Here is a 71,450-nt window from a genome sequence, read left to right as displayed (position 1 = left end):
GCCGGAGCCGGGTTTGCGAGAGCAGCCCCCGAGCCTCCGCACAGGGCGAGAGGACGATCAGGGACAGACTCGGCTTTTTTACATACGCCCCTGCGTCGCCTTTCCGCAAGGAGGAGGGGGGGAGAGCGCCATGTTACCCTCGATGGGCACCGAACATGGTGTCTCCGGTGAGCTACAAGCGGGTGATCCGAGTGGACGTCCGTGCCCCGTTCGTTGGGGGTCGGCTAGGGGCCCAGAGGCACGCCCAAAAGTACCTGCGGGTGATCTGCCGGACCCGGTCCCCTGGCGACGGGGTCCGAGGGCTCGATGCCTCCCTCCGATGGGATTCCGTTACAAGATCGTTCCCGCTGGTCTCGGAAATGTCCTAGGGTACCTCGGGAGCGCAGCCCGAGCCTCGGTTATGTATCGAACGTACCCCTGGTCATCCCTCGCTCGGTGTCTGAGGCGACTGTGAACCCTTCGGGGGCCAGCCTTCGAACCCCTGATCAGTAATGGGCGCGGAGCCCGAGTAGCCTGAGGCGGCCATGGAGCCCTTCGGGGGGCCGGCCTTCGAACCCCTGACCAGTAGTGGGTGTCGGGCCCACGCGATCTGAGGCGACTGTTGAACCCTTCGGAGGGCCAGCCTTCGAACCTCTGATCAATAGGGGGGGCTCGGAGCCCGGTTCCTTCGCAGAGAAGGATCCTTTTCGGGGTATCCCCCTTTCCCAGTCCCTGTTGCAAGAGATAGAGAAAGAGGAAAAAAGGAAAAGGATACGAAATCGAACGACGTGGCGTACCTTTTTTTGGCGCGGTAATTACGGCGAAGGCGAAGCGTCGCCCGCCGCTCCTGCCAGAGGCGCCGCCTGTCCCGCCGCGGAGTTAATGCGACGGGACGAGTGGTTGGTGGGGCGGCCGTTGCGCGTGCGCAAGCCGTTCGAGGGACGGCTGTTTCGCTTCGCGCTTTTTGAATCCCGCGTCCGGTCCGAGCGGAGCGCTGGAAACGGTTCCGCCCTGGCCTTTATATCCTCGAGAGGGGGTCCGGTGACGGCTCTTCGCTCTGCTCCCCGCTTCTTCCTTTAGGTCTTTGCAACCCAAGGAACTTTAGTCGGAGAAGAGAAAAATCACCCTTCCTGCCCTTTGCGCCGCCATCCCTTCCATCTTGGTGATGGCTGATCGGGTGACCATAATTCCCCCACGCGATCCGTGGCCCTTTTCCACGGTGACGGCGAGCGACCTGGAGGAGCTGGTCGGCGAGGGTTTGCTTCGCCCCCTCACCGATAAGCAGCGACCAGAATGGATTCCTCCCGTGGGCGGAGCCGCTCCGTCCCCACCGCCAGGGTACGTCGTGAGCTTCGTCTCCTTCCACGAGCGAAGATTCGGTGTGCCGACGGGCCGCTTTATGCGGGCAATCCTGTTCCACTATGGGGTGGAGTTGCATAACCTCACCCCCAACTCCATCTCGCAGGCCGCTATCTTCGTAGCGGTGTGCGAAGGGTACTTGGGGATCGCTCCCCATTGGGATTTGTGGACTCATCTCTTCCTCGCCGAGCCTTTCGCCTTGTCGACGGGGGAGAGGAGGATCCGTGCAGCGGTGCGGGCCGGAGGCTGCACTCTTTTGCTGAGGAAGTCGCGGGCGTCGCAGTACATTCCTGCCATCCTCGCGTCCTCGAACAAGGGGTGGCAGCGCCGGTGGTTTTACCTCCGGAATGAGGGTGAGTTGCTCCCACCATTCTCCCAGCGGGTAGTCACCGCCGCCACCGACGCCTGGCGCCATGGGACCCCGTACGAGAGATAGAAGAATCTCGAACCCCTTCTCCAGGCCCTGAAGGAGCTGCGGGAGGGGGGACTCACCGCTGCAGGAGTGGTCGCCGCCATCCACCGTCGGAGGGTGCTTCCTTTGGCGGAGCGGCGGCTGCCGCTCTGGGAGATGACTCCGGAGGCTGACTGGGAGGGCTCGCGGATGTCCCCTGATCCTCTTCCCTTCGACGCCCTCCAATGGCGAGTGTCGGCTGCGATGGGGAAGCCGGACCCTCATGCCTACTCCCAGCTTCGGATGCGCCCCGACCAGGGGTGCGTAACTCTGGTGAGTATTCACTCCCTCCTTCTTCATACATCGGGTTGCTCCGGGTTCTTATGATCGGGTTTCTTTCTCCCCTTCTTTTAGGAGGTGGGATGGCACAAGCCCTCCCTGCCACGGGTCCCGGAGGACGCGGTGGATCGAGCAGCGCGGCGGGTCGCCGCAGAGGAGAAAAAGAAGAAGAAGGACGCGGAGAAGGCCCGGGCCCGCGAGCGGAGGCGGGCTCGGGACGCCTTGGAGAAGCGCCGTCGCCAGCAGGAGAGGGAAGGGCTCCCAAGGGAGCCATCGCCAGAGACGCCCGATGACGACGATGACGACGATGATGAAGAGGAGGATGACATGGCCGCCCGTCTCGGCCTCAGCCCCGGCTTGGGGTGTGGCCAGGAGCCGCCGAGCCAGCCCCCGAGCGGGCCGACACCGTCAGCCCCCGGAGTTGGGGTGTCGGGGTCCCGACCCGAGGCGCAGGGGCGATCCGAGAGGTCACCTGACCCCTCAGCCGGAGGAGCTGAGGTGGCTCCGGAGGGCCAGGTCAGGGCGTCTGCTCCCCAGGGGCCGCCGCTCGTGCCGGTGGCGCATGGGGGTGACCCTCAAGTCATCGCGGCCGTGCCCGGGCAATCTGCTCCCCGGGCGTCCCAAATGAGGGTGGTGCCGAAGTTGCCGGCGAAGCGGACCTCGACGGCTGTTTCGGGAGCCGGGACCCAAGAAGGCTCTCCCCAGGCGCGGTGGATCATGGCCCGAAGTGGGTGAGTATCTCGGAATGTCTTCGTCTTGGCTTCCCATTCGTATGTCTCGGCTGTGATTTTCCCTTTCCCCCTTTTTTTTATCCAGCAAGCGAAGCCATGGCCAGACCGACCTGGCACCCCGGAAGGCCCTTAAGACGACACCGGACTGCGCGGCCAGCGCTGCCTCAGGTCTTGTCGTTCAGCCGACCCTTTCGCAGGGTGTTCCGCCGCAGGGGGCTCGGGTGTCACCCGTCTCTGGGGAGCGGGCTCCCAAGGCTGGCTCTTCTGCCGAGGCGGCCATGGTGAGAGGGGATGCGGCCGACGCCGACGTGGCCCCGAGCCCGCCTGTCGTGTCGGCCACGTCGGCGCCCGTCGCTACCGAAGTCGCCGCCGTCCCAGTCGGAGAGCGACCGGTTGCTGCCTGCGTCAGGATGGCTGACGCGTCGGCGCCCAGTGCCTCGGAAGAGGTGGGCGTGGGTGCGCGATCCGTCCATCCGGGCGGCGGCCTCGTCGCCGTGCGGCGGAGCCCCGAGGCCCGGCGTCAGCTGCTCCGATTCTGGACCCGCGAGGCCTCGGATCCTGTCTTCGTCCTCGACGATGAACAGGAGGACCAGTCCTGGGATGAGCTCCGCGAGCGCGCTGAAGCAACGGTGGGATCGCTCCAGTCGTCGTTGGAGGTTTTGTGCAGGGATGTCCCCAAAATCCTCCAGGTAACGGTTTCAGGCATACCTTTTCCTTTCTGCGAGCGAGGCGTTCGTCGTGACGCCCTGTCTCCTTCCTCCAGGACCTGACGGATCGGAGCGCCGCCAAGTCGTCATTCATCCGCCGCGAGGCCGATGTCTGGGGCTCGCTGCGATCCCTGAGGACCTCGCTTGCCGGGGCTACTGCGCGCCTTTCTCAGCAGGATGCCAAGGTAGCGGACCTCCAGTTGCTTTGCGCTGACCTGAGGGCCGAGGCGGCAGCAGCGCGCACGGAGGCGCAACGGCAGCGGTCGGAGTTCGCCCAGGTCGTCGAGGAGCGGGACCAATCTCTGGGCCGAGCTGCCGAGGCCGAAGGCCGGGCCGAGACCCTCGCGGCCGACCTAGCCGCAGCCCAGGTTGCGGCCTCGGAACAGCGTGCCCGAGCCGAAGGTACGCCATGGTCGTCCCTGATTCTTGTTCTTGTCGGTTTCCTCTGCTTGTGCTTGAGGTCTTTCTTCTGGTTGTTTGCAGAGCTCGAGTCCGCCCTTGACGAGTCCGCCAAGGCGCTCGCCGAGGCGCTTGCCGGAGCTGCCGAGCAGAGGGAGGCTGACCTCGCGGCCATGTCTGAGGCCGTCTCGGATGCTTATCGGATCCTCGGCTCCGGCGACGTCCCTTCAGGAAGCTCCCCCCAAAGCCGCCTTCAAGCCTTGGGTGATCACGCGCGCTGCAGAGTCCGCGAGGCGCTGCACCACGGCGTCAGGCGGGCCTTCGCTGTGCTCGCTTCCCACTACTTTGTGGACCTGGAGCGGGTTAGTGAGGGGTATTGTCTTCCTGATGAGGACGAAGCTGCCCTGGCGGAAGTTCAGCGGCTCGACGCGATCGCCGCGGGTCCGAGCGCGGTGTTGGCGACCACCTTCGAGGCGGAGATCCTTCCCCCTGCGCCGTCGCCGGAAGCCGAGATGGACCTTACCGACGGCGGGGACGGAACCGAGGGCGCGGCTCCTTCCCAAAGCGGCGCCTAACTCTTGTTGGAACAGCTTCTGATGAATGTGTGCCTTGCCGCGGCCGCTGAGGCCTGAACACTTTGTTTTTCTTGCATGAAGTCGCACTCTTCTTTCTTTCAGCCTGCGTGTCTGGCCCGGCTTGTCGATAATGGGGTGGCTTCCCAAGTTGGGTCATTTTTTTCGTGGCAGGTGATGAGTGAGGCGTCCCTAGCCCGAAGGCATAGGAGTTCCTCGGCTCAGTCGGCCTTGCCACTTACATGTACCCACGTTCGCTCCTCGGGACTCTGCTTCCGACATAGCCGGGAGAACGCAAACGCCCTTTTTTGATTGAAAATTTTTGATGCGGAGAAGTACACCCGATCTTCGACGCAGAGGGGTTCCCCCTTTCTAGCCCCCGAGGGAGGGTCGGGCTCCGCCGAGGCAAGACCGACCCTACCTTGACGGCCGAGGCGCAGAGGCTGCCTGACGGGTCGGACGCAGGCCCGAATATCCAGCGGGTGCTCGGCGACATCCCTCGGTATGTCAGGCATGTCCGAGGGACTCCACGCAAAGATATCGGCTCTTGCGTGGAGAAAGTCGACGAGCACTGCTTCCTTATTTGGGGTCGAGCCCGGAACCGATCTGGATCTGCCTGGAGGTGTCGCCACTGGGGTAGAGTGGGACGGCCTTAACCGTCTCCGCTGGCTCGAAGTTGCCGGCATGACGCTTCACGTCTGGCACCTCTTTGGAGAGGTTCTCTAGGTCGGCAATGAGGGCCTCGGACTCGGCGAGGGCCTCGGCGTACTCCACGCACTCCATGTCGCATTCGAACGCGTGTTTGTACGTGGGGCTGACGGTGATGACCCCGTTGGGGCCCGGCATCTTGAGCTTCAGGTAGGTGTAGTTGGGGACGGCCATGAACTTCGCGTAGCATGGCCTTCCCAGTACCGCGTGGTAGGTTCCTCGAAACCCGACCACCTCGAACGTCAAGGTCTCCCTTCGGAAGTTGGAGGGCGTTCCGAAGCAGACGGGGAGGTCGAGTCGTCCAAGGGGCTGGACGCGCTTCCCAGGGATGATCCCGTGGAAGGGCGCAGCGCCTGCTCGGACGGAGGACAGATCGACGCGTAGGAGCTTGAGGGTCTCGGCGTAGATGATGTTGAGGCAGCTGCCCCCATCCATCAGGACCTTGGTGAGCCTGACGTTGCCGACGATGGGGTCGACGACGAGCGGGTATTTCCCCGGGCTCGGCACATGGTCGGGGTGGTCAGCCTGGTCGAAGGTGATGGACTTGTCGGACCAGTCTAGGTAGACTGGCGCCGCCACCTTCACCGAGCAGACCTCCCGGCGCTCTTGCTTGCGATGCCGAGCCGAGGTATTCGCCGCATGCCCACCGTAGATCATGAAGCAGTCGCGGACCTCGGGGAACTCTCCTGCTTGGTGATCTTCTTTCTTGTCGTCGTCGTGGGCCCTGCCACCCTCCGCGGGTGGCCCGGCCCTGTGGAAGTGGCGCCGAAGCATGACGCACTCCTCGAGAGTGTGCTTAACGGGCCCCTGATGGTAGGGGCACGGCTCCTTGAGCATCTTGTCGAAGAGGTTAGCACCTCCGGGGGGCTTCCGAGGGTTCTTGTACTCGGCGGCGGCGACAAGGTCCACGTCAGCGGCGTCGCGTTTCGATTGCGACTTCTTCTTGCCCTTCTTCTTGGCGCCGCGCGGAGTAGACGCCTCGGGAGCCTCTTCCGATGGGCGGCCCTGGGGCTGCTTGTCCTTTCGAAAGATAGCCTCAACCGCCTCCTGGCCAGAGGCGAACTTGGTGGCGATGTCCATCAGCTCGCTCGCCCTGGTGGGGGTCTTGCGGCCCAACTTACTCACCAGGTCGCGGCAGGTGGTGCCGGCAAGGAACGCGCCGATGACATCCGAGTCGGTGATGTTGGGCAGCTCGGTGCGCTGCTTCGAGAATCACCGGATGTAGTCCCGGAGCGACTCTCCCGGCTGTTGCCGGCAGCTCCGAAGGTCCCAGGAATTTCCGGGGCGCATGTACGTGCCCTGGAAATTGCCGGCGAAGGCTTGGACCAAGTCGTCCCAGTTGGAGATCTGCCCCGGAGGCAGGTGCTCCAACCAGGCGCGAGCAGTGTCGGAGAGGAACAGGGGAAGGTTGCGGATGATGAGGTTGTCGTCGTCCGTTCCACCCAGTTGGCAGGCCAGGCGGTAGTCCGCGAGCCACAGTTCCGGCCTCGTTTCCCTCGAGTACTTTGTGATAGTAGTCGGGGGTCGAAACCGGGTCGGGAACGGCGCCCGTCGGATGGCCCGACTGAAGGCCTGCGGACCGGGTGGTTCGGGCGAGGGACTCCGATCCTCCCCGCTGTCGTAGCGCCCCCCACGCCTGGGGTGGTAGCCTCGGCGCACCCTTTCGTCGAGGTGGGCCCGACGGTCGCGTCGATGGTGCTCGTTGCCGAGGTGGCCCGGGGCCGCAGGCGCGGTGTTGCGCGTGCGCCCGGTGTAGACCGAGGCTTCCCGCATAAATCGGGAAGTCGCGGCGTGAGGCTCCGAGGGGTATCCCTGCCTTCGGGAGGCAGTGCTCTCGGCCCGTCGGGCCGCAGCGCCTTCCAGGAGATTCTTGAGCTCTCCCTGGATTCGCCGACCCTCGGTGGTTGATGGCTCCGGCATCGTGCGGAGGAGCATCGCTGCGGCTGCCAGGTTCTGACCAACCCCGCTGGATGCGGGCGGCGGCCTGAGCCTGACATCGTTGGCGACGCGGTGCTGGAGACCTTGGGGCAGGTGACGTATTTCTCCGGCCGGGGGTTGGCCCGCCCATACCTGCCCGACGTCCCGGCGGATCGTCTCAAGCGCCCCTGTTCCCTCGTCGAGCCTGGCCTGCGCCCCGCGGACTTGCTCGAGCTGTGGGTCGTGACCCCCCGCCGGAACGGGGACCACAGCTAGCTCCCGCGGGATGTCGGCGCGAGGCGCCGGCCTAGGAAAATCACCGTCCTCCGGCATGCCAAGATGGTTGCCTTCGGAGGGATCCCCTAGCTCGACATGGAAACATTCGCGGCTTGGGCCGCAGTCCTCGTCGCCAAGGCTGCGGCTTCCGTCGGAACAGTCGGAGAGGCAGTAGTCACATGCGGTCATGAAGTCCCGCATGGCACTGGGGTTGCCAAATCCAGAGAAATCCCAATAGATGCTGGGATCGTCATCTTCCTCGGACCCAGAGGGCCCGTAGGTCGAGACGTCCGTCAATCGGTCCCAAGGCGACCGCATACGAAACCCTAGTGGGGTTGCACTCGCCTCAATGAGAGCGCCCGCCAAAGCGAGGTCGCTTGGCGGGTTGAGGCCGAGTCGAAATGACGTAAGATGGGAGTTAGTCAGTACCTTTTGGTCGACGAGGAGCGACGTAGTCACATCGGGGACTGGTTGCACCGTTGTCTCAGGTACGAGGGCGACGTCCTGCAAGCTTTCCGCGAGTGCGCCGGCGTCATCTTCTTGCTCGGGATCAGCGTGTCGCGGGGGGACGGCGCCTGCCTTCGTCTCGAACGCGAGGTCGACGCCCGGTGTGCCCTCCGTTGGGGCGCTGGGAACGTCGATTCGCTCGACGGCCGACGAAGCGCGGCCTCCCGCTTGGCCTTGGTTGCCCCGCCTCCTCCTCCGTTGGCGGGGGAGAGGACGGGGCGAGCTCGAACGTTGTTCTTCCACCACGCGGGGAAGATGTCATCGGTTCCGCCGCCGGTGGACGGGTTGTCGGCCGCCATTGTCGTTGTCGCGCGGCGGTGGAAGGAGTATCATGTCGTAGCTGCCGTCGAACGACATGAACTCGAGACTCCCGAAACGGAGCACCGTCCCGGGCCGGAGAGGTTGCTGGAGACTGCCCATCTGGAGCTTGACGGGAAGCTGTTCGTCAGCACGCAGCAGGCCCCTACCTGGCGCGCCAACTGTCGGCGTTTCGAGACCGGGGGGTCCCCGAGCCGACGAGTGAGTGTGCCGCGTGCCCCAGCCCAGATGGGTCGAGCGCGTGGGCGAGCGTGAAGGGGGGAGAAGCGAGGTGGCCGGAGACGGGCGTGAGAGAGGTGGAGATCCCGCGGCCTTCGTGTTCGTCCCGCGCCCAGGTCGGGTGCGCTTGCAGTAGGGGGGTTACAAGCGTCCACACGGGTGAGGGAAGTGAGCGGCCCTAAGAGAGCGCCTGTCCCGTCCTCGTCCCGCGCGGCCAACCTTCTCTAAGAAGGCCCTGGTCCTTCCTTTTATAGGCGTAAGGAGAGGATCCAGGTGTACAATGGGGGTGTAGCAGAGTGCTACGTGTCTAGCGGAGGGAGAGGTAGCGCCCTAAGTACATGCCAATGTGGCAGCCGGAGAGATCTTGGCACCCTGCTGGCGTGATGTCGTGGCTGTCGGAGGAGCAACGGAGCCTGGCGGAGGGACAGCTGTCGGAGTGGTCGAGTCCTTGCTGACGTCCACCTGCTTCCGTAAGAGAGCTGAGAGCCGCCGTCGTCACAGAGCTTGTGGGGCGCCATCATTGCCCATCTGGCGGAGCTAGCCAGATGGGACACCGGTCTTGTTCTCCATGACCCGAGTCGGCTCGGGGTAGGATGATGATGGCGCTTCCTGTTGACGTGGCGGGCCTGTGCCCTAGGTCGGGCGACGTGGGGGCTCCTCCGAAGGCGGGGTCGAGTCTGTCTTCCGTGGCCGAGGCCGAGCCCGAGCCCCCGGGTCGGGCGAGGCGGAGATCGTTCGGCAGAGGCCCGGGCGGAGTCCGAGCCCAGGGGTCGGGCGGAGCGGAGTTCGCCGTCTTCCGGGTCTTAGCCCGAGTCCGAGCCCTGGGGTCGAGCGGAGCGGAGTTCGCCGTCTTCCGGGTCTTAGCCCGAGTCCGAGCCCTAGGGTCGGGCGGAGCGGAGTTCGCCGTCTTCCGTGTCTTAGCCCGAGTCCGAGCCCTGGGGTCGGGCGGAGCGGAGTTCGCCGTCTTCCGGGTCTTAGCCCGAGTCCGAGCCCTGGGGTCGGGCGGAGCGGAGTTCGCCGTCTTCCGGGTCTTAGCCCGAGTCCGAGCCCTGGGGTCGGGCGGAGCGGAGTTCGCCGTCTTCCGGGTCTTAGCCCGAGTCCGAGCCCTGGGGTCGGGCGGAGCGGAGTTCGCCGTCTTCCGGGTCTTAGCCCGAGTCCGAGCCCTGGGGTCGGGCGGAGCGGAGTTCGCCGTCTTCCGGGTCTTAGCCCGAGTCCGAGCCCTGGGGTCGGGCGGAGTGGAGTTCGCCGTCTTCCGGGTCTTAGCCCGAGTCCGAGCCCTGGGGTCGGGCGGAGCGGAGTTCGCCGTCTTCCGGGTCTTAGCCCGAGTCCGAGCCCTGGGGTCGGGCGGAGCGGAGTTCGCCGTCTTCCGGGGCTGAGCCCGAGTCCGAGCCCTGGGTCGGGCGGAGCGGAGCTTCCTATGGCGCCTTTGGCAAGGCCTGACTGCCTGTCTGACTCACTCTGTTGAGTGGCACTGCAGTCGGAGTGGCGCAGGCGGCACTGTCCTTCTGTCAGACCGGTCAGTGGTGCGGCGGAGTGACGGCGGTCACTTCGGCTCTGCCGGGGGGCGCGCGTCAGGATAAAGGTGTTAGGCCACCTTTGCGTTAAATGCTCCTGCAACTCGGTCAGTCGGTGCGGCGATTTGGTCAGGGTTGCTTCTCAGCGAAGCCAAGGCCTCGAGCGAGCCGGAGATGCGTGCGCCGTTAATAGGGGGGCCTCGGGCGAGACGGAAGTCCCTCGAGGTCGGCTGCCCTTGGCCGAGGCTAGGCTCGGGCGAAGCGTGATCGAGTCACTCGTATGGACTGATCCCTGACTTAATCGCACCCATCAGGCCTCTGCAGCTTTATGCTGATGGGGGTTACCAGCTGAGAATTAGGCGTCTTGAGGGTACCCCTAATTATGGTCCCCAACACCCGTACTTGGGACGCTGATTTGTATTCATTTTGTGTGTCACGCTTGGACTTTTACCTTCTGCCAAGCCGAAGGTACAAATGTAATTGAATATTGTTTGTCTATTCATATTAATAAAAAGAAGGTATATTAATAATGTAATATGATTATTCATATTGTCTCTTATATGTTTCATATGCTTCTTCTTTCATTAACACATGTTGTGATGATGAAGGTAAGTCCTTCATAACCTTCGTCCGAAGATCATTATATCCTAAGTGAAATAATGCTTCGAAGGACGAAGAACATTTAACCATTAACATTTTTGTTGCCTTGTTCTTAATTCATGGCATTTGAGAACAAGTCTCTAACAATTGACACGACATATGTTTTGCTACGTTCTTTGCTTACAAAGTTTATTCTGCCTTCGAAGCTTGCTTCAAATACATTTTTCCTCAAAACAACCTTAGCCAGCATCACGAGAACTCTGCCTTCATAGAAATGGCAGGAGAATAATCAGTCCCCGAGCTAGATTTAGTGCTTGCTTCGAAAACCCCTGAGACGAGGGTTGAGAGCTCAATTGTGGTAGACGAGCTGCTGCACCACAAGCTGAAGGTGCTGATGTGGACCCAACTTAAGGGTCAGATGATGATAGCGAGGATATCAATATTGAAGAGGACAACACCATCATTCGTCCCATGAAGCCAAGTCACATGGACTTCGAAAAATCCACTATCTAAGGAGGGCATATTGAGGTATTCACTAAGTTCGATTAATTGACAATGTTGATTAGGTCTAGTTGGTGGCAAAGATTTAGTGCTAAAGCCTAAGGAAGACGAAGTCATTGCATTTCTAAGCTTTTTGAAGCTTGGTCTTAGATTTCCATTACACAAGATGATAGTGATTGTTTTGAAAAGGTTTAACGTATACTGAAAGGAAATGTGTCATAGAGCCATTTCTACCTGTTTTGATGATAGTGTTCAACACACCACATTGGACTAACTACTTTGACATGAGCATGAGCACAGGTTCAAGCAAGAGCAAATTGAAGGAAACAAGTCCAAATGAGTAAGAAATGAAGGCCAAAAGTGCAACTTTAGGTAAGCTATAAAACATGAGGTTTAAGTACTTGAATAAGTTGCACATACCTTATACTATGTTTCTTGCACCTTGGTTTGGTTACTAACTCTTTTGTGCAAGAAAAGTGACTTTTGAACTTAGTTTTGAGCATATTCAAACCCAGCTGAAATGGAGGAGAAAAGGTATGTTTTCCACACTTAGTCAACTAGATTAAGTGCTAACTATGTTTGTCTAAGTCATAGGGAAGCTACCAAGAAGAGCCAAAAAGATTTGAAGATAGGCTCAAAAGAGCCAAAGTTTTGCTGGTCTGGGCTTCACCGAACCCTGAGTTCGAAGTGTCTGTAGAAAGCGTTAAGATCTTCCACGGAGTCAGCTCAGGTCGGCTGAAAGAGATCACCCTTTAGATTTAGTCGTAAGCTCGACTTGTTTACGACTAAATGGAAGATCTTAAGCTAACGAGCCACCGAAAGTATGTTCAAGTGATATCTTTGAGCCATAAGATCTTCCATTTTCAACTATTCAAGCTGTAAATTAACAACTGCTTCGGCAGATACCCTTCTTATTTTGTCAATCTCAGTTTCGTATTCTTGTTTTAGCCGCTTCACTTCAGCTTTGAGTGCGGCAAGTCGATTGTCTTTTTCTAGATTCAGTGCTTTGAGCTCTGAGATCTTGTTGCCCATCGTTTCTTTAAGCTTTAGTGCTTCGTTTTTTCTCTTCACTTAGAGCCCGAACTTCGCTTCGGCTTTCGATAAAGTCTTACTCTAGAATTTTAAGTGTCTTTTCTTTTTTCTCCACACTCGAAGCGAAGGCCAGAATTTTGGATCGAAGCTTAATAATCTATTTTGGACTGCTCCAACCTCAATATTTTTCTGACTTTTAAGCGCTTTGCTCCAGGTTAGCCCCTGCAAAAGGCGAAAAAGATAAAAGTTAAGTCACATAGCATTCTATTAATCCGAAGTAGCAAAAAATATCTCGAACCATACCTTCAAATGTGTATATGCAAGGGAGTCTGAAAAGTCCTCGAAAGGCATCATAGACAGTGTAGCTTTGAGTTTTGGGAAGCCTATATTGTCCGCCATATAGCGGCACACCTCGATTTCCCGGCTGTCTGGGCAGCGGTACAAATTGTCATCCGACCCTCCTCCGAAGATTGTGGACCCCGAAGGGTATCCCAGTTGTTCAGCAAAGCCAAGGGCATCAGCCATCTACTTTACGCCCATTTCCCTTCGGTCCAATTGGAATCTGTATTTTAGGCCACCAAATTCTTGGTTGAACGAACCTGCGCCCATAGACACATCCTCTTCTATAGCCTTCTTGGCTTCGTCAATCTCAGCGGCATTTTTGGCCTTCGTATCTGCTAGCCTAGGTTGCACAAATGTAACCTAGGCCAACAGATACGACACATCAATTGTGTAAAAGTATTAAGTTGTATGCTTTCGATTATAAAGGCGGGATATATGATAGGAAGGGTATATCTGTAATTTCGAACAAAGATGTACAACAACTACCTATCGGGGACCATAATTAGGGGTACCCTCAAGACGCCTAATTCTCAGCTGGTAACCCCCATCAGCATAAAGCTGCAGAGGCCTGATGGGTGCGATTAAGTCAGGGATCAGTCCATACGAGCGACTCGATCACGCCTCGCCCGAGCCTAGCCTCGGGCAAGGGCAGCCGACCCCGAAGGGGTTTCCGTCTCGCCCGAGGCCCCCCTTCAACGGCGGACACATCTCCGGCTTGCCCAAGGCCTTGCCTTCGTTAGGAAGCAACCCTGACTGAATCGTCGCACCGACCGGCCAAGTCGCAGGAGCATTTAACGCAAAGGAAGCCAGGCCCTGCCAAAGGCACCATAGGAAGCTCCGCCCGACCCAGGGCTCGGACTCGGGCTAAGCCCCGGAAGACGGCGAACTCCGCTCCGCCCGACCCAGGGCTCGGACTCGGGCTAAGCCCCGGAAGACGGCGAACTCCGCTCCGCCCGACCCAGGGCTCGGACTCGGGCTAAGCCCCGGAAGACGGCGAACTCCGCTCCGCCCGACCCAGGGCTCGGACTCGGGCTAAGCCCCGGAAGACGGCGAACTCCGCTCCGCCCGACCCAGGGCTCGGACTCGGGCTAAACCCCGGAAGATGGCGAACTCCGCTCCGCCCGACCCAGGGCTCGGACTCGGGCTAAGCCCCGGAAGACGGCGAACTCCGCTCCGCCCGACCCAGGGCTCGGACTCGGGCTAAGGCCCCGGAAGACGACGAACTCCGCTTCGCCCAACCCCAGGGGCTCGGACTCGGCCTCTGCTGGCGACCTCCACCTCGCCCGACCCAGGGGCTCGGACTCGGCCTCTGCTGACGACCTCCGCCTCGCCCGACCCAGGGGCTCGGACTCGGCCTCTGCTGACGACCTCCGCCTCGCCCGACCCAGGGGCTCGGACTCGGCCTCGGCCATGGAAGACAGACTCGACCCCGGCTTCGGGGGAGCCTCCACGTCGCCCAACCTAGGGCACAGGCCAGCCACGTCGACAGGAAGCGCCATCATCACCCTACCCCGAGCCGACTCGGGCCGCAGAGAACAAGACCGGTGTCCCATCTGGCTAGCTCCGCCAGATAGGCAATGATGGCGCCCCGCTAGCCCCGTGACAACGGCGGCTCTCAGCTCTCTTACGGAAGCAGGGCGACGTCAGCAAGGACACAACAGTTCCAATAGTTGTCCCTCCGCCAGGCTCCGTCGCTCCTCCGACAGCCACGACATCACGCTAGCAGGGTGCCAAGATCTCTCCGGCTGCCACATTGGCATGTACTTAGGGCACTAGCTCTCCCCCCCGCTAGACACGTAGCACTCTGCTACACCCCCATTGTACACCTGGATCCTCTCCTTACGCCTATAAAAGGAAGGACCAGGGCCTTCTTAGAAAGGGTTGGCCGCGCGGGGACGAGGACGGGGACAGGCGCTCTCTTGGGGCCGCTCGCTTCCCTCACCCGCGTGGACGCTTGTAACCCCCTACTGCAAGCGCACCCGACCTGGGCGCGGGACGAACACGAAGGCCGCGGGATTCCCACCTCTCTCTCGCCGGACTCCGGCCTCCTCGCTCCTTTCCCCCCTTCGCGCTCGCCCACGCGCTCGAACCATCTGGGCTGGGGCACGCGGCACACTCACTCGTCGGCTTAGGGACCCCCCGGTCTCGAAACGCCGACAGTTGGCGCGCCAGGTAGGGGCCTGCTGCGTGTTGACGAGCAGCTTCCCGTCAAGCTCCAGATGGGCAGTCTCCAACAACCTCTCCAACCCGGGATGGTGCTCCGGTTCGGGAGTCTTGAGTTCATGTCCCTCGACGGCAGCTACGACATGATACTCCTTCCACCGCCGCGCGACAACGACAATGGCGGCCGACAACCCGCCCGCCGGCGGCGGAATCGACGACATCTTCCCCGTGTGATGGAAGAACGACATTCGAGCTCGCCCCGTCCTCTCCCCCGCCAACGGAGGAGGAGGCGGGGCAACCAAGGCCGAGCGGGAGGCCGCGCTTCGTCGACTGTCGAGCGAATTGACGTCCCCAGCGCCCCAACGGAGGGCACGTCGGGCGTCGACCTCGCGTTCGAGACGAAGGCGAGCGCCGTCCCCCCGCAACACGCCAATCCCGAGCAAGTGGACGACGCCAGCGAGCTCGCGGAGGGCCTGCAAGACGTCGCCCTCGTACCTAGGACGACGGCGCGATCAGCCCCCGACGTGACTACGTCGCTCCTCGTCGACCAAAAGGTACTGACTGATTCCCATCCTACATTATTTCGACTCGGCCTCAACCTGCCTAGGGACCTCGCTTTGGCGGGCGCTCTCGTTGAGGCGAGTGCAACCCCTCTGGGGTTTCGTATGCGGTCGCCTTGGGACCGGTTGACGGACGTCTCGACCTACGGGCCCTCTGGGTCTGAGGAAGATGACGATCCCAGCATCTGTTGGGATTTCTCTGGATTTGGCAACCCCAGTGCCATGCGGGACTTTATGACCGCATGTGACTACTGCCTCTCCGACTGTTCCGACGGTAGCCGCAGCCTTGACGACAAGGACTGCGGCCCAAGCCGCGAATGTTTCCACGTCGAGCTAGGGGATCCCTCCGAAGGCAACCACCTCGGCATGTCGGAGGACGGAGATCTCCCAGGGCCGGTGCCTCGCGCCGACATCCCGCGGGAGCTAGCTGTGGTCCCCGTTCCGGCGGGGGGTCACGACCCACAGCTCGAGCAAGTCCGCGGGGCGCAGGCCAGGCTCGACGAGGGAGCAGGAGCACTTGAGTCGATCCGCCGGGACGTCGGGCAGGTATGGGCGGGCCAGCCCCCGGCCGGAGAAATACGTCACCTGCCCCAGGGTTTCCAGCACCGCGTCGCCAACGACGTCAGGGTCAGGCCGCTACCCGCGTCCAGCGGGGTCGGCCAGAACCTGGCAGCCGCAGCAATGCTCATCCGCGCGATGCCGGAGCCATCAACCACCGAGGGTCGGCGAATCCAGGGAGAGCTCAAAAATCTCCTGGAAGGCGCTGCGGCCCGACGGGCCGAGAGCTCTACCTCCCGGAGGTAGGGATACCCCTCGGAACCTCATGCCGCGACTTCCCGATTCATGCGGGAAGCCTCGGTCTACACCGGGCGCACGCGCAACACCGCGCCTGCGGCCCCGGGCCACCTCGGCAACGAGCACCATTGTCGCGACCGTCGAGCCCACCTCGACGAAAGGGTGCGCCGAGGCTACCACCCCAGGCGTGGGGGACGCTACGACAGCGGGGAGGATCGGAGTCCCTCGCCCGAACCACCCGGTCCGCAGGCCTTCAGCCGGGCCATCCGACGGGCACCGTTCCCGACCCGTTTCCGACCCCCGGCTACTATCACAAAGTACTCGGGGGAAACGAGGCCGGAACTATGGCTTGCGGACTACCGCCTGGCCTGCCAACTGGGTGGAACGGACGACGACAACCTCATCATCCGCAACCTCCCTCTGTTCCTCTCCGACACCGCTCGCGCCTGGTTGGAGCACCTGCCTCCGGGGCAGATCTCCAACTGGGACGATTTGGTCCAAGCCTTCGCCGGCAATTTCCAGGGCACGTACGTGCGCCCCGGGAATTCCTGGGACCTCCGAAGCTGCCGGCAACAGCCGGGAGAGTCTCTTCGGGACTACATCCGGCGATTCTCGAAGCAGCGCACCGAGCTGCCCAACATCACCGACTCAGATGTCATCGGCGCGTTCCTTGCCGGCACCACCTGCCGCGACCTGGTGAGCAAGTTGGGTCACAAGACTCCCACCAGGGTGAGCGAGCTGATGGACATCGCCACCAAGTTCGCCTCTGGCCAGGAGGCGGTCGAGGCCATCTTCCGAAAAGACAAGCAGCCCCAGGGCCGCCCGTCGGAAGAGGCTCCCGAGGCGTCTACTCCGCACGGCGCCAAGAAGAAAGGCAAGAAGAAGTCGCAAGCGAAACGCGACGCCGCCGACGCGGACCTTGTCGCCGCCGCCGAGTACAAGAACCCTCGGAAGCCCCCCGGAGGTGCCAACCTCTTCGACAAGATGCTCAAGGAGCCGTGCCCCTATCATCAGGGGCCCGTCAAGCACACCCTCGAGGAGTGCGTCATGCTTCGGCGCCACTTCCACAAGGCCGGGCCACCCGCGGAGGGTGGTAGGGCCCGCGACGACGACAAAAAGGAAGATCACCAAGCAGGAGAGTTCCCCGAGGTTCACGACTGCTTCATGATCTACGGTGGGCATGCGGCGAATGCCTCGGCTCGGCATCGCAAGCAAGAGCGCCGGGAGGTCTGCTCGGTGAAGGTGGCGGCGCCAGTCTACCTAGACTGGTCCGACAAGCCCATCACCTTCGACCAAGCTGACCACCCCGACCACGTGCCGAGCCCGAGGAAATACCCGCTCGTCGTCGACCCCATCATCGGCGACGTCAGGCTCACCAAGGTCCTGATGGATGGGGGCAGCTGCCTCAACATCATCTACGCCGAGACCCTCAGGCTCCTGCGCGTCGATCTGTCCTCCGTCCGAGCAGGCGCTGCGCCTTTCCACGGGATCATTCCTGGGAAGCGCGTCTAGCCCCTCGGACGGCTCGACCTTCCCGTCTGCTTCGGAACGCCCTCCAATTTCCGAAGAGAGACTCTGACGTTCGAGGTGGTCGGGTTCCGAGGAACCTACCACGCGATATTGGGGAGGCCATGCTACGCGAAGTTCATGGCCATCCCCAACTACACCTACCTGAAGCTCAAGATGCCGGGCCCCAACGGGGTCATCACCGTCGGCCCGACGTACAAACACACGTTCGAATGCGACGTGGAGTGCGTGGAGTACGCCGAGGCCCTCGCCGAGTCCGAGGCCCTCATCGCCGACATGGAGAACCTCTCCAAAGAGGTGCCAGACGTGAAGCGGCACGCTGGCAACTTCGAGCCAGCGGAGACGGTTAAGGCCGTCCCTCTCGACCCCAGTGGCGACGCCTCCAAGCAGATCCGGATCGGTTCCGGGCTCGACCCCAAATAGGAAGCAGTGCTCGTCGACTTTCTCCGTGCAAACGCCGACGTTTTTGCGTGGAGTCCCTCGGACATGCCCGGCATACCGAGGGAAGTCGCCGAGCACTCGCTGGATATTCGAGCCGGGGCCCGACCCGTCAGGCAGCCTCTGCGCCGATTCGACGAGGAGAAGCGCAGAGTGATAGGCGAGGAGATTCACAAGCTAGTGGCAGCAGGGTTTATCAAAGAGGTATTCCATCCCGAATGGCTTGCCAACCCTGTGCTTGTGAGAAAGAAAGGGGGGAAATGGCGGATGTGTGTAGACTACACTGGTCTCAACAAAGCATGTCCGAAGGTTCCCTACCCTCTGCCTCGCATCGATCAAATCGTGGATTCCACTGCTAGGTGCGAAACCCTGTCCTTCCTCGACGCCTACTCAGGGTATCACCAAATCCGGATGAAAGAGTCCGACCAGCTCGCGACTTCTTTCATCACACCCTTCGGCATGTACTGCTATGTCACCATGCCGTTCGGTTTGAGGAATGCGGGCGCGACGTACCAGCGGTGCATGAACCATGTGTTCGGAGAACACATCGGTCGCACAGTTGAGGCCTACGTCGATGACATCGTAGTCAAGACGAGGAAGGCTTCCAACCTCCTCTCCGACCTTGAAGTGACATTCCGGTGTCTCAAGGCAAAAGGCGTCAAGCTCAATCCCGAGAAGTGTGTCTTCGGGGTGCCCCGAGGCATGCTCTTAGGGTTCATCGTCTCCGAGCGGGGCATCGAAGCCAACCCGGAGAAGATCGCAGCCATCACTAACATGGGGCCCATCAAGGACTTAAAAGGCGTACAGAGGGTCATGGGATGTCTCGCGGCCCTGAGCCGGTTCATCTCACGCCTCGGCGAAAGAGGCCTGCCTCTGTACTGCCTCTTAAGGAAGGCCGAGTGCTTCACTTGGACACCCGAGGCCGAGGAAGCTCTCGGGAACCTGAAGGCGCTTCTTACAAAGGCGCCTATCTTGGTACCGCCAGCTGATGGAGAAGCCCTCTTGGTCTACGTCGCCGCGACCACTCAGGTGGTTAGCGCCGCGATTGTGGTCGAGAGGCAAGAAGAGGGGCATGCATTGCCCGTCCAGAGGCCAGTTTACTTCGTCAGCGAGGTACTGTCCGAAACCAAGATCCGCTACCCACAAGTTCAGAAGCTACTGTATGCAGTGATCCTGACGAGGCGGAAGTTGCGACACTACTTCGAGTCTCACCCGGTAACTGTGGTGTCATCCTTCCCCATGGGGGAGATCATCTAGTGCCGAGAGGCCTCGGGCAGGATTGCGAAATGGGCGGTGGAAATCATGGGCGAGACCATCTCGTTCGCGCCTCGGAAGGCCATCAAGTCCCAGGTCTTGGCGGACTTCGTAGCCGAATGGGTCGACACCCAGCTACCGACGGCTCCGATCCAACCGGAGCTCTGGACCATGTTTTTCGACGGTTCGCTGATGAAGACGGGAGCCGGCGCGGGCCTGCTCTTCATCTCACCCCTCGGGAAACACCTACGCTACGTGCTACGCCTCCATTTCCCGGCGTCCAACAATGTGGCTGAGTACGAAGCTCTGATCAACGGATTGCGAATCGCCATCGAGCTAGGGGTCCGACGCCTCGACGCTCGCGGCGACTCGCAGCTCGTCATCGACCAAGTCATGAAGAACTCCCACTGCCGCGACCCGAAGATGGAGGCCTACTGCGATGAGGTTCGGCGCCTGGAAGACAAGTTCTACGGGCTCGAACTTAACCACATCGCTCGGCGCTACAACGAGACTGCGGACGAGCTGGCAAAAATAGCCTCGGGGCGAACGACGGTTCCCCCGGACGTCTTCTCCCGGGATCTGCACCAACCCTCCGTCAAGATCAACGACGTGCCCGAGCCCGAGGTACCCTCGGCCCAGCCTGAGGTACCCTCGGCCCATCCCGAGGCGTCCTCGGTTCAGCCCGAGGTACCCTCGGCCCCCGAGGGCGAGGCGCTGCGCATCGAGGAGGAGCAGAGCGGGGCCACGCCTGACAGAGACTGGCAAACCCCGTACCTGCAATATCTCCGCCAAGGAGAGCTACCCCTCGACCAAGCCGAGGCTCGGCGGGTAGCGCGACGCGCCAAGTCGTTCGTCTTGCTGGGCGATGAGAAGGAGCTCTACCACCGCAGCCCCTCGGGCATCCTCTAGCGATGCATCTCCATCGCCGAAGGTCAGGAACTTCTGCAAGAGATACACTCGGGGGCTTGCGGCCATCACGCAGCGCCTCGAGCCCTCGTCGGGAATGCTTTCCGGCAAGGCTTCTACTGGCCAACGGCGGTGGCCGACGCCACTAGAATTGTCCGCACCTGCGAAGGGTGTCAATTCTATGCGAAGCGGACCCACCTGCCCGCTCAGGCTCTGCAAACAATACCCATCACCTGGCCCTTTGCTGTATGGGGTCTGGACCTCGTCGGTCCCTTGCAGAAGGCGCCCGGGGGCTACACGCACCTGCTGGTCGCCGTCGACAAATTCTCCAAGTGGATCGAGGTCCGACCCCTGAACAGCATCAGGTCCGAGCAGGCGGTGGCGTTCTTCACCAACATAATCCATCGCTTCGGGGTCCCGAACTCCATCATCACCGACAACGGCACCCAGTTCACCGGCAAAAAATTCTTGGATTTTTGCGAGGATCACCACATCCGGGTGGACTGGGCCGCCGTAGCTCATCCCATGTCGAATGGGCAAGTAGAGCGTGCCAACGGCATGATTCTACAGGGGCTCAAGCCTCGGATTTACAACGACCTCAACAAGTTCGGCAAGCGATGGATGAAGGAACTCCCCTCGGTGGTCTGGAGCCTGAGGACAACGCCGAGCCGGGCCACGGGTTTCACGCCGTTCTTCCTGGTCTACGGGGCCGAGGCCGTCTTGCCCACTGACCTGGAATACGGCTCCCCGAGGACGAGGGCCTACGACGATCAAAACAACCAAGCTAGGCGAGAAGACTCGCTGGACCAGCTGGAAGAGGCTCGGGACAGGGCCTTACTACACTCGGCGCGGTATCAGCAGTCCCTGCGACGATACCACGCCCGAGGGGTCCGACCCCGAGACCTCCAGGTGGGCGACCTGGTGCTTCGGCTGCGGCAAGACGCCCGAGGGAGGCACAAGCTCACGCCCCCCTGGGAGGGGCCATTCATCATCGCCAAAGTTCTGAAGCCCGGAATGTACAAGCTGGCCAACAGCCAAGGCGAGGTCTACGACAACGCTTGGAACATCCAACAGCTACGTCGCTTTTACCCTTAAGATGTTTTCAAGTTGTGCATATACCTCGCACCCACGCAAAGTTTAGTCAACAAGGAAGGGTCGGCCTCGCCTCGGCAAAGCCCGACCCTCCCTCGGGGGCTAAAAGGGGGGAAACCACCTCTGCGTCGAAATTTTCCTCGAAAAAAGATCTCTTTCACCAGAATATCTTCCATGCTTTTTGAATACTTCGAAAAGTGGGTCCTGGAAACGACGGAGTACACGTAAGCAGCCAAGGCTGACCGAGCCGAGGGACTCCTACGCCTCCGGGATACGGATACCTCACTCATCACCTTCTGCGATAAGTAACTCGCGTTCGGATAAAGTGGCTCCGCGGATCGGACAAGTCTTTACGTTCGGAAGCCCTTCTGCCGAAGCGATCCTTCGAGCCTTCTCGACCGAGTCGGTGACAGGGCCTCGCGGACGGGTGAAAGTACGCGTAAGCGGCAAGGCCGACCGAGCCGAGGGACTCCCACGCCTCCGGGATACGGATACCTCACTCATCACCTTCCGCGAGAAGCAACTTTCGCTCGCACAAACATCCCTGTTACCGACAAAAAGTCCAGATACTTGAAACAAGAGGAAAAGAGACGCAGCTTTACAACGCAGCGAGGGTGTGTGTTCCGGCCTCGGCGGCCACACAAGGCACACGCTACAAGACACTTTGACCCTGCAGGCTCGGGTCTTGACGCTGGAAGAGGGCAGCAACACCCTCGGCATCGACGACACCTCCGGCGAGGCCCGACCTAGCCTCGGGCGGCGACGCGGTCCGAGGTTCTCCGCTCCGAAGGACGACGTCATCACCACGCTCGGGCAATCGCTGCCTGGGACTCCTTCGGGAATCCGACCCGAGCAGGCGGCTCGGCCGGTCGCCTCTGGGGCCTCGGCCGACCATCTCCCGAGGGTGCCAGCCCGACCTGAGGCCTCGGCTGATCAACTCCGTCATCAGTCCCGCTGACGGACAACCCGGCTAGGCTCCGGCCGACCAGGTTTCATTTTCGAGCCGACTCCGCCTCTGTTCATACTGATATCGCTACCCCTGGCCTCGGCTCATCGAAGAGCGGCCGAGGGGTCCCTTTAACTGAGCTAGAGGAGCCTCGGACAGCAAGGCCGACCGAGCCGAGGGACTCCTACGCCTCCGGGATACGGATACCTCACTCGTCACCTTGACACGGGGCGACTCATGCTTGGTGAAGCGGTTCAGATAATCAACAGACGAGTCTTAGCGCTCAAAGATGAAGAAAAAACACGGCTCTGTGCCGAAATTACATACATGTTCAGGCCCCGAAAGCCACAATGAACGAAAATACCGGCATTCGAAGTGCCGTCTCAAACGGAACTCCGGTCCCGTCCCCATGGGCACGAACAACCCCACAAGATTGGGGAGCCCGCGGAACGATCGCGGGCCGACAGGTGGCCCGCCGCCACCCAATCCGGCGACAGCGATAACCACCCTCGCCCCGAGCGACGAAGCAGCTTCAGCAGCGACTTCGGGGCGGGTGCTGCGGCAGAAGGACTCTCACCCACCGAGGACGAGAGCCAGCCATTCAGGCCGGGAGACGGAGCCCCAGGGCTACTGACGGAGACCCGGGGCTACCGTCATCCGGACGAAGGATGTGGTGCTGCGCCCTGGCTGAGTGACGGCGGCCCGCCTCTCCCGGCATGGCTGGAGGAAGTCTCCGTGAAGCTGGAGGATGTCGTTCTCCCCCAGACGCCCGGGGAAGAAGAGGGCAACCGACCCCCACGGAGGCAGCCCCCCGACTCGCCTCATCCTCCATCTTGGCCTGGACGACGAAAATCCTTGAGGCCGAGGTAGGGGCAGAGGCCGCAGCCCGGCTCGCTTTCCCCCACCATCAAGCCGGAGGTCACCGTCTTGGGTGACCGCCGGTGGAGGGGTGCGGCCGGGCTGCATGATGAAAATCCTTGAAGCCGAACGATGGCTGAAAGGTACCAACTCCCACGGAGTTGCGTTCCACCAACGATGAGGCGAAAAGACGGCGGGCATCCCCCATCCGGGGGCTTGGAAGGTGGAAAGATGCGGCGCATGAGGGAGGAAGAAGACATGGTCGCCTTACGAAAGGGGTCGCCCTCCTTTTAAAGGCAACTCCCCCTGCTTGCGCTCCCAACCGTCACGGGCTGAGTCTTCTCCAACACGCTTCAAAGCCCTCCCCTGCGGCGCGGGGGCTGGGTCCCGCATGTCATGCAGACCGGCTCCGAGCAGAAGAAGCCAAACCGCCGCTCGTGGTGCACGCAACCGCCCAGCGGTTACAAGTGATCCTCCACCTTTGCCCAGACCAACGGGCGAGAGAGGCGGGCAGCCATGCAGGCGGCATGCAACCGCGCCAAGTGGACGCACTTTCTCCGACTCCCGACACACCCGCATGGAAGCCCAGGCCCACGCGTCGCGCAACCGGCGCGCCGGATGCTGCATGCAAGCAACTGCATCGCCTGCGCCACCACCGTGCCTCCTCGATTGCGGAACCAATACCGCGACTCGAGGCGACCCAGCGCGCGACCCAGCGGCGCCAGCCTGACATGGCGGCCAACGCGGCCAAAGGAGGGCCGGCAGTAATGACGGTGGCAGACGCGCGGGAGCAGCGGGCACGTCGACAGCCAAGCTCACGTCCCATCCGGGGGCAGCGAGAGAGCCCCCTCTCATGGTGTGAAGACAACGCGCCCGTGATCCGTTCCTCGAGCGGCTCGCGCACGCCCAACGGCTGCCCCGCCAACTACTCGCCCCGTCGCATTAACTCCGCGGCTGGACAGGTGGCGCTTCTGGCAAGAGCAACGGGCGACGCTTCGCCTTCGCCGAAACAACCGCACCAAAAAAGGTACGCCGCGTCGTTCGGTTTCGTATCCTTTTTCCCTTTTTTCCTCTTTCTCTATCTCTTGCAACAGGGACCGGGAAAGGGGGATACCCCGAAAGGGATCCTTCCCCGTGAAGGAACTAGGCTCCGAGCCTCATTACTGATCAGGGGTTCGAAGGCTGGCCCCCCGAAGGGTTCAACAGCCACCTCAGATCGCGTGGGCCCTACACCCACTACTGGTCAGAGGTTCGAAGGCCGGCCCCCCCGAAGGGTTCCACGGCCGCCTCAGGCTACTCGGGCTCCGTGCCCATTACTGATCAGGGGTTCGAAGGCTGGCCCCCGAAGGGTTCACAGTCGCCCCAGACGCCGAGCGAGGGATGACCAGGGGTACGTTCGATACATAACCGAGGCTCGGGCTGCGCTCCCGAGGTACCCTAGGACATTTCCGAGACCAGCGGGAGCGATCTTGTAACGGAATCCCATCGGAGGGAGGCATCGAGCCCTCGGACCCCGTCGCCAGGGGACCGGGTCCGGCAGATCACCCGCAGGTACTTTTGAGCGCGCCTTTGGGCCCCTAGCCGACCCCTAACGACGGGGCACGGACGTCCACTCGGATTACCCGCTTGCAGCTCACCGGAGACACCATGTTCGGTGCCCATCGAGGGTAACATGGCGCTCTCCCCCCCCCTCCTCCTTGCGGAAAGGCGACGTAGGGGCGTATGTAAAAAAGCCGAGTCTGTCCCTGATCGCCCTCTCGCCCTGTGCAGAGGCTCGGGGGCTGCTCTCGCAAACCCGGCTCCGGCCGAACCGTTGACAGCGTCAACATACCAGCCCGAGAACTTGGGCCCCGACCGTACACCCGGGCTACGGCCAGCTCGCATGAGGGAACAACCAGACCAGCCGAAGCATTACGCAAGGCATTAAGACCTCGAAGGAGTGAAACCACTCCTCCGAGGCCTCGGGGGCTACACCCGGTGGGTGCGCTCGCGCGCACCCACCGGAACCAAATGCAACCGAGAAAGGCTGGTCCCCTTGCAAAAAAGTGCGACGAAAGCCTCCAAGCGAGTGCTAACACTCCCTTCGAGGCTCGAGGGCTACTGTCGGGGACCATAATTAGGGGTACCCTCAAGACGCCTAATTCTCAGCTGGTAACCGCCATCAGCATAAAGCTGCAGAGGCCTGATGGGTGCGATTAAGTCAGGGATCAGTCCATACGAGCGACTCGATCACGCCTCGCCCGAGCCTAGCCTCGGGCAAGGGCAGCCGACCCCGAAGGGGTTTCCGTCTCGCCCGAGGCCCCCCTTCAACGGCGGACACATCTCCGGCTTGCCCAAGGCCTTGCCTTCGTTAAGAAGCAACCCTGACTGAATCGCCGCACCGACCGGCCAAGTCGCAGGAGCATTTAACGCAAAGGAAGCCAGGCCCTGCCAAAGGCACCATAGGAAGCTCCGCCCGACCCAGGGCTCGGACTCGGGCTAAGCCCCGGAAGACGGCGAACTCCGCTCCGCCCGACCCAGGGCTCGGACTCGGGCTAAGCCCCGGAAGACGGCGAACTCCGCTCCGCCCGACCTAGGGCTCGGACTCGGGCTAAGCCCCGGAAGACGGCGAACTCCGCTCCGCCCGACCCAGGGCTCGGACTCGGGCTAAGCCCCGGAAGACGGCGAACTCCGCTCCGCCCGACCCAGGGCTCGGACTCGGGCTAAGCCCCGGAAGATGGCGAACTCCGCTCCGCCCGACCCAGGGCTCGGACTCGGGCTAAGCCCCGGAAGACGGCGAACTCCGCTCCGCCCGACCCAGGGCTCGGACTCGGGCTAAGGCCCCGGAAGACGACGAACTCCGCTTCGCCCAACCCCAGGGGCTCGGACTCGGCCTCTGCTGGCGACCTCCACCTCGCCCGACCCAGGGGCTCGGACTCGGCCTCTGCTGACGACCTCCGCCTCGCCCGACCCAGGGGCTCGGACTCGGCCTCTGCTGACGACCTCCGCCTCGCCCGACCCAAGGGCTCGGACTCGGCCTCGGCCATGGAAGACAGACTCGACCCCGGCTTCGGGGGAGCCTCCACGTCGCCCAACCTAGGGCACAGGCCAGCCACGTCGACAGGAAGCGCCATCATCACTCTACCCCGAGCCGACTCGGGCCGCAGAGAACAAGACCGGTGTCCCATCTGGCTAGCTCCGCCAGATAGGCAATGATGGCGCCCCGCTAGCCCCGTGACGACGGCGGCTCTCAGCTCTCTTACGGAAGCAGGGCGACGTCAGCAAGGACACAACCGTTCCAACAGTTGTCCCTCCGCCAGGCTCCGTCGCTCCTCCGACAGCCACGACATCACGCCAGCAGGGTGCCAAGATCTCTCCGGCTGCCACATTGGCATGTACTTAGGGCACTAGCTCTCCCCCCGCTAGACACGTAGCACTCTGCTACACCCCCATTGTACACCTGGATCCTCTCCTTACGCCTATAAAAGGAAGGACCATGGCCTTCTTAGAAAGGGTTGGCCGCGCGGGGACGAGGACGGGGACAGGCGCTCTCTTGGGGCCGCTCGCTTCCCTCACCCGCGTGGACGCTTGTAACCCCCTACTGCAAGCGCACCCGACCTGGGCGCGGGACGAACACGAAGGCCGCGGGATTCCCACCTCTCTCTCGCCGGACTCCGGCCTCCTCGCTCCTTTCCCCCTTCGCGCTCGCCCACGCGCTCGACCCATCTGGGCTGGGGCACGCGGCACACTCACTCGTCGGCTTAGGGACCCCCCGGTCTCGAAACGCCGACACTACCAGTGCTTGAACGCATATTTTTGTAATTTGTCTTCCGTGACAGCTTCTTCCAGGAAAGCCTACAAAGGTTTGTAAGTATGAATATTACTTCATGCGTACTTGTCCTTGTTATTTATTTGCCAAACTTACAATTGATATATTTTCCTTATGGTTATCTTTGTGTTTCATATCCTAAAACTTATAAGACCTTTGGATCATGGAGTCACTTAGTCCCCTTTCTCCCCTTCAACTCCTTAGAACAACTCCAATAGTTTTCTAAACAACTCTCTAAATCTTAAATTTATGAAGTGGACAAAAACGCTTCTCCAATAGTTCTTAAAATAGTCTTACTAAATTTAGTTACTTGTTATCCAACCTCATTTACTCTCCAGGTTGGCAACTCTATAGCAACTCCCTAAATGCAGTTGTCGTCGATTTTTCACACCTACGTGTTCATTTTTTTCCTTTTTCGCAGAGTGAGGTAGCCATGTTCGGCGTGCTTTTTTTATTTCCCGTGCAGCGAGGCAACCAGGTCCGATACGCGTGACACAACCTTCTTCTCCGTCGTCAGACCACCGTTCACCCACAGGTCATGCTGTCAGACATGCGCGATCCAACCTTCTCCTGGACTGTCACTTCCCAACAGGTCACGTCGACTGACCTTCTCCTCTTCCCTGTTCACTACCCTTGACCCTACCTTTAGTTAGGTCCAACAGGAGCAGGCCTACTAAAACTAAATTCAAAATTAAACTATCGCCTAAATATGAGGATCTGTTGGAGATGAAGCTTTTTTACTCCCAATAGCTACTTAGCAACTTACTAAATATAAGTTTAGAGATCATTTTTCTATATAACTATTGGAGTTGCTTTTAAAGACCGTCTCCAACGGGTCCTTTAAATGAACATTGTTGGGGACTTGTTCTCAATTGCTATGAATTAAGAACAAGGAACACAAAAAAATGGGTTAAAGGTTAATACCCTTCGTCCTTCGAAACATTATTTCCCTGAGGATATAACGATCTTCGGACGAAGGTCATGAAGGACATACCTTCATGATCATAGTATACTTAGATGAAAGATGAATCATACAAAACATGGGAAACAACATGAATAATAGAATGATGTTATAATATACATTTACTGTTATTTAATCATGAATGAATATAAACAATATTGAATTACATTTATACCTTCGGCTTGACAGAAGGTAAAAATCCAAGTGTTACGTGCGAGTGAATGCAAGTCAGCGTGAATAGTACATGGATATTGTTCATCTATTTATAGGCACAGGACACAGCCTGTGTGGATTTACATTCATGTCCTTTATAACTGATTACAATCATGACATAGATTATCATGGGCCAATCGGTCTTTTCATCTTTAAGTCGGTGCCACCCTTCGTCTCAAGGCGTGTCACTATGCCGAAGCTCCCAGGATGGTAGCTTCGATTTTGCTTCTGTGTTGATCTTCCGAAGGTGTTTCTTCTTACAGGACCTTCGTCGACGAAGCAGACCTCCAACAGTAGCCCCTTCACGGTGCCAGATCGTTTTTCGTAACGAGCTCGACCCGTGAAAAATTCTCTTAGGCTTCAAAATGCCGAAGGTCCGAAAAACACCTTTGTAATATCTTAGAAACATTTTTGGACCAAAAGTTGATCTACGGTGCGTGGATGTGAGAAAGGGTTGTGGGCCGTTGGATGCAAAGGCAGAAGTCATCTGGGGCGTCGGTTCTTTTCTCCCACAAAACCCTAGGTGGCCACCCCTTTTCCCTCCACCCCCCTCTCTTGGCCGCCACCCTCCCCCCTTTTTCCCTTGGTTGGCCACCCCCTCTCTCCCATGGCAGCCACCCACCATTTCTTCCTCCTCCCTAGATCTCCCCCTCCCCCACGCAGCAAGGATCGAGAAGAGGAGGAGCAAGATGGATTGATGAAGAGGATGAGAGGATCAAGGAGATGTTCTACCCCCCCCCCCATCTATTGCAGATTTTCTTGGGGAAACCCTAGGTAAGGATGGGATCCTTGTTCCTCCATATAATTATGTGCTTTTGGAGGTTGTGGATCATGTGTATTGAAGGATTAGAGGTTGGATTAGATGTGGGGTTAGGTTTTGATCTCGAATTTAATTTCTGCAGAATGGCGGATTCGACAGTTTCTGTTCATACCAGTTTTCCGTGATCTTAGTGGCCTCAAAAAAATAAAAAGTTTATATATGAGTCGTAGATAATTTGTAGATCTTTTCATGGCCGCAAAGAACATCTCAATCGGACATCAGATCAGAAAGTTATTGCAGTTTGATTATAGCAGTTTTTCAGTCTCATAATTCTGTGCAGAATCTGTTCTCTTAATAGTTAGGCAATTTTATCAACAGAATTAAACTATGGGTTGGTAAAAGAAGTTGTAGATAATTTCATAAAATTTCCAGATTGTTAAAGAGTGCATTCATATGATTTGTGAAACTCCAGTTATGTTTGTTTTACTGTGGCTATTCCTGTTTGCGTGACAAAAATGAGCGGGTCTGTTCGCTGGTAGGTTTCATCAGGTAAATGGCCGAATTGGCTCTTCCAACTATGGAGACTTCTGTAGAGGGATAAAAGTTCTTACTGCCAGTAGAATTCCATGATTTTTGGTTGAGTAGTTTGTGAGATATCGAATTTTGAGGTTAATTACGCTGCTGTTTGAAAAGATTCAGTCAGTTATCTTGTTAGAGATTTTAGAACTTGTAGATGGCAGATTTTAATTATCCATTGAATACCGAGGTTATAGAGTATTTTGTGTAGATACTCCTAGATTATTTGTTTGATATCACAACTATTATAATTTTAAAGATACAAAATTAACAAACAGCGTTGCTGCTGTATGTCATGTGGTTCAGGGTGGGAGTCTTTCCACCAGGTCTTGGTTTCAAGTGTAGGAGCGATTTGTTGATTGTTGGCAAATGTTTGTGAAATATTTGTACTAAGTTTTATGCCTGCTAGTAGGTGGCTACACTCCAGATCATGCCTAGTACATTTCTTCTTCGATGAAGGCAAGTGAATGTAGCAGTGGTTGCTTCCGTTCTGACCTGTTATTTCTATTGCCTACACTCTAATATTCAGAAGTATTGGATTCTTTCATAATTGGACTCTATGGTGATGCTTTACTTGCTTGCATTATGCTGATGCTCAATCATATATTGATGATGATGATGATTCGAGTATGACTCGTGAGGTTAATTCACACCCCTGAAGGTAAATGAAGTATTATTTGAGGTTGGTATTGTATCTGAAGGTAAATAAAGTATTATTTGAGGTTGATATTGTATCTGAAGGTAAATGAAGTATTATTTGAGGTTGTATTGTATGTGAAGGAAGTGAAGTATATTGATAAATGCAGCATTCCATATACATTGCATGATTCACTTGCATCTGAAGTTTTGTCGTGACCTATGGTCCGACCGTACCGGTACAACTTAGCATCGTACGTTGCCCGAGGAGGGGTACGATGCGGCTTCATACCCTTAGAGGTATGAAGGCAGAGGACATATGCATTGCATTCATATGCATTCATTGAAGTGGTATTTGTAGATGGTGTGGTTTTATACTCTAAGAGGTATGAAGGCAGAGGACTTACACATTGCATTACTATGCATACATCGAAGTGATATTTGCAGGTATTGTTGACGCAGGAAAGTGTTATACAACCTATTGTGGTTGTTCGAGGAAATAAGATGGCATTGGTTATTTTGGGACTATTGAGTTCTATATGTACAAGTATTTCTGTTCTCAATTGTGATCCCTTTAAAATGTTGATTAATTCAATTTTTTTGGTTTAAATATCTCGTCGAAACAATTCACTTGCCGAGATGTTTCATCTCACTCTTGCATTACTCAATGCAGGTACTTGATTCATGTTGGGAATAAGGGGAGTAGCAGCATGTCCACCTTCACTCTCATAATAACGCTACCCAGGCACAACCATGATTTAATTAGAAACTTCTTGTCAAAGGAAGTTTGTTTTTAACTAGTCGTGCACACTAGTTAATTCAGTTCATGACGTTATGGTTATCTTTCCATTGCTAGCAGATTATTAATGTCTAGTGTGTTTTCTTATCATGATATCTGTTTATACTTTGTTGCTTCCACGTTTATGCAAATTTTCAAAGGAGATGCTGTCGAAATTTTATATATGAATGTTAGTTGTGTAGTTTAGTAGCATTTCGGGGTGTTTGTGGATCCCGGGGTGTTACAGTTGGTATCAAAGCATAGGCTTTAGATTCTTGGCAATTTGAAGATAAATTTGACACACTTGCACATATAGGAAGGGTATGGGTACAAATATCTTTGATATATATTAATTTCTTTGAAGTGTAGGTGACAATAATTTCACCCCTCCCCATTCCTTTATGGTGATGAGGTAAGTTGTTTATGACTTAATGCCTGATATAATTTATCTCTAAATCTTTATATTGTTTTATTAATGTGTTTGATATTGCTGGTCTTTTGTGAGATTGAAGTTGTTATTATGCCTGTGATATACAAGTATGCCTATGTTGTTTTCACCATGTTTTTCATGGTTGAGTTTTATTACAATAATATTGTTATATATGCTTGATTGAGAATGTTTCTAAGAGGAGTGTGAATTGCGTGTTTTGGGTTACAAGGTAACCATCAATTTGAATTTAAGTTGTTGAGCGGTTGGTGGATAGTTCCAACTATCTTTGCAAAGAATGATTGTTTATGTCAAGAAACCAGTTCTAAAAGAAATGAATATTGGTACTTTTATAGGAATTTTGGGTGAAGTCTTTACCTAGCTAGAATGGCTTACATGTCTCTCTTCTATTGTGTGTTTTAGTAGCCACAAAGCCTAGATGTGGTTTAAAGTGGTTGCATGTTAGTCATGCTAGTTGTAGAATAAAGGTTGATGAGAAAAAGGAGAAGATAGTTTAGAGCCCACTGGACCTAACCTTCGGATTAACTAGGCCCCTGTGCGACATGCTGCAAGGGTCACCATGCCGAGAAGCTGTGGGCGAATTCCGAGTTGTGTCTGAGCATATCGGTACTAGAGATTTGGTGCAGGAATACTTAGCCAATAGAGTATTTCCGACGTTAAAGGAATAGAATATGCCAAAGCTTAAAGGAGAAAAGAAAAAGAATGAACTTGTTCGACTGCCCTATCACTTCAAGTTCAAGAAACATTTCAAAGAGCATTGCCAAGAATGGTTGGAAATGATTGAAGTTATGTGCAATGAAATTTTGGGCAACTATACTAAGAAAGAAGATCAATTGATGACCGCGGCCTTCGGCACCCAACTGAAACGAAGGCTGAACCAAGTAATGGATGCCCTGAAATTTGAATGCCCTGACTATGAACGGTAAAGCAAGGGTGCCGAAGGGCCAAAAAGAAAAAGAGTTGTCAGTGTTATGAAGAGGCAAGCTGCTAGAATGATAGAAGATGAGAAAGCTTTGAAAAAGAAAAAATCCAGCCCTGAGCCGAAGGTGGCTGTTCCGAAGAAAAGAAAATTTGCGGCTGCGAATCCGAAAACAACTGATTTAGAGGAAGAAATTCCTTCAACGCCTCCTGCTGCTGACGTGGAGGAAATTTTAAAGGTAATGACCGAATCTTTACCTCTCAAGCTAAGTCCACTAGGGCCACAACTGATAAAGCTTTTACAGAAGAAGGAGGAGCCTGCGGCAATCAAGAAGCCTGCTGAAAAAAGGCGAAGGATTATTACTGTTATTGATGCTATTGAAGAAACGCCACCGTCGGCTTTAGCGTCAAAAACACCAGCTGCCGAAGCTGCTCCCACCGAAGCTACAACTGCCGAAGCTACGGCGGTCGAAGCCACAAAACTTGAGCGCGTATTTTCTGATATTGATAAGATGATTTTGGATATGGCCACGGAAGAAACTGTTGCAACTGCCGAGGAAACCCTGGCCCTAGTGCCTGAGAAAGGGGAGAAGGTGTTTAACAAAGAGAAGAAGATTACCGGAGATATTTCGGAGGAAGGGGACTTCAATTTTCAAAACATGATTGGTCAAGAGTTATCCAAGACTGAAAAAGAGGAGCTAAGAGATTATGTTATATCTTGCGGCTACCAGCCACGAGCGTTGCTCTTCGGTGGCGTTGACGAAGAGAGCTTAGAATGCCTCCGGGACCGGACTGGAGCGAAGGTTGTCAGCACTCTATTGAAGAGTGTTGGCTTTCCGAAGCTTGAGGCCGACCTCAGCAGATACCGACGGCAACATATCGCCGGTAGCTTGTTTTATTCTAGTTTTACGGTAAAGTTCTTACCTTAACTTTTTATTGTTTTTGAGATGAAGGTTACTTCTGATGAAGGTTATTTTCTCAGAGTCTACTACTAAGTAAAACCTTGAGGATGCAACAAGACCTCGAGGACAAGAAAAATGAGATTATAATTGAGGGCTTAGAGGGCAAAATTAAAGATCACGAAGCTGCTCTGGAGAAGAAGAATTTCGTGCTTCAAACAATGGAGGGTTCGCTGGCAGAAGCCCAAGCCGAGATTGCTAGATTAAACAGTGAACTCTCCACAAAATCAAAAAGCTTCAATCAAGAGAAGAAGGATTTTGATGCAAAGCATGAAGCTGAAGTTGCAAAGAGTTCGAACTTGCAAAAGTCATTGAAGGAACTTCAAGATAAATGTCTGAACTTCGGCAACCAGTGCGTGCAACGACTGAAGCAGGTCTTCAACTCAGTTGGAGCCAGTTCTGAAAAATTTAAACCTTCAGCTAGAGACCTGCCAGGCATCTTCAATCATATTGAAGGCGAAGTTGATGCTCTAGATGAAGTCATAGCTGGGCATGGTGACTTCTGCGCTCTGCTAGCTTCTCGTGGCACAGCTGTTGCTTTTATGAAGGCTGGTTGCACGCATAGGAATATTGTAAACAGACCGAACTTCAGCTTATCACCAGCGGACTTGAACGACATCCCCGGCCTGGCCTGAAGCATTGGGAACAGATTCGTAACTCAAATTTGGGCGAAGGGTGGACGAAGCTTAGCTGGTGACGAAGCTCGAAGTCACCTCAAGCCGGTAATAACCTTATGTCTGCTACTTTACCTTCTCCTCGAAATTTGTGCTTTCCTTATACTACTTTGTTATGTACAGGATGACGAAGCCGAAGATCAATGAACCGAAGCTTGTTGGGAAGTGACAAAGCTACTGCAAAAAAGTTCTAGAGAAAATTTTGAGTTAATTTTGTAAAAAATATTGTAATCTATGAATTAAACATTATTCTGTAAATTTGTCAATGCCTTGTAATATATTTTACCTTTTCATCCATGAATGCATTGCTTTGATGTGGACGAAACTTATACTTTTTGAGCCGAAGGCGAAAAACACCTTCCCTTCTTTTCGTACACAATGAAGCATAAATATGCTTTTTTTGTATTCGCCGAAGCCTTGTCATTAAAACCGAAGCAACTGTCTGTGCTCTATGATATGATGATGATGATCCTATGAATGTCTAAATGAATGTATATGAATGCAATGAATGATGTGATGTAATGTGCAAGTGAATATCCAAACACACACGTACGAAGCCACATCCAGACTCTGCATTCCCTCAGAAATGACCAAAATCTCTTTGTTATTTATTTTTCGGCTTCACCGCTTTTTTCGGTGTAAGTTCTGCATTCCCTTAGAAACGCCTTTTGAACTTCTTCGCCTTCTATTTCGGCGGTATCACCGTTGACTTTTCGGTGTAAGTTCTGCATCCCCTTAGGAACGTCTTTTGAACTTCTTCGCCTTCTATTTCGACGGTATTTGGCTCTGCATTTCCTTAGGAACGACTTTTGAACAGAAAACTTACGCTGCGGTCCCTTGGGAACGACTTTTTGTAGCTTTGTCGTGCTCTGCATCCCCTTAGGGACGACTTTCGAGCTTCTCCCTGTTTTTTTTCCTTTTTCTGCACTCGATGGTGCATGCTCAGATTTTACATTTTACATATTTTTGGGGGATTTTGCTCTCGTAGAGCTGGATAAAAAAGAAAAAATTACAAACTATGGCCCCATTAAAAACCTTTTTCCCCTTCGGAAAGGAAAAGGGTGCCATAGGAAAAATGAAAAAGATTACATCAAGTTACACATAATATCGTCGAAGCTCATCCGCATTCCAAGATCTAGGAATGTCGTTGCCGTCCATATCCTTCAATCTGTAAGAACTGGGTCTTGACGAAGATACCACCAGAAAGGGTCCTTCCCACTTCAACTGTAGCTTGCCTACTGTGTCTGGATTGGCCACTCTCCGAAGTATCAGATGTCCTGGCTTAATGTTTTTCAGCCAAACTTTTCTGTCACGCCATTTTATTGTTTCGGCTTGATATTTATTGATATTCTCCACAGCCTGAAGTCTGGTCCCTTCTATAGTATCTTTTGCCACAGAATAATCAGCTTCGTCCTCTGTCGAAGCTACTGTTCTAATTGACCCTGCTTTAGCTTCTTCTGGGGTTATAGCTTCGTCACCAAACAATAACTTGAACGGTGTAAAACCTGTTGACCTTGATATAGTTGTATTGTGGCTCCACACCACTTTAATAAACTCATCTGGCCACTTTCCTCTAGGTTGATTGAAGATTAACTTCATTATTCACGTCATTATAATGTCATTTGCTCTTTCGACCAGCCTGTTTGACTCCGGGTGCCTAACTGATGCAAAATGAATCTTCGTGCCAATCTGGTCGCAGAAACCTTTGAAAGTTTCGGCATCAAACTGTGTTCCATTGTCCACAGTTATAGCCTTCGGCACGCCGAAGCGACAAACGATATTTTGCCAGAAGAATTTCTGGACTGTAACCGAAGTTATTGTAGCCAAAGGCTTTGCTTAATCCACTTAGAAAAATATTCTACAACCACCACGACATATTTCAAATTACTTTGTGCTGGTGGAAGTGGGCCTAACAACTCCAGGCCCCATCTTTGCAATGGCCAGGTTGGTTGTATTAACTGAGTTAATGACGAAGGTTGTTTTTGGTCTCTTGCACATTTTTTACAATTTTCGCACTTTTGGACCAGATCTGCTGCATCCGAAGCTGCCTTCGGCCAGTACAATCCCTGTCTAAAAACCTTTCCCAGCAAAGGCATAGACCCAATATGATATCCACACAATCCTGCATGTATCTCCTTCATTAGTTTTATACCTTCGGTTCTGGATAAACACTTGAGAAGGGGGGAGCAAACTCCATGTTTGTATAATTTCCCTTTTATTATGATATACGGTCTTATTCTTGCTTCCATTCTTTTATTATAAACTTCATCGTCCGAGAGGCAGTTACCCTGGAGGAAAGATATGATTTCAGTTCTCCAATCTTCACTATGTACTAGAGAAATGGCGAGCACTGCTCTCTCCATGAGTTCAACCGAAGGTGCCTTTATTGTTTCAAAAAATACTTCCGAATGTAGAGGGAGCCCCTGAGCCGCTGATTTGGCTAACAGATCTGCATGCTCATTTTCGCCTCTTGGAATGTTCTTGACAGAGAAACCTTCGAAAGAAGCCTCCAACCTTCGAACTGTATCCAAATATTTTTCAAGTTTCGGATCTCTTGCCTTGCTACTTTTATCTATATGGCCAGAAATGACTTGAGAATCAGTTTTCAGAATAGCCCTTCTTATTCCCATTGCCCTTAACTTTCGAAGCCCCAACAAGAGTGCTTCGTATTCAGCAATACTATTTGTACAACTAAAGTCTAGCTTGGCTGCATAACATGTTCTGACTTTCGAAGGTGCTACTAGAACATCAGCTGCTCCTGCGCCGAAGGTTCCCCAAGAACCATCGCAGAACACTGTCCAAGCTTCGGCATCTTTATTTATCTCTTCTTTCTGAGCCCCTGGCGTCTAGTCAGCGATGAAGTCTGCTAACGCCTAGGACTGAATTGAAGATCTATGCACATAATCATTGGTGAATTCATTAAGCTCTGCATCCCATTTTCCAATCCTTCCAGTAGCCTCTCTGTTCCTCATGATGTCCTTTAGAGGTTGTGACGAAGGAACAATTATGTGGTATGCTTGAAAATAATGCCGAAGCTTTCTAGAAGCCATTAACACAACATATAATACCTTCTCCAATTCTGTGTAATTTTTCTTTGACGAACTTAAAACTTCAGAGACGAAGTATACTAGAGCTTGCTTTTTAGCCTGACCATCTAGCTTCTCCTGTACTAGTGTTGCACTCACTGCAGAATGTGAAGCTGCCACATATAAGAGCAATGGAGTCCCTGGCGCGGTTGGAGTTAATGTTGTTAAATCAATCAAATATTGTTTCAAATCTTCAAAAACTTTTTGTTGTGTCGGGCCCCATTGAAAGACTTCGGCTGACTTCAGTATTTCAAAAAATGGCAGATTTCTTTCCGCTGATCTGGATATGAATCTGTTTAATGATGCTAACCTTTCTACCAGCCGTTGAGCCCCTTACTTCGTGCTTCGTGGCTCCATCCGAAGGATAGCTTTGATATTGCTTGGGTTAGCTTCAATTCCTTTCGTTGATACCAGACAACCAAGGAACTTGCCTTTTTTCACTCCAAAAACACATTTTTCTGGATTTAATTTCAGGCTAGCTTGCCTGAAATTGGCAAATGTTTCTTGCAAATCAGCAATGTGATTTTCTTGCTTTGTGCTTTTCACTATGATATCATCAACATAGGTCAGCACATTTCTGCCTATCTGGGAATGAAGGACCTTGACTGTCATTCTGCTGAAGCTTCCTCCAGCATTCTTGAGCCCCTCAGGCATCCTAAGATAGCAATAGGTGCCACTGGAGTTATGAAGCTAGTCTTCGGCTCATCTTCCTTCTTCATCCAGATTTGATGATAGCCTGAATAACAATCCAATAGACTCATGAGCTCTGAAGAAGCTGTTGCATCTACAAGAGTCTATTCTTGGTAGCGAGAATTCGTCTTTTGGGCATGCCTTGTTAAGATCTGTGAAATCAATGCACATTCTCCATTTGCCATTGGTCTTCTTCACCATGACAGTATTGGCTAACCACTCTGGGTATTTTACCTCTCTGATGACACCAGCACTGAGAAGCCTTTTCACTTCATTCCGAGCACCTTCGACTTTATCATCAGACATTTTCCGAAGCCTTTGCTTTCTTGGCCTAAAGGATGGGTCCACATGGAGTGAATGTTCAATGACATCTCTGTTGACACCGCAGAGATTATTGGCTGACCAAGCAAAGACATCTTTGTTGTTAAATAAAAATCTTATCAAAGTTTTCTCTTGCTCTTCAGATAGCTGAGACCCCAACAGTACTTTTTGCTCTACTATGTCTTCACATAGAAGCATGGGCTTCGGCTGATCCGCCGAAGCAGCCTTCTCTCTTTTGTATTTGTATTGTTCACAGACTTTGGCTCCATCTATATTGTAAATTGATTTTGAGTCTGTCCAATTTCCTTCGGCTTTTCTGGCAGCTTCTTGACTCCCATGAATAGCAATGGGTCCTTGTTCCAAAGATATCTTCATGCATAGATATGCTGGATGAAGTATTGCTTCAAAGGCATTCGGTGTTCCACGACCAATGATTGCATTGTAAGGATATTCCATGTCAACAATGTCAAAGACGACTTGTTCGGTTCTTGTGTTATGAACAAAGCCGAAGGTAACTGGCATTGTGATTTTGCCGAGTGATGTAATCTGTCTTCCTCCGAAGCCACATAGAGGATGTGTAGCATCATGAATCTTGTCTTCTGGCTCTTACATTTGTCTAAAGGCCTTAGCAAATATGATATCCGCTGCGCTGCCTGTATCAACTAGAACATTATGGACCAGAAAACCTTTAATGACACAAGATATGACCATAGCATCATTGTGAGGATAATCTTTGAGCTGAAGGTCCTCTTGGGAGAAGGTAATTGGGATGTGGGACCATTTTGATTTGATGAAGGGTCCCTGCACCTCAATATGTTGTACCCTTCTCTATGCTTCCTTCTTCTGCTTCTTGTTAGCCGGCTCTGAACCTGAACCGCCTGTTATCGGAAGCACCAGCAGCTTCGTAGCCGAAGATACTTCAGTTTGGTTGTTGAACGAAGCCATCAGCTCAATCTGTGGAAGTGAGTTCACCGGAGGTGGGCGCCAATGTTGGAGACTTGTTCTCAATTGCTATGAATTAAGAACAAGGCAACACAAAAAATGGGTTAAAGGTTAATACTCTTCGTCCTTCGAAACATTATTTTCCTGAGGATATAACGATCTTTGGACGAAGGTCATGAAAGACATACCTTCATGATCATAGTATACTTAGATGAAAGACGAAGCATACGAAACATGGGAAACAGCATGAATAATATAATGATATTATAATATACATTTACTGTTATTTAATCATGAATGAATATAAACAATATTGAATTACATTTATACATTCGGCTTGACAGAAGGTAAAATTCCAAGTGTGACGTGCGAGTGAATACAAGTCAGCGTGAACAGTACAGTGATACTGTTCATCTATTTATAGGCACAGGACGCAGCCTGTGTGGATTTACATTCATGTCCTTTATAACTGATTACAATCATGACACAGATTATCATGGGCCAATCGGTCTTTTCATCTTTAAGTCGGTGCCACCCTTCGTCTCAAGGCGTGTCACTATGCCGAAGCTCCCCGGATGGTAGCTTCGGTTTTGCTTCTGTGTTGATCTTCTGAAGGTGTTTCTTCTTACAGGACCTTCGGCGACGAAGCAAACCCCCAACAAACATATACTCTAAATTTTAGAGGAGATTCTTGTCGTCCAACAACGTCCACTAAACGATCCTCTAAATTTTGAGAACGCTGCTTAATCCTCTCTATATAGAGTTTCTCTCTCCTTTCCTATATCTATTCTAATATTTTAAACAATAGATTTAACATAACTAAAATATGTGTAATAAATTTGAAAGTATGATAAATACGTATGTATAAAAAATAAAAATAAAATATGTCTCTAATATAGGTATTTAGATATAGATAAAATATATCTCTAATATAGTTATTTAGATATAGAGGACGACATATAAAGGACACTGTTAGAGAGAAAAGAGATATAGAGAAGAGAAAGAAAAATTTCACCTAAATTGTGTTGCTTGTTATAGTTCTTTTCCGTGCAGTTGTTACAGTTCTTTACAGAATCGCCATAGGTACCCAAGCCTAAACTGTGGAACCAGAATCACTTTCATAACCATACTTTCTATGGCTAACACGTTGTCCAGTATCATTTTACCATAGTTTAGATTGTATCAACCTTATATATCGACAAACAATATTAGTTTAAATTACAATATTATTTATCAGACAGCAAAATCCAAATTTATTAGACCATAAGATCTATTTTATTTACACCAGTAATTCAGAAATGATATTTTCAGACGAGACAGTCAATTTATTGTCAGTTACTCGGCACATGAAAGGACGGTGACCATGACATTTTCTTAAATGGATCTGCATGACTTTGATCCCGTTCATCGTCTCATTAGTAAACTTCCTCTTTGCAGAACATAAACCGGTAAAATTGTGTTTTTAACCACAACACCAAACCAAAATAAGACTTCCCTTCAGTTAAGCACAGATGTATGCTCATGTTTCGCTCAAGCATACTTGAATGAGCAATCTCTGTTTTCCAGTATGACTAATCTTGTCAACATAATTTGTCTTTTTTTAAATAAAAAAAGACAATCAGTGCAATTTCGATGTAATAATTCAATATTAAGCCCATCAAAAGTTAACAGCAGCAATGGATGACAGGCATCTTTCAAGCAATGCAGTTAATGTGGTGAAACAATGCCGCAGAGATCAAGCCCTTCAGAGATTGATCAGAGCTGACATGAGCTGCGATCAGAGCTGATCTCAAATGTAAAGGACAGTACATGCCATGCCAAGTGACCACAGAAATAAACATCAACCAGGGATTACTGTGAAATTAAATCATACAATACGCTCCAGCTCCCTCGCATAGCTGAGCGTCTGGTTGATGAGCTGCAAGGATGGGATCTCCTTGTAGGGCTGTGACTCCTTTGCCTTCTGGAAGAAGACGGCACCGTTCTTAAGCTCCCATTCCGGGTGCTCCTGTTAACCATGTTCACAATATTATACTTTACAGTAACTATCATATGATTTCACATAGAAATACACTCAGAAAAAGGAGGGGGGTTTAAAAGACTAAAGCTACCTCTGTGATGTACTCGTGCAGATCTTGGTCAGAACTGAACATAAGCATTTGTTTTGCATCACTTACAGATAGGGAATCATACCCCTTTTCGCTGCACCCAGCGATCTCATCTCTGTGAGAGCAGGAAAACACAATGAGATAAAATCAAACAATCAAATAAACAGGAGTAACAGAATCCCACTCACCTAACTGTCTTGGCGAGAAGGTCCATGAAGTAAACATAGGTCTCATGTGGCACAGCTTGCCGAGCGCTTAACACTCGGTTGTAGGCACCCTCCATGAAGGATTGCTCAAGCTCTACAGCATGCTTGATGCAAGGGTGCTCAAGTGCCTTGACAGGTAAAAGCTCCAGCTCAGTATGGAACTCAGCAATTCTATTCTGAACCAACAGCCTCAGAAGATTGAGTCCCAAAATTGGGTACTCCTCTGGTGAGGGGGGAATTATGCCACTGCATAAATAAATACCATTTGGTATCAAATTTACATTGTTTAGCATAATACAATTCTGGCATGCTCCTGAAAAAAAATACCCTGGAGGTAATGTTTTGATCCTATTCATAGTTACTTATGGATATGTTTCGGGTCCCAGAAAGGCAAGACTACACACAATTTCCAGTTTAAACTCGTTTTAGCAAGTCCAGTTTGAACTTGTTTTAGCAAGTCCAGTTTGAATTCGTTTTAGCAACTTCATTGCAACAAAAAACTAATAAACGCTCACTCAAATAATAGTTAAAACTACTTGATAGTCTGATGGATCTGACTGAAATGTCGGGTATCGGGTTTCCTTGTCGCTTAGGGCCTGTTTGGAAGCACCTAGTTTTTAAAGAAACTGGTTTATGAAAACTAGGGTGGTTCCAAACATACAGTTTATAGAAACTGGATTCTCAGTTTCTTAAAAAACAAGAAGCTAGCGTTCCCTAACTAAAACCAGTTTATGAAAACTGATATGGTTCCAAACACCATAAACCAGTTTTTAAAAACTAGACATAAAAACTGGATTCTTAAAAACTAGGTTTCTTCCAAACAGGACTTTAGACTAGATAAACAACTCAAATAAGTCTTTGGTTCCACTAGTTCAGTATCTCAATTTACAAATGCAGGCACAACAAATACTAATATTACTTATGTATAAGGAAAATATGCCTTTCACAATCAGCTTTAAACTTTTATTACTCAAAACATCACATGGATTCAGTCTAAAGAAATTAGAAATCAAAGTAATAAAGGCAAATAAAATCGACAAATTGGGTGACAAAAAACTAACCATGTATCCATGTAATAAGGCTTTAGCTGACAGAAATCACGTTCAAATGCATCTTGGTCCTCAAGTTTCACACTCAAAACAACAGCATGCTCATAAATGTCCCCTGAAATGTTTTGGGTTGAGTTCAAAACTTGCTCCGTTGAAGGCTAAGTACAAGTACTGCATAATAGTTCATGGGCCTCTTGATCTTTTCTATTACTAAAACACTAGATAGCTTAGTTATAAAGAAGAAAACATAACAACTTATTGCTCGTCTGCATGGATGAACAGAGATGAAATAAAGCATCAAATTTTTTGCATTGAATATGATATCCATTATGGTGCTCATCATTATCCATGTTAGCAATACGAATAATCAAGAACCCAATTTTGCATATACTAGAGCACTTAGGGGGTCGCTATGGCATCAACTAATAAAAAACCATGAGGCCCAAGGCCATCTTACTTGCAAGTTTGAGCTCCTCCACGGCTTTAGGTGTCTGCTCAAATGAGGGCGGAAGGCTGGGGAATTTGGTGAGATGGACCTGCAAAAATAATGTGTTTCACATGTAAATAACTAGAAAAATCAAAAGTAATTCGTTGAGTTCTCACTTCTCAGGAGTTTCTCCCATAAAACCATACTGACAACTCAATGGACCAGCAAAAATCAAGGTTTTCTCTACAAATATAACTAAACCTGAAGTTGCTCCAGTGCAGATCTGTACACGCTCGGATCTAAGTAAAGGAGGCACGGGAAGGGGACATGACAATTTTCAGGAAAGCCTGCTAAACTCTGTCCTTTTCCCCTGTAAACCGCTTCAGAGTGCAAACTACTCCGGCGCGGATGACATCCACGAAACAAACCCTAAAAACCACATCTAAAGCAGCCCAAACACGGCGAAACCTATCAAGCCGGCGTCTCCGGATCAGGAGAAGCCAAATTTTATTTCCAAAATAAGAGGTATCCCTTATAACCATCGAGAGACAGGTAAAGTTGCATATTCCATGCCGTCAGTCTGAAATCACACCCCCAAACACATAAACAATAGCCGCGGAATCTCCCGGATAAACTTAAACATCGGGAAGTGAACGGAGGGCGAGATAGATCTAGCGAAGCCGGCTATCGCACCTTGAGCTGTGAGAGGAGGGTGACGCAGGCGTCGAGGTCGTTGCGGGTGTAGGCCGCCTTGAAGCGGGCGAACATCTGGGTCACCTCTGTCATCTTCGGATCCATCGGCTCTTGGTCGCGGCGGCGGCGGCCTCTTCTCTGCTGCTGCGGTGGGGCGGCTGAAAATGCTTTGCTTGCGGTGGGAACGAACAACTAGTATTGTGTGCAAGCACAGTTTTTTCTTTAATTTAAGCGGTTTTGACCCAATAGTAGGGAAAATATCCTATGCAATCACTTATCCGGTGCAAGCATGCAATCAAGCGATCTAGTGTATCCGATCTAGATCTAATGATGACTGTTATTTTATATTTAACCCCTTCCACCTAAAACATAGTACCTATTTTACTTTTAACCCCTTCCATATGAAACCGTTGGATCTAGATTGGATGCTCTGGATAGTTTTATTGCACGCTTGCACCAAAATGAGTGATTGCACAGGATATGTCCTCCCAATAGTATCCTAGCTTCAATATAAGTCTTACCGATCGTGTAAAAAAAGAGATTTGTACTATAAATAACAATATTTACAGAGTAAAATTTAAAATAAAGATAAAAAGATATATGATATGATAGCTGGTGGAGACAGTCTAACAATAGTCTATACTAGATTAAACCTTGTACGTCTCGAACAAAATTACTAGCCTCACAGCCTCTAGCTAGTTCAACTCGGGCTCGTTTGTGCATTTAAATGGTTAACTCAAGTTCGTTTGTGCCTTTAAATAGCTAGTTCAACTGCGTCTCCACAAACGCGTGGCCTGCTCCCCTGGCGGCCTCCACTGTCACACCCGGTTTTAGAAGGCAAATCGAATGCGAATCATGTACGTGCCAGGATCAGTTATTCACGTACACAGCAGTTACATAACATGGACATCATCACACAGTGCTCAAAATAGTATTAAAAGGGGAAATAATAGTCGATTACATCATACGTCTGAGACGTCCATATAGTTCTTACAATAAATCAAAGTGCGAAAACGAAACGTAGATAACCGCGGCCTTCACAGGCAGCCGACTGGGGGTTGCCGCTAACTCACGTCTAGAACTCGTCGTAGTCTTGGAACTCCTGGAAGTCTCCTTCCACAGCTTCATCTTCGCCTGAGCAGTGGTTGCAATGCTGACGACCTGGGGATGGGGGGTTTGGTGTGTAGAGCAAAGGTGAGTACACATCAACATACTCAGCAAGTATCATGTTTGGCTGTAGTGGACTAGCTTTATGTGGGGATAAGTCAAGCAGTTGCTTTTAGTTGGTCAGTTTATTATTTCTAGTAGAGAAAGCCAAGTTTTAGATTTAACCCACGTTATTAACCCAAACGTACTCCTTTCCAAACGGAAAGAGTACCACCTACCAGCACCATAGTCATAGCCAAAGCCATCGATCTCATAGCCACCTGTACCATAATGTCTCTGATCAAGTACCACTAATCACTGGAGCTCCCTTGGCCGCTCATAACCGCGAGCACGGCTGATATATCAGTTTTCAAACACTCTGCAGAGGTTGTGCACTTTACCCACAAGCCGTGATTCCCTCTTGCCTCGGGCCGATCAAACCCTTAAACACTACCAAGGTGAATAGGCAGGGTTTCACTACGTAGCCTTTACAAAGATTCCCCAGGGCTGTAGCCACCCGTTAGGTTTCCTAAATGCACCGCACTCCTCCCCAAGGGGCGAACCCAAACTTGGCAGAGCGAGCCGCATACACCGAGCCCCATTGACGGCACGACGGCTAAGTGAACTACACCCCGGATCCTCTAATTATTCAGCTAAGGGCACCCCATTCCACCCTCATGGTTGCACTGTTTTCCCGGGCGGTCATCCATAGAACAGGTCCTTACGGAGAGGCACTCGAGAAACCGCTCGAGCCCCCTTGATGACCACAAGTATAACATCATAATAAGAGAAGGGAAAACAACGTATCATAGATAATCTCATCATGTTCATTGATTAGAGTTGAGCAATAGCATAAAGCTAAACAATAATAATCCAACCCAGATAGGTAAACAAGGACATGGATAACAAAAGCTAGTCAATCCTTAAGTATAAATGTGTAATGCGGGGGGTGAATTAAACAATGAATAGGACAGAGATAGGTCAAAGGACACTTGCCTCCACCAACCGACTGCTGCTCAGGGGCTTCTCCTGCGAGTTCCTCGGGCTCTTCAACCGGATCGTTCTCTAAGCGGGTGCAAACATACATACATCCATCCATTGAAATTAGGAAACCAACAGTACACCATACAAGAGAACAAGTAAAGCAAATATGCATAGAATACCACATACGATAATGGATTTACCTTGGTTAGAAAGAAACGAGGGAAGGTCCCGCAGGGGTTAAGGCTTATGCTCGAGGGCACTACGGGTAAACGAATGACTAGACGTCACGCGCTCTAGTTCCAGTTGGTTCTAACAAAAGGATTAGCTACATGCACTAATGTAAACGCGATCACTTTTATTAGATTAACATTGAATAAGATAGACGATTGACTATACAAATTAACTAACGTAACCAATTCCCAAATTGAGACTCCTACCTTATTAATATAAACAACGTGATTAGCGCATATAGGAGACGGGGGGGTAGACGATCGTGTCGCGGGCACGACGAGCTACGCCGGAACGCTGCGCGAACACGCGCACGCGCAAAGCCACACTTAACGTGCTGCGAACGAGTCGCGCACGCGTCGGGGCCGTGCGCTGGCCGAGCTCGAGGCCACGCGCCGAAGGCACGCTGGGCCGAGCTCGAGGCCACGCCGAGGGTCGGCACGACGCGAGCAAGGCACGGCGGGGCGAACGGGCAAGCACGCCGGGGAAAGCGAGCGCGGGCGAGCGAAGATACGGCCGGACGAGGCCGAGCGCGAGGACGGGCGGCCGAGCCGGGGCACGGGGGCGGTTGAACCGGGGGGGGCGGCCGAGCCGGGGGCGGGCGCGCGCGGGCGAGCGGGGCTCGCCGAGCCAGGGCCGGGCGCGCGTGGCCGAGCGGGCGGGGCGGCGTGGGTCGCTGGGGCGGCCAGGGAGCCGGCCGAGCGGGCGGGCGGAGCGGGCTCGCCGGACGAGGGCGCGGCCGGGCGTGAGGCGGGGCCGGCGCGGGCGCGGCTCGCCGGAGCGGGCGCGAGCGCAGCCGGGCGCGGGCGGCGCGGGGTGGCCGGGGCCGGGCCGAGCTCGCCGGGACGGCCGGGCCGAGCTCGCCGGGACGGCCGAGCCGGGGGCCGAGCCGGGCGGGGTCGGGGCGGGACGCGGCCGGGCGGGACGCCGGGGGCGCGGGCGGCCGAGCTCGCCGGGCGCGGGGAAGGGCGGGGCGCGGCCGGGCGGGACGCCGGGGGGAGGGCAGGGCGCGGCCGGGCGGGCGGCGCGGGGTGGCCGGGCCGGGCGGGGTCACCGAGCCGGGCGGCGCGGGGGCGCGAGCGGCCGGGCCGGTGGCCGGGCCGGGCGGGGTCACCGAGCCGGGCGGCGCGGGGGCGCGAGCGGCCGGGCCGGGGGCCGAGCCGGGCGGCGCGGGTGAGGGGAGGGCGCCGGAGGGAGGAGAGGGAGGAAGGAGAGGGAGGGGAGGAGGGGGGAGGGGGGAGCCTCACCGGCGGTCGGGGAGGGGTGGCGGCGGCGGCTCGGGCGAGCAGGGGAGGGCGGCGGCGGTGGTTAGGGCAGGGGAGGGAGAGAGAGAGAGAGATGACGGGCGGGGCCCGCGGGAGGATTTTTGGAAAAAAAGAAAAGGGGTGGGGGGCGGCTGGGCCGGTTGGGCCCAAAGTGGGGGAGGGAGGGGGAGCGCGGCTGGGCCGCCAGCTGGGCCGGCCGAAGGGGGGGGCGGCTGGGCCGAATAGGGAAGGGGGGAGAGAGAGGGAAGAAAAAGAAAGAAAAGAAGAAAAGGCTTTTTCCCTTTTTTAATTTCTAATTTTCTCTAGACGAAAGCATTCACATTTTTAATCAATCAAAAAGTATGCATGGTTCGGCATGGTGCATCACTCAAAATAAAGTGTTTTAAGGTTTTGCTTTACACGAGGTCTAAAGCCAAAACCCGCTATAACTTTGGAAAAGGTTAGGGTTTAGCGAGAGAACGAGAAAAGAAAAGAGTAACGCCTGAATTTGGTGAGAGAAAAGAAGAAAAAATTCTACCCCCAAATTCAGGGCGTTACAAACCTATCCCCCTTAAAAGAATCTCGCCCTCGAGATTCAGGGTTGGCTAGCAAAGAGCTCAGGGTACTTGGCCATCAGATTGACTTGACTCTTTCTGCTCAAAGCATCTGCCACTACGTTTGCTTTGCCTGGATGGTAATGAATCTCCAACTCATAATCTTTGATCAACTCTTACCATCTTCGCTGCCTCATGTTCAACTCTGACTGAGTGAATATGTACTTCAGACTCTTGTGGTCTGTGTAAACATCGCATTTCTGTCCATACAGGTAGTGCCTCCATGTCTTCAGTGCGTGAACCACCGCTGCCAACTCTAGATCATGGATTGGGTAGTTCTTCTCATGAACCTTCAGCTGTCGGGACGAGTAAGCCACAACTCTTCCCTCTTGCATCAACACCATCCCAAACCTGTGTAACAAGCATCGCAATACACCGAGAAGGGCTTGTGCACATCAGGAAAGACTAGGACAGGCGCTGTAGTCAACTTCTCTTTCAGCGCTTCAAAGGCCTCTTGACATTTCTGGGTCCACTTGAACTCAACCTTGTTGCCTAGCAACACTGTCATTGGTTTCGCAATCTTCGAAAACCCTTCAATGAATCGCCGATAGTATCCGGCCATTCCAATGAAGCTCTTGATTCCTCTAGCATCTGTTGGCGCTTTCCAGTTCAGAATGTCTGCCACTTTCTTCGGATCCACAGCCAATCCTTCTTTGTTGATTATGTGACCCAAGAACAGGACTTCATTGATCCAGAATTCACACTTGCTCAACTTTGCATACAACTGGTGCTCTCGCAATCTCTGCAATACCATCTTCAAATGATCTGCATGCTCTTCTTCGCTTTGAGAATAAATCAGAATATCATCAATGAATACCACCACAAACTTATCGAGATAATCCATGAATACACTGTTCATCAAGTTCATGAAGAACGCTGGTGCATTGGTCAAACCAAAAGACATCACTGTGAACTCATACAACCCATACTTGGTAATGAATGTTGTCTTCGGAATATCCGAAGGTCGGATCCTGAGCTGATGATAACCTGACCTCAGATCAATCTTGGAGAACACACTGGCTCCTCTCAGTTGGTCGAACAGATCTTCTCTTCTGGGCAAGGGATACTTGTTCTTGATCGTGACCTCATTCAAAGCTCGATAATCGATACACATCCTTTTGGTGCTATCTTTCTTCTCCACAAATAGGACAGGGGCGGCCCAAGGCGAGGTGCTTGGCCGGATGTAACCTTTCTCTGACAGCTCATCAATCTGCTTCTTAAGCTCAACCAACTCTGGTCCAGATATTCTGTAAGCTCTCTTGAAGATAGGGGCGGTTCCAGGAAGAAGCTCTATGGCAAACTCAACTTTCCGCTCGGGTGGCATACCCGGTAAATCCTTTGGAAACACATCCGGGAACTCGGACACAACCTTGATACTCTCGATTGGGTCTGCTTCACTGCTATCGACAGCTATCTGATAACAACTTCCTTTCTTTAGCTCAGGCGGGACTAACTCGGTCACCACTTCCTCTCCTAGTGGGGACACCAACTTGATGGTCCTTTTATCACAACTGATAACTGTCTGATACTTATCTAGCCAATTCATCCCTAGGATGACATCTATTCCCTGAGTACCCATTACTATAAGGTTGGCGGGAAACGCTATCCCCCTTATTTCCACACTTATATTCAAACAAATGCTATCGGCTCGAATTCTACCACCGGCTGAGTCAATTTGAATGGGGGTTGACATGGTAGTAATTGGAAGATTATGTGCTTCTACCCATGATGCAGTAATGAAAGAATGCGTTGCTCCAGTATCAAATAACACTTATGCAATATGGGAGTCGACTGGGAACATACCTACTATCATGCCGGGGGTCTCCTGAACTGCTTCAGCCTCCAAGTGGTTCAGCCTTCCATGATTATAGCGCGGCTGAGAGCGATTGCCTGCTCCAGACTGAGGCACATTCTGCTTCGCTGGGGCATTGGGGCCTGACTGCTGCTGGGCTGCCTTCTTCGGACATTGCATCACCCAGTGGCCTTGCTCTCCACAGTGGAAACATGCCCTGTTTCCAACCTGAGCTGGTGCTGCCTGATTGCTCTGCTGGGCTGCTGGGGCAGGAAGACGAGGTGCTTGCTGATTCTGCCTCTGAAACTGACCTCCTGACTGATTACTCTGACGGTTCTGGTACTGGTGCTGAGGATACTGCCTTTGGAACTGCTGATGCTGCTGAGGTGGACGCTGGTTCTGCCTGAACTGCTGAGGTTGATTGCCTGAGAAACGAGGACGATTGCTGCTTCCAGGCTGGGGTCCACTGATCTTGCGCTTACGATCCTCCATCTCCTTACGCTTCTTCTCTGTCATGATTGCTCTGTCAATCAGGTGCTGGAATGTCGGGAAGGTGTGATTCATCAGCTGATACTGAAGAGGGTCAACCAAGCCTCTCAGGAAACGGTACTGTCGCTTGGCGTCAGTGTTGACATCTTCAGGAGCATAGCGAGACAATTGCAGAAACCTGTCTCGGTACTCACTAACAGACAATGGCCCTTGCTTGAGGGCCAGGAACTCCTCCTTCTTCACTGTCATCAGACCTGCAGGAACATGGTACTGACGAAAGCTACCTCTAAACTCTTCCCAGGTGATGGCGTCAGGGTGGGCATGGGTGGCGAGGTAAGACTCCCACCATGACTGGGCTGCTCCTCTCAACAGACGGGGACCGTACAGGACTTTCTCCCTGTCATCGCACTAAGCGGTATGCAACTCCCGCTCCACAGTGCGCAGCCAGTCTTCAGCATCCATGGGGTCAGAAGAATGAGCGAACGTTGGTGGATGACCTCTCATGAATTCAGCACGCTTGTCTCTAGGCATCTGAGGCATCTGAGGCTGAGGTGGGGCCTGCTGCTGTTGTTGCTGCTGCTGAATGGCGGCCAAAGTCTGACCGATGGCTTGAACTGCCTGAGTCTGCATCAGAAACATCTGCTCGATCGACATCGGGGGCGGGGGTGGCAGGTGCTGCTGGGGCACCTCCTCCTGTTGAGCGGCTCGCTCCTGCTGAGCACGCCTTCCTCCTCTGCGCCTGTTCTCTGACATCTGCAGAATGCAACCACACATCAGAACTGATCTGGCAAGTCTTGCAGCATAAGAAAAGAGTATAGAATTCTTCAACAGCACTGAACAGATGAGCATCTTCACTGATCTCCAACACAGACCACACAACTTCTCAGATAAAGAGGAAAGTGGAATAAAAAGGTTTCCCAACTATATAACTAACTCCATTAACATAATAGGTAAACCAGAATGCAGGGGATACCCACACTCTGGTGACAGTCATTACAAAGATCCAAACCAAACATAGTTCATCATGACAAACATAAATGCACAGGATATAGCAAACTACCCTGTCTAACTAAGACTAACTAAAAGCGAGACTAACGCTAAGACTGTAGCTTCTATGTATATATTTCGTATTAATTACAAGATCCAACTCTAACGATCTATGGTTCTAGATTTATCTTGGTCTTGCAGTCGGGATTGCCATAAGGCTGGCGTCCACGCCGAGGTGAGCGGTACGGGTGCTGAGTCCCGACGGGAGCGGGGGAACCATCGTCCAGGTGACGACACTCCGCGCGCTCAGCCCGCAGCAGGGCGATCTCAGCACGAGCCCTACTCAGCTCGTCTAATGCATGGTCCAGCTCCGTGTTTAGCACGGCGGCTAGGTTGACTGTGCTGCTCAACCTAGGATTGCCCTCACCAACAGGTGAGACAATCACGCCTCCTGTGCTGCCAGATGGACGGCGGGGGTAATACTTCAGGTCAAGACCGTCAGCTACCCCACCGAAAACCGAGCAGTAGTGCGAAAGCGCACGCCGTGCAGCATCTTGCATGGCTGCCTCAGCTGAGTCCCGTTCAGAGATAGAATAGTGCTCTGAGCAGGCCTCCGCACCCTGGAGACTGTTCTCCGGACGGCGCACCAAGCAGGTTGCCTCCCAGCGGTCTGGGTAGACCCCGCGACTATGCTGGTAGACCACACAGCGATACTCGATGGACCAAGTACGCCGGTTAAGTGCCCGACGTAGCAGGGTGTCGAGCGCATCGTGGAAGTGACACCCGCGAGCAGCGTCGCGAGTGATGGGTCGAGCAACCCATCCTTCCGGCTCATGGTCAGCAGGGAAGTCGGTGTTGTGGCTCGAGCTGTCGTCGCCACCTCCGTCGTCTGGGTCTCCTCCAGCAGCTACTCCAGAAGCTGGGGCGCCCAGTGGTGGTGCAGGGGGCGCCTCCAGAGGAAGCACAGGGGAGCAGCTCCTCACAGACTCTATCTCCTGTTGGAGCGAGAAAGAAGAGCCCTGCTGCTCCTGTCGTCGACGTTCCTGCTCCTCATGCAGGCGGTGGTGCAGTCTCTCCAAGTGGCTGGACTGTCCGGCCACGGGACGGCGAAGCGGACGCTCAGCAAGGCGGGAGGGTAAGAAGGGGATGACGGACTTCTAAGTCGAGCCATCTACAAAAGACATCGCAAGCAAAAGGGTGAGAACAGAATTAATATGACCAGCAAATAATGAATCATAAGTAAATGAAGGATTAGAATAAAACATGATTTTCAGCAAGGTATAATATATAGTAGAACATAGGTTTGGTCGGTATGACCAACTTTTGAAGGGATATCAAAGTCAAGGCAGGGACATAGGTCTATAATCCTTAGAACGACCATTCTACTCTAGGTTAGCGGTCCTACAGTCAGCACGGCTTTGATACCACTTATGTCACACCCGGTTTTAGAAGGCAAACCGAATGCGAACCATGTACGTGCCAGGATCAGTTATTCACGTACACAGCAGTTACATAACATGGACATCATCACACAGTGCTCAAAATAGTATTAAAAGGGGAAATAATAGTCGATTACATCATACGTCTGAGACGTCCATATAGTTCTTACAATAAATCAAAGTGCGAAAATGAAACGTAGATAACCGCGGCCTTCACAGGCAGCCGACTGGGGGTTGCCGCTAACCCACGCCTAGAACTCGTCGTAGTCTTGGAACTCCTGGAAGTCTCCTTCCACAGCTTCATCTTCGCCTGAGCAGTGGTTGCAATGCTGACGACCTGGGGATGGGGGGGTTTGGTGTGTAGAGCAAGGGTGAGTACACATCAACATACTCAGCAAGTATCCTGTTTGGCTGTAGTGGACTAGCTTTATGTGGGGATAAGTCAAGCAGTTGCTTTTAGTTGGTCAGTTTATTATTTCTAGTAGAGAAAGCCAAGTTTTAGATTTAACCCACGTTATTAACCCAAACGTACTCCTTTCCAAACGAAAAGAGTACCACCTACCAGCACCATAGTCATAGCCAAAGCCATCGATCTCATAGCCACCTGTACCATAATGTCTCTGATCAAGTACCACTAATCACTGGAGCTTCCTTGGCCGCTCATAACCGCGAGCACGACTGATATATCAGTTTTCAAACACTCTGCAGAGGTTGTGCAGTTTACCCACAAGCCATGATTCCCTCTTGCCTCGGGCCGATCAAACCCTTAAACACTACCAAGGTGAATAGGCAGGGTTTCACTACGTAGCCTTTACAAAGATTCCCCAGGGCTGTAGCCACCCGTTAGGTTTCCTAAATGCACCGCACTCCTCCCCAAGGGGCGAACCCAAACTTGGCAGAGCGAGCCGCATACACCGAGCCCCATTGACGGCACGACGGCTAAGTGAACTACACCCCGGATCCTCTAATTATTCAGCTAAGGGCACCCCATTCCACCCTCATGGTTGCACTATTTTCCCGGGCGGTCATCCATAGAACAGGTCCTTACGGAGAGGCACTTGAGAAACCGCTCGAGCCCTGAAAGGGAAATGTGCCCTTGGGCCATTTCTAAGTATTTTGGTGATTGAGTGCCAACACAAGTGCTTAAATGTGAATCTATGCCCATGGATGAACAAAGTGCAAATCAAGAGCAAAGGTATGTTTCTAAGTCTTAGTACATTGGTTTTGTGTACTAATATACTTGTCTAAGTATCAGAAACAGGAAGAAGAGGAAAAGAGGAGAGTTGGCTGTGTACAGCCAGGAGGCTGTTTCGGTCTGGGGCACCGGACTGTCCGGTGGTGCACCGGACAGTGTCCGGTGCGCCAGGCTGCCTCGGGCGAACTGGCCGCTCTCGGGATTTCGCCGACGGCGTACGGCTAAAATTCACCGGACTGTCCGGTGTGCACCGGACTGTCCGGTGAGCCAACGGTCGGCCGGGCCAACGGTCGGCCGCGCGATCTGCGCAGGACACGTGGCCGAGCCAACGGTCGGAAGGGGGCACCGGACTGTCCGGTGTGCACCGGACATGTCCGGTGCGCCAACGGCTCCAGATCTGCAACGGTCGACTGCGCTGTTTAAGGAAGGAAATCGGGCACCGGACACTGTCTGGTGTGCACCGGACTGTCCGGTGCGCCCGATGACAGAAGGCAAGATTAGCCTTCCTGGATTGCTCTCAACGGCTCCTAGCTGCCTTGGGGCTATAAAAGGGACCCCTAGGCGCATGGAGGAGCACACCAAGCATTCCTACAACATTCCTAAGCACCAAGACATCGATCTTGCACATTCGTTTCATTGTGATAGCATATAGAGCTCTTGTGGAGTTGTGAACTCTTTGAGTTGTGTTGCGAGCTCTTGTTGCAACTTGTGTGCGTGTTGTTGCTCTGATCTTTTGAAGTCTTGTGTGCGTTGCTCATTCCCCCTTGCTCTGTGTTTCTTTGTGAACTTCAATTGTAAGGGCGAGAGGCTCCAAGTTGTGGAGATTCCTTGCAAACGGGATTGAGAAAAAGCAAGCAAAACACCGTGGTATTCAAGTGGGTCTTTGGACCACTTGAGAGGGGTTGATTGCAACCCTCGTCCGTTGGGACGCCACAACGTGGAGTAGGCAAGCGTTGGTCTTGGCCGAACCACGGGATAAACCACTGTGTCATCTCTGTGATTGATCTCTTGTGGTATTGTGTTTTGTTGTGACTCCTCTCTAGCCACTTGGCCATTATCGTGCTAACACTTAACAAGTTTTTGTGGCTATAAGTTTAAGTTTTCACAGGATCACCTATTCACCCCCCTCTAGGTGCTCTCAATTGGTATCGGAGCCGCTCTCTTCAAGAAGGGACTAATCGCCCGAAGAGATGGATCCTAAGGGGAAGGGGATCGTGATCAACGACAAAGAGAAGGAGTCCTTCGTCAACGAGCCGAAGGATGACAAGCCTACTGACTCGGGCTCGGGCCACAAGCGCAAAGATGGGAAGAAAAAGAAGACAAGGCGCATCAAGGAGATCGTCTACTACGACGATAGCGATGAGTCTACTTCTTCCCAAAAGGACGACGACAACGACTACAGGAAAACGGTCAATTCGAACTTTTCATTTGATTATTCTCGTATTCCACATAGTTCGAATTCGCATTTGCTTTCCATTCCTCTTGGCAAACCTCCACACTTCGATGGGGAGGACTACAGATTTTGGAGTCACAAAATGCGTAGTCACTTATTCTCTCTCCATCCAAGCATATGGGAGATTGTAGAGAATGGAATGAAATTTGATAGCTCGGATAGCCCTATGCTTATAAATGAACAAATTCATAGAAATGCACAAGCTACTACTGTTCTATTAGCATCTTTGTGCAGGGAAGAGTACAATAAAGTGAGCGGCTTGGACAATGCCAAGCAGATATGGGACACCCTCAAGATCTCTCACGAGGGGAACGACATCACCATGCTCACTAAAATGGAGTTGGTGGAGGGCGAGCTTGGACGATTCACAATGATAAGGGGAGAGGAGCCAACCCAAACTTACAACCGGCTCAAGACCCTTATCAACAAAATAAGGAGCTATGGAAGCACGCGATGGACGGACCACGACGTCGTCCGCCTAATGCTAAGGTCCTTTACCGTTCTTGATCCTCATCTCGTAAACAACATTCGTGAGAATCCCAGGTACACGACGATGACGCCCGAGGAGGTACTCGGAAAATTCGTAAGCGGGCGGATGATGATCAAGGAGGCGAGATACGTCGACGACGCTCTAAACGGTCCAATCAATGAGCCTCAACCTCTTGCTCTCAAGGCAACACGAAGCAAGGAGGCGCTACCTAGCAAGGTAGCACAAATTGAGGCGGCCGGACTTAATGATGAAGAGATGGCTCTCATCATCAAGAGATTCAAGACGGCGCTAAAAGGCCGCAAAGGGCAGCCAAGCAAGACCAAGACAAAGGGGAAGCGCTCATGCTTCAAATGTGGTAAGCTTGGTCATTTTATTGCTAACTGTCCCGACAATGATAGTGATCAGGATCAAGGGAACAAGAGGGAGAAGAAGAAGAACTATAAGAAGGCAAAGGGCGAGGCACATCTAGGCAAGGAGTGGGACTCGGACTGCTCCTCTTCCGACTCCGACAATGAAGGACTCGCCGCCACCGCCTTCAACAAGTCATCCCTCTTCCCCAACGAACGTCACACATGCCTTATGGCAAGGGAGAAGAAGGTATGTAATCAAAACAATGTCACTTATGATTCTTCTAGTGATGATGAGTCTAGTGATGATGAAATAGATTACTCTAGTTTGTTCAAGGGATTGGATAGAACTAAAGTAGATAAAATTAATGAATTGATTGATGCCTTGAATGAAAAAGATAGACTCTTAGAAAAACAAGAGGACCTTTTGTATGAAGAGCATGACAAATTTGTAGAGGCACAAAAATCTTATGCTTTAGAAGTTAAAAGAAATGAAGTGCTTTCTAGTGAACTATCTTCTTGTCATGAAACCATTGCTACTTTAAAGAGTGTTAATGATGACTTAAATGCTAAACTAGAAGTAGCTAGTAAATCTAATTTTTGTGTAGAACATGTTGAGATTTGCACTAGGTGTAAAGATTTCAATGTTGATGCTTGTAGCGATCATTTAGTTTCAATTTCCAAATTAACTGAGGAATTGGCTAGTCTTAATGCCCAACTTAAGACTAGCAAGAATGAATTTGATAAACTAAAATTTGCAAGGGATGCCTACACTATCGGTAGACACCCCTCAATTAAGGATGGACTTGGCTTCAAGAGGGAAGCCAAGAACTTAACAAGCCATAAGGCTCCCATTCCCGCTAAGGAGAAAGGGAAGGCCCCTATGGCTACTAGTGCTAAAAAGAACCATGCCTTTTTGTATCATGATAGGAGACAAACTAGAAATGCTTATAGGAGTTATAATGCTTACGATGATTTTTCTCATGCTATGTTTGCTTCTAGTTCTTCATATGTGCATGATAGAAATGTTGGTAGAAGGAATGTTGTTCATAATATGCCTAGGAGAGATGTTGTTAATATTCCTAGGAAAGTTAATGGGCCTTCTACAATATATCATGCTTTGAATGCTTCCTTTGCAATTTGTAGAAAGGATAGAAAGGTAATTGCTAGAAAGTTAGGGGCAAAATGCAAGGGTGATAAAACTTGCATTTGGGTCCCTAAGGAAATTGTGACTAACCTTGTAGGACCCAACAAGAGTTGGGTACCTAAGTCCCAAGCCTAAATTTGCCTTGCAGGTTTATGCATCTGGGGGTTCAAGCTGGATTATTGATAGCGGATGCACAAACCATATGACGGGGGAGAAGAAGATGTTCACCTCCTACGGCAAGAATACGGATTCCCAAGATTCAATTATATTCGGTGATGGGAATCAAGGCAAGGTAAAAGGGTTAGGTAAAATTGCAATTTCTAATGAGAACTCCATATCTAATGTGTTTTTAGTAGAGTCTCTTGGATATAATTTGCTATCTGTTAGTCAATTATGCAACATGGGGTATAACTGTCTATTTACAAATGTAGATGTGTCTGTCTTTAGAAGAAGTGATGGTTCACTAGCTTTTAAGGGTGTATTAGACGGCAAACTTTATTTAGTTGATTTTGCAAAAGAAGAGGCCGGTCTAGATGCATGCTTAATAGCTAAGACTAGCATGGGCTGGCTGTGGCATCGCCGCTTAGCACATGTGGGGATGAAGAACCTTCACAAGCTTCTAAAGGGAGAACACGTGATAGGTTTGACTAACGTGCAATTCAAAAAGGATAGACCTTGTGCAGCTTGTCAAGCAGGTAAACAAGTGGGAGGAGCGCATCACAACAAGAATGTGATGACCACTTCAAGACCCCTGGAGCTGCTGCATATGGACCTCTTCGGACCCGTCGCCTATCTGAGCATAGGAGGGAGTAAGTATGGTCTAGTTATTGTTGATGACTTTTCCCGCTTCACTTGGGTGTTCTTTTTGCAGGATAAGTCTGAAACCCAAGGGACCCTCAAGCGCTTCCTAAGGAGAGCTCAAAATGAGTTTGAGCTCAAGGTGAAGAAGATAAGGAGCGACAACGGGTCCGAGTTCAAGAACCTTCAAGTGGAGGAGTTCCTTGAGGAGGAAGGGATCAAGCATGAGTTCTCCGCTCCCTACACACCTCAGCAAAATGGTGTGGTAGAGAGGAAGAACAGGACGCTCATAGATATGGCGAGGACTATGCTTGGAGAATTCAAGACCCCCGAGTGTTTCTGGTCGGAAGCCGTGAACACGGCTTGCCACGCCATCAACAGGGTCTACCTTCATCGCCTCCTCAAGAAGACTTCGTATGAGCTACTAACCGGTAACAAACCCAATGTATCTTACTTTCGTGTATTTGGGAGCAAGTGCTACATTCTAGTGAAGAAGGGTAGAAATTCTAAATTTGCTCCCAAAGCTGTAGAAGGGTTTTTGTTAGGTTATGACTCAAATACAAAGGCGTATAGAGTCTTCAACAAATCATCGGGTTTGGTTGAAGTCTCTAGCGACGTTGTATTTGATGAGACTAATGGCTCTCCAAGAGAGCAAGTTGTTGATTGTGATGATGTAGATGAAGAAGATATTCCGACGGCTGCTATACGAACCATGGCGATTGGAGAAGTGCGACCACAGGAACAAGATGAATGAGATCAACCTTCTTCATCAACAACGGTGCATCCCCCAACTCAAGACGATGAACAGGTTCATCAAAAAGAGGCGTGTGATCAAGGGGGAGCACAAGAGGATCACGTAATGGAGGAAGAAGCGCAACCGACACCTCCAACCCAAGTTCGAGCGGTGATTCAAAGGGATCACCCCGTCGACCAAATTTTGGGTGACATTAGCAAGGGAGTAACTACTCGATCTCGATTAGTTAATTTTTGTGAGCATTACTCCTTTGTCTCTTCTATTGAGCCTTTCAGGGTAGAGGAGGCCTTGCTAGATCCGGATTGGGTATTGGCCATGCAGGAGGAACTCAACAACTTCAAGCGCAATGAAGTTTGGACACTGGTGCCTTGTCCCAAGCAAAATGTTGTGGGAACCAAGTGGGTGTTCCGCAACAAACAGGACGAGCACGGGGTGGTGACGAGGAACAAGGCTCGACTTGTGGCAAAAGGTTATGCCCAAGTCGCAGGTTTGGACTTTGAGGAGACATTTGCTCCTGTGGCTAGGCTAGAATCAATTCGTATCTTGCTAGCATATGCCGCTCACCATTCTTTCAGGTTGTTCCAAATGGATGTGAAAAGTGCTTTCCTCAACGGGCCAATCAAGGAGGAGGTGTACGTGGAGCAACCCCCTGGCTTCGAGGATGAACGGTATCCCGACCACGTGTGTAAGCTCTCTAAGGCGCTCTATGGACTTAAGCAAGCCCCAAGAGCATGGTATGAATGCCTTAGAGACTTTTTACTTGCTAATGCTTTCAAGGTTGGGAAAGTCGATCCAACTCTGTTCACTAAGACATGTGATGGTGATTTGTTTGTGTGCCAAATTTATGTCGATGACATAATATTTGGTTCTACTAACCAAAAGTCTTGTGAAGAGTTTAGCAGGGTGATGACGCAGAAATTCGAGATGTCGATGATGGGCGAGTTGAACTACTTCCTTGGGTTTCAAGTGAAGCAACTCAAGGACGGCACCTTCATCTCACAAACGAAGTACACGCAAGATCTGCTAAAGCGGTTTGGGATGAAGGACGCCAAGCCCGCAAAGGCTCCGATGGGGACCGACGGACACACTGACCTCAACAAAGGAGGTAAGTCCGTTGATCAAAAAGCATACCGGTCAATGATAGGGTCTTTACTTTATTTATGTGCTAGTAGACCGGATATTATGCTTAGCGTATGCATGTGTGCTCGATTTCAATCCGATCCTAAGGAGTGCCACTTAGTGGCGGTGAAGCGAATTCTTAGATATTTGGTTGCTACGCCTTGCTTCGGGCTCTGGTATCCAAAGGGGTCTACCTTTGACTTGGTTGGATACTCAGATTCCGACTATGCTGGATGTAAGGTCGATAGGAAGAGTACATCGGGGACGTGCCAATTCTTAGGAAGATCCATGGTGTCGTGGAACTCTAAGAAACAAACTACCGTTGCCCTATCCACCGCTGAGGCCGAGTACGTTGCCGCAGGACAGTGTTGCGCGCAACTGCTTTGGATGAGGCAAACCCTCCGGGACTTTGGCTACAATCTGAGCAAAGTCCCACTCCTATGTGATAATGAGAGTGCTATCCGCATGGCGGAAAATCCTGTTGAGCACAGCCGCACAAAGCACATAGACATCCGGCATCACTTTTTGAGAGACCACCAGCAAAAGGGAGATATCGAAGTGTTTCATGTTAGCACCGAGAACCAGCTAGCCGATATCTTTACCAAGCCTCTAGATGATAAGACCTTTTGCAGGCTGCGTAGTGAGCTAAATGTCTTAGATTCGCGTAACTTGGATTGAATTGTAGCATACATGTATTTATGCCTTATGATCATGTTCCTTTCTGCATTTTGTTGCTAATTGTGGTGCTCAAGTTGTACAAACACTCCCTGGACCTCACAAGTCCGTTGCAAAGTGATGCACATGTTTAGGGGGAGATGTGTTACAACTTGACCCTTTGAGACTGACCTTGTGTTCGAGTTTGATAAGTCAGACTCGAAGGAGGATTGAAAGGGAAAAGGTGGACTTGGACCGTGAAAGACTTCCACTGCACTCCGATGAGAGGGTAACTAATTCCAAGTTCATCTTTAGACTCTTATTGCTTATTTGCTCTTAATTGAAAATTTTGGTGAGGCAATGGGGTTAAAGGGCCAAGATTGATCCCGTTTTGGTGCTTGATGCCAAAGGGGGAGAAAATAAAGGCCAAAGCAATAAATGGATCAGCTACCACTTGAGAAACTTTGAAAACAGTAGGATAGAGCTTTTGGTTTGTCAAAACTCTTGCATTGCACTTGAGAAACTTTGAAAACAGTAGGATAGAGCTTTTGGTTTGTCAAAACTCTTGCATTGTCTCTTTTGTCAAAAGTTGGCCTCTTGTGGGGAGAAGTGTTAATTATGGAAAAAGGGGGAGTTTTTGGAATCTTGAATCAATTTTCTTTGGAAAACCCCTCTTTATGTCTCTACAAGTGGATTTGACTTAGAGATAGGATTTTGAGTTTGATTTGCAAAAACAAACCAAGTGGTGGCAAAGGATGATCCATATATGCCAAATAGAATCAAAATAAATTTGAGTTTTTATTTGAAGTGATATTGCACTTGTTCTAGTTGCTTTATGTTGTGTTGGCATAAATCACCAAAAAGGGGGAGATTGAAAGGGAATGTGCCCTTGGGCCATTTCTAAGTATTTTGGTGATTGAGTGCCAACACAAGTGCTTAAATGTGAATCTATGCCCATGGATGAACAAAGTGCAAATCAAGAGCAAAGGTATGTTTCTAAGTCTTAGTACATTGGTTTTGTGTACTAATATACTTGTCTAAGTATCAGAAACAGGAAGAAGAGGAAAAGAGGAGAGTTGGCTGTGTACAACCAGGAGGCTGTTTCGGTCTGGGGCACCGGACTGTCCGGTGGTGCACCGGACAGTGTCCGGTGGTGCACCGGACAGTGTCCGGTGCGCCAGGCTGCCTCGGGCGAACTGGCCGCTCTCGGGATTTCGCCGACGGCGTACGGCTAAAATTCACCGGACTGTCCGGTGTGCACCGGACTGTCCGGTGAGCCAACGGTCGGCCGCGCGATCTGCGCAGGACACGTGGCCGAGCCAACGGTCGGAAGGGGGCACCGGACTGTCCGGTGTGCACCGGACATGTCCGGTGCGCCAACGGCTCCAGATCTGCAACGGTCGACTGCGCTGTTTAAGGAAGGAAATCGGGCACCGGACACTGTCCGGTGTGCACCGGACTGTCCGGTGCGCCCGATGACAGAAGGCAAGATCAGCCTTCCTGGATTGCTCTCAACAGCTCCTAGCTGCCTTGGGGCTATAAAAGGGACCCCTAGGCGCATGGAGGAGCACACCAAGCATTCCTACAACATTCCTAAGCACCAAGACATCGATCTCGCGCATTCGTTTCATTGTGATAGCATATAGAGCTCTTGTGGAGTTGTGAACTCTTTGAGTTGTGTTGCGAGCTCTTGTTGCGACTTGTGTGCGTGTTGTTGCTCTGATCTTTTGAAGTCTTGTGTGCGTTGCTCATTCCCCCTTGCTCTGTGTTTCTTTGTGAACTTCAATTGTAAGGGCGAGAGGCTCCAAGTTGTGGAGATTCCTTGCAAACGGGATTGAGAAAAAGCAAGCAAAACACCGTGGTATTCAAGTGGGTCTTTGGACCACTTGAGAGGGGTTGATTGCAACCCTCGTCCGTTGGGACGCCACAACGTGGAGTAGGCAAGCGTTGGTCTTGGCCGAACCACGGGATAAACCACTGTGTCATCTCTGTGATTGATCTCTTGTGGTATTGTGTTTTGTTGTGACTCCTCTCTAGCCACTTGGCCATTATCGTGCTAACACTTAACAAGTTTTTGTGGCTATAAGTTTAAGTTTTCACAGGATCACCTATTCACCCCCCTCTAGGTGCTCTCAAGCCCCCTTGATGACCACAAGTACAACATCATAATAAGAGAAGGGAAAACAGCGTATCATAGATAATCTCATCATGTTCATTGATTAGAGTTGAGCAATAGCATAAAGCTAAACAATAATAATCCAACCCAGATAGGTAAACAAGGACATGGATAACAAAAGCTAGTCAATCCTTAAGTATAAATGTGTAATGCGGGGGGTGAATTAAATAATGAATAGGACAGAGATAGGTCAAAGGACACTTGCCTCCACCAAACGACTGCTGCTCAGGGGCTTCTCCTGCGAGTTCCTCGGGCTCTTCAACCGGATCGTTCTCTAAGCGGGTGCAAACATACATACATCCATCCATTGAAATTAGGAAACCAACAGTACACCATACAAGAGAACAAGTAAAGCAAATATGCATAGAATACCACATACGATAATGGATTTACCTTGGTTAGAAAGAAACGAGGGAAGGTCCCGCAGGGGTTAAGGCTTATGCTCGAGGGGCACTACGGGTAAACGAATGACTAGACGCCACGCGCTCTAGTTCCAGTTGGTTCTAACAAAAGGATTAGCTACATGCACTAATGTAAACGCGATCACTTTTAGTAGATTAACATTGAATAAGATAGACGATTGACTATACAAATTAACTAACGTAACCAATTCCCAAATTGAGACTCCTACCTTATTAATATAAACAACGTGATTAGCGCATATAGGAGACGGGGGGGGGGGGGGGGTAGACGATCGTGTCGCGGGCACGACGAGCTACGCCGGAACGCTGCGCGAACACGCGCACGCGCAAAGCCACACTTAACGTGCTGCGAACGAGTCGCGCACGCGTCGGGGCCGTGCGCTGGCCGAGCTCGAGGCCACGCGCCGAAGGCACGCTGGGCCAAGCTCGAGGCCACGCCGAGGGTTGGCACGACGCGAGCAAGGCACGGCGGGGCGAACGGGCAAGCACGCCGGGGAAAGCGAGCGCGGGCGAGCGAAGATACGGCTGGACGAGGCCGAGCGCGAGGACGGGCGGCTGAGCCGGGGCACGGGGGCGGTTGAACCGGGGGGGGGCGGCCGAGCGCGCCGGGAGGCGGGCGACCGAGCCGGGGCCGGGCGCGCGTGGGCGAGCGGGCGGCCGAGCGGGCGGGGCGGCGCGGGTCGCTGGGGCAGCCAGGGAGCCGGCCGAGCGGGCGGGCGGCGCGGGCGGCGCGGGGTGGCCGGGGCCGGGCCGAGCTCGCCGGGACGGCCGAGCCGGGGGCCGAGCCGGGCGGGGTCAGGGCGGGACGCGGCCAGGCGGGACGCCGGGGGCGCGGGCGGCCGAGCTCGCCGGGCGCGGGGAAGGGCGGGGCGCGGCCGGGCGGGACGCCGGGGGGAGGGCGGGGCGCGGCCGGGCGGGCGACGCTGGGTGGCCGGGCCGGGCGGGGTCGCCGAGCCGGGTGGCGCGGGTGAGGGGAGGGCGCCGGAGGGAGGAGAGGGAGGAAGGAGAGGGAGGGGAGGAGGGGGGGAGGGGGGAGCCTCACCGGCGGGCGGGGAGGGGCGGCGGCGGCGGCTCGGGCGAGCAGGGGAGGGCGGCGGCGGCGGTTAGGGCAGGGGAGGGAGAGAGAGAGAGAGATGACGGGCGGGGCCCGCGGGAGGATTTTTGGAAAAAAAAGAAAAGGGGTGGGGGGCGGCTGGGCCGGTTGGGCCCAAAGTGGGGGAGGGAGGGGGAGCGCGGCTGGGCCGGCGCGGGGCCCACGCGGGAGGGGAGGGAGGGGGGCGGCTGGGCCGCCAGCTGGGCCGGCCGAAGGGGGGGGGGGGCTGGGCCGAATAGGGGAGAAGGGGGGGGGGGAGAGGGAAGAAAAAGAAAGAAAAGAAGAAAAGGCTTTTTCCCTTTTTTAATTTCTAATTTTATCTAGACAAAAGCATTCACATTTTTAATCAATCAAAAAGTATGCATGGTTCGGCATGGTGCATCACTCAAAATAAAGTGTTTTAAGGTTTTGCTTTACACGAGGTCTAAAGCCAAAACCCGCTATAACTTTGGAAAAGGTTAGGATTTAGCGAGAGAACGAGAAAAGAAAAGAGTAACGCCTGAATTTGGTGAGAGAAAAGAAGAAAAAATTCTACCCCCAAATTCAGGGCGTTACATCCACCCCCTATCCCCATGACCTCCCGGACTCCCCCCTCCCCCACCCTCGTGCTCCACTTCTATGACACGCGCACACATAGTCGAAGCAACCCCTCAGCTCCACCTCCACTCCCTCATGCTCCCTCTACACGACCTCCACTTCGCCTAGGTCAGCATGTAGCCGATGAAGATAAATGGTGAGCATGTGCGGACGCCAGATCGACTCAGTTGTCATCTCGCCTTCTCCTCTATGTCTGAGCACACATGGATGCCAGAGTCGAAGGAGTACCCTAGAGAGCGAGAACAACTGACTCAATTCCCATCCCACCTTCTCCTTTGTGTTCGAGCTCGAGCACGCGTGGACGCTAGAGCCGAAGTCCTTTGGAGATCGTGGACGACCGCAAGGCCTCACGACACATCACTAGGTCCGGTAATTCTTCTGATGTCCCTCCCTAGCACCTACATTCATCAGTCTTGCTCAATAAGAGATATATTGTCAGGAGAACCCTATCGCAATTCGAAGGGAGAGGAGGATTATGCGCGTGCTGGAGAGCGAGGATGACCTCAAGGCCTCATGACGTGTTGCCAAGTCCAATAAGTCCTTCGATGTCATGTTATTATTAATATTTGCTACAGATTATGAAACCAACAAATTCCATAGAATACATGTGTGCAAGTATGTTAGTTGTCGTTATCTTCTTCATGGATTGTTTATCTTTTTTCTAGCTCTCAGATAAGCCTGAAAGACAAACTCATCACATTTATTAGAAAGTTTATAAAATGTGCTTCCATCCAAAGGTTTGATCCTGAAATGAGACTGTTAACTGGTTATTATATTCCTTAGGTTATTTGGAAAGTGCTCAGAGAAGACCCATTGCATAAGGTTCCTTTTTTCTAGGTAAACTTTAAATGCATCGGCTTAGCTTTGTTATTTGGTTTGCAAAAATCTTTGCCTGCATGTATGATTTATTTTCCTCCTGGCATATTCAGCTTTGACCTAAGTCAAAACTCTCCACCAGTGATGCAACTACAACTCTATCTTGAAAACATTCACATGGTGTCATTTCACGACCGTGCTAAAGTAAATCATGTTGTCCATCATCCAGGTGTTGATAGGTCAATTCTTACAACGTATTTTGAGGCAAATAGGCTACACGAGGAAGCTCGGGGCATCCTTTACCGTGACTTCCCAGAGTGGTACACTTTGCTGCAGGGCAAGGTGTGGCAAAGGAGGAAACGAAAAACGGGTGAGCCGAAGGGGAGCGCTTCTATCTTCATGTTCTCTTAAACCATGTGTTTGGTGCTACCTCCTATGTGGATCTAAGGACAGTAGATGGTGACACATTACCCTGTTTTCGTGAGGCAGCACAGAGAAGGGGACTGCTTGAAGCAGACGACACAATAGATGAGCGACTCAATGAAGCTGCTCTTTACCAAATGCCATCATCGCTACGAAGGTTGTTTGCAACAATACTGGTTTACTACGAGTTGAACGATGTGGTAGAATTATGGCAAAGACACCTTGGTGCAATGTTAGAGGATATCACCATAGTACTCAAAGCAAAACCCATGTGCGCTAGATGGTCTTGGTTGACATTAGAAAAATGTTACAGTTAATGGGGAAAGACATTCTCTCTCCCTGCTATCGTTGATAGATATGACGATTCACATGGTACAAATAGGGAGATTTACGAAGAAGAAAGTATCGAGCTGACAGCAAAAGACGTTGCTATGAAAGAAACCCTAAACGAGGAGTAGATGTCTACCTTTGATAACATCATATCTTTCATTGACACCAATAAGGGTGGAGTGTTTTTTGTGGATGGGCCTGACGGGGCTGGAAAGACCTATCTGTATAAGGCATGGCTTGCGGCACTACGCAGTCAGGTCAAGATTGCAGTTGCAATAGCTACATTTGGTGTTGCAGCTTCCATAATGTTTGTGGGGAGGACTGACCATTCATGCTTCAAGATACCACTTAATATTAATGATGGTGATGTATGTAGCTTCACGAAACAAAGCGGTACAACAAAGTTGCTACAAAAAAGCATCACTCGTTATTTGGGATGAGGCATCAATGATTAAGAGACAAGCAAGGCGCTAGACAAAAACACGCGTTATATAATGGGATGACCTAGCTGCCCTTTGGTGGGAAGACTGTTGTGTTCGGGAGATATTTCAAACAAGTACCCCCTATTGTACGCAAGGGATCAAGGGCTCAGATAGTTGCTGCCTCACTACAAAGTTCTTACCTCTAGGAATCCATGTGCCACCTAAAGTTTGTTCGCAACATGAGGGCATAGAGCGGCCCATGGTTTGTAGAATATTCGTTGTGCGTTGATGGTGGAACTGAGGAAGCGAACAACGATGGTGATGTTTGTATTCTAGCTAAGGTATCCGTGTCATATACTGGTAATGGTTGCGACCTTGACAGACTGATAGATGACATTTACCCCAATGTAAATCAAAATATGTCTAACACAAGCTACATAACTTCAAGAGCAATATTGACTAATCAGAACGATTGGGTGGATATGATAAATATGAGGATGATCGATCATTTCCAAGGGGAGAAGGTGATGTACTATAGCTTTGACACCACAGTGGATGATCCCAATAACTATTACCTATCGGAATTTCTAAACACACTGACTCCTAATGGACTACCCTCGCACATTCTAAAGCTCAAAGTTGGATGCCCAATCATGTTTCTTAGGAATATAGACCCTGCTAATGGACTTTGCAACGATACACGACTGGTCGTTCATGGTTTCCAAAAAACTGTATTGATGCTGAAATTGTCCTTGGTTAGCATGATGGAATGCATATTTTCTTGCCTCATATACCCTTGTGTCCCTCTGATGATGAGATGTTCCCTTTCCAATTTAAAAGGAAATAGTTTTCGGTAAGACTAAGTTTTGCCATGACAGTTAACAAGGCCCAGGTTCAGATGATTCCTAATGTTGTTGTGTACTTGTCAAAAACAGTGTTCTCTCATGGCCAACTTTATATTGCTCTATCAAGGGCCACAGCTCAGTCTAAAGTGAAGATACTTGCCATTCTAGTCACTGATGAGAAGAGGGTGGAAAAGAACTCAACGATAAATGGCACAACAAACACAAAGAATATCGTTTATCAGGAGGTCCTTACGCCGTAGCTGACATTGATGAATGCATGACAATAAACAACTTGTAATGCACTTGATTATTTTGTTTATTAGGTGAACATGTATTTTTGTCTTTTATTTATCTATTTTGGCTGCTTTTTTGCTTTCTATTGTTTAGTGGTCATTTGGTTGATACAATAAAGAAAACAGATGAGCATTGAATAGATGTTCTCGATCTCTTTTTATTATGTTTCATGTAATATTTAGTAAATAGTATTGGGTCTTTGGATTTGGTTGTACGCGTGCGTTGCTACGGAATCAGAAATGATTGGTAATGTGCTGCTTTTTTCAAGTATCACAAACAACATTATTGGTGCCGTGTGATCTCATTGTGGAAAGTTGTAGATATCTCTTCTATAAGGGCTAGTTTGGAAATCTCATTTTCCAAGTGATTTTCATTTTTCCAAGGATAAAATGAACTAATTTCCCTTTGGAAAATGAATTTTTTTGGGAAAATGAGTTCCCAAACCAGCCCTAAAATGGCTTTTCTTGCGACACATGTTTGTTTTGTAGGAAAATGGCTTTTCTTGCGACCTTGTGGTCAACAGCCACACGTTCTAACCACTGATCTATTCCAGCTGATACATACCTACTTTGTGTACAACAGCTGATATCGTGTATAAATGTTTTCATGGTGAATACCGATAGTTAATACATTTCCATGGCATCTCCAATTTGCTCGATCTTGGGGCAATAATAGTTAGTTGTTCGACAGATTCTTTTATTTAGACGGATGAGCTACTGAGATAAACTTGTTTAGATTAGAGATGTTTTCTTGTGGTTTTTTATTTTTAGTAGATCACGTATGCATATGACCGACTAACTGAAAGAGCATAATATCTTTGCCTAAAACTGTTGCCGGCTGAAGTAGATGTTCTTCGTTGCTCCTTTGCTGCATTTCAACTGAAAGTTCAGCTTAATATCTTATTTTTACACGGTAATATCTTCTTCCTCATGTTTGTTGCAACCTTGTGACTTGACTTCACATTGAAATGCTTACAGGAGTGTATCTTCATTATCCAACAATGGTTATTGTTGCCATGAATCCATCACTGCCGGCTTTACACAAAAGGTGTTGTAACTCCAAAAGGATGTTAAAATTTTTACCCCAAAAACTGATTATTAAGAGTAGGCTAAAAAGTTTTAAGAGTGAATCTTGATGTGTACTCCAACAGTTTCTCTAAATGTGACATGTGGTGCAATTTGTACAGTTGTCGGGAGGCTCTAGTTGATCCGATACGTTGAGTAATGGATTGGGGATGGATGAAACACACCAAAATATAAGAGAGAGTAGGCTGTGGATGCGGGACGCAAATTTTTTGGGGAAGAATGAGGGAGCTGTTGGAGTACGAAAAATCTCTATTCTTGACTAATATCTGTTGGGGTTAGTTTACACGTTCTTTTGAAGTTGCTCTTAGAAAAGATTAGACAAGCATTTACAAAAATAGCACTGATCACTAACTGGTTTTGTAGGGTTCAAGTTGTAGCTGATGCTTGAGGCCTGATCTTTTATGTTTCATTATCTTTTTTAGGGTGTTATATCCATTTTTTATGCAGGTATGTTTGTTCCTATCAAGTTTATCTACATGTGTGAATGCTGGCTAGCGTGGACCCCATGTGTATGCCATCAACCCTCTTGTCTGGGGCCACTCTCTGAGAGTATCAACTCCACAACGCCCTCCCCCCTCGTATCACCATGAGTTCATCTATGAATTTATCTTGTATGTGTTAGGATGCGAATCTGGAGAATCTGGATTTTTCATATTTGTGTGTGAATATCAGTCTGGAATGTGAAATGAACATGGTTTACTGAATGTGAACTGATCAACTGAACTGAACATGGTGTACTGAGTATGAATTGAACCTGTGCCAGTGCAGTGCAGTGTGATGTGAACTGAACTTTACTTGTGTCGAGCTGTGTGAACTGGAATTTTTTGTTGCAGGGTGAACTTAAATTTACTTGTGTCGAGCAGTGTGAACTTGATTTTTCTGTATGGACCTGCAATGTCCTGTGTGAACCTGCTTTGAAAATGTGCTATATATATCTGCTGGTGAACTGCAGTTGCATGCCGAAGATGTCAGAAGCAAACACATCATAACGTGCCAATTCTTCATAGGTGGCTGTAACACTATAAAAATCATTAAATAAAAATAATACATTTAGTTATTACTGATATTTATGTTAATAAATTCTCTTTTGAGTATTTGTTATTTATTTGCATTTGGAATGATTTTTGATTTCTCATAATGGATTTTGGATAGCAAACGTCATGTCTTCTTAAATGAAAAAAAATAATAATATTAGTCAAAAATAAATATTTTATCTATAAATAGTTTTGTTGTGATTATTATGAAATTTAGGGTTACTTAAAAAAATAACTCGAATTTACAAAAGGAAAAAAAGGAAAAAAACCCTAACGAATTTGGCCCAGCAAGCCGCGCCCTAACACCCTAACCCTAGCCGGCCGGCCGCCCCCTGGCTCCCTGCCAGCCGCCGCCGCCCCTAGCCTTCTCCCACCTGCGCCCTCCTCTGTTCTCTCTCCTCCCCTTTCTCCCATGCGCAGACTCCAGGAACCCAAGCGCCGCTAGGACGCGATCCCGGTCGCGATCCCGGCCGCGAACCCAGCGCCATCCGCCCAGGCCCCGCGTGCGACTCCAGCCGGCCGATCCCGCGCGCCCGGCCGCCCTGCTAGCGCCTGGAACGCCGCTCGACCGACGCGCCGAGGACCGACCCGGCCTCGCCCATGCGAGCTCAAGCTCCGACGCGACCCCGAAGCCGCACACTCGACCGCGCGCAGGACCGAAGCACCGAGCCGCGATCCGATGCCGCGCCGCGCCACGAAGCCCCAGCCGCGCGCTCAAGCCCTGCCCACGCCCTGCACTCCTACCGCGTCCGAGCCAGGAACCGACACCCGCGTCGTCCGTTCGTCTTCGTCATTAATGGTGCTTGATTGCGTCCGTTTCCCTTCCCCTTTACCTCTCCCAGTGATGAACGCCATCAATGGCAGCAATGATGACGCCGACCGACCCTCTCCTCTCTCTATAAATATGGTCGAACTCCCTTCCTCTCTTCCTCCCCGAATTCCCTCTCTCTCACGCTTCTCTCACTCTCTTGCTCGCCGGAGTTCATCACCGTCGTCACCGGAGTCCGTGGAGCCTCGCTGGAGTTTGTACCTCGCCGTCCACCGACGACTGCGCCCGTTCCTCTGCTCGCCGGAGACGTGCACGAACCCCGTCCAAACCTCGTCGTTACATGCCCGCCGAACCACTCCCCCTCGTCGACGTTCATCCCTGCACAAGAACGAGAACACAAGGTTGAAGACAACCCCAAAATATTTATTTTCTAAATCATGTTTTGAATTTATTTATAGATCTTGTGAATTACTGTTGTAATTTGGCGATTCGCGTGTATGATTTAGAGATTTTGATATACACGTGTAACCAAAATCGAACCCCGCGATAATACTTGGAATGTGTGTATGATTTTATAATTTTAAAAATGAGTACGATCACTATTCACTACTTCAGTGATTTTTATACTAGAAATGTTTACGGATTTGTTTTCACTTTAGTGTGTGGAGCGATAATCGGTTAGTAATGATATAAGTATAATCTTAGTGATATAAGAAATTGAAATAGATATTAAACCACGTAATTCTGGTCGAATGAAAAATGTATAGATTTTACTGTTCATAATAAATATATTCATAAGTATAGCACTTAATTACTTAGAATAGTAAAATGTTCATTTATGTCATAATAACCATGAATAGGTTATTAAAAGTCCCATTTAGTAATTTACAATTAATTCTAGTATACTAATGTTAGAAGAATTATAAATAAACAATTTTTAGTTATATGTATAAATTCTATTTAGAAAAGAAAGGAGAAATCGAAAGAGTAGAATTTATAATAATGACTTAACTAGGCGCTTATACTTTTCTAATAAAGAAATTGATAATTATGTTGTTAAA

General features: G+C 51.5%; 1 protein-coding gene across 1 annotated transcript; it reads right to left on the bottom strand.

Moving 5' to 3' along the window:
- Positions 1-40,060: 40,060 nt before the first annotated feature.
- On the bottom strand, positions 40,061-43,442 carry LOC100282470 (26S proteasome non-ATPase regulatory subunit 8). The gene is made up of 6 exons (NM_001155379.2): positions 43,204-43,442; positions 42,541-42,619; positions 42,096-42,198; positions 41,017-41,280; positions 40,832-40,943; positions 40,061-40,728 (listed from the first exon to the last, which is right to left on the bottom strand). Exons 1-6 carry the CDS (start codon positions 43,306-43,308, stop codon positions 40,588-40,590), a joined length of 804 nt encoding a protein of 267 aa, NP_001148851.1. The 5' UTR covers positions 43,309-43,442; the 3' UTR covers positions 40,061-40,587.
- Positions 43,443-71,450: the final 28,008 nt, after the last annotated feature.

The sequence above is a fragment of the Zea mays genome, chromosome 10 (assembly GCF_902167145.1).
Source record: "Zea mays cultivar B73 chromosome 10, Zm-B73-REFERENCE-NAM-5.0, whole genome shotgun sequence".
Taxonomy (NCBI): Eukaryota; Viridiplantae; Streptophyta; class Magnoliopsida; order Poales; family Poaceae; genus Zea; species Zea mays.
This window is presented reverse-complemented; position numbering and strand designations above follow the sequence as displayed.

What these genes read in the sequence shown, in the direction of transcription:
- LOC100282470 (NM_001155379.2), bottom strand. Translation starts at nt 43,308, where the DNA reads ATGGATCCGAAGATGACAGAGGTGACCCAGATGTTCGCCCGCTTCAAG. An exon ending in CTTCTCGCCAAGACAGTTAG is followed by an intron (nt 40,944 to 41,016) that starts GTGAGTGGGATT and finishes CTGCTCTCACAG; the next exon opens with AGATGAGATCGCTGGGTGCA. An exon ending in TGCACGAGTACATCACAGAG is followed by an intron (nt 40,729 to 40,831) that starts GTAGCTTTAGTC and finishes CATGGTTAACAG; the next exon opens with GAGCACCCGGAATGGGAGCT.